A 72089-nucleotide genomic window follows, 5' to 3' on the forward strand; every position below is an offset into this window, starting at 1 on the left:
CACAATTATAATTACATTTGTGTTCATATTTCAGCTTTTTATAAAACTGCTACTGCATTTAAGATTAATAGAAGGTATACCTGACTCAAATCCTATATGAATATGTACATACTGTTAATATTAAGATTGTAAGTAGTAATATAAAATTCTAGCTTTCAGCTAATTACAATTGTTCACTGGTACCAAGCTATAAAGATGTAAACATATGAAGATCATTTTGTTATTAATAAAATACTTCTGGACACTTTTGTGGATTTTGTTCAGTTTTGAGGGAGATACGGGGCATTTTCAAATTCACCTTAGGCCTGCTGGATAGTTCACCAAATGGAGAACAGGAAGTTAGTTTGTGAGACCTGTTTGAAGAGAGCAGAATAAACTAAGGCATGAGGAATAATTCATAACCAAACCCACACCAGTGTATCAAGTCTGTGTTAGAAGAGTGTTTCTCAGAAATTTATGTGCACACGGATCCTCTGGGGATCCTGTAAAATGAGGATTCTGAATCAGTCTGGAGTGGGACCTGAAATTCTGCATTTCTAAAAGATGCCCTCCCATTAAAAACTCAATGTATATGTTTTATTATACTAAATTCCTCAGAACAATGTAAAATATGAGAAAGGTGTTTGTAGACAGTAACCAAAAGAAATCATATACATAATTAAAGATTTTTAAACTAAGGAATCTACCAGTTCATGCAGGGACACTGTCAAGAGATGACAGCTGAGTCTGATAGTGGAATAGATAATGGGAGAGGATCCACTTTAAGAAACAAAAGAAAAATGAAACAAACACCAACAAAACTTGCTAAACCCTGCTACATCTTGTCCCATCTTCATATTAGATTCTCCTCTACACCATCCCCCTCCCACTAGATACCATCATGGTGACCTAGATTGGGACTATCTGATACATTTATGCAATTCAGGGTGTCTTAAAGTTAGTGCAAGAGTAATTCACAGACTAATCACATGGCTGTAAGATGTGGTATATAGAAAGGAAAGGAAAAGGGCAGGTTTTGCCTAAATGGTACCATCCTATATATCCCTCTGCCCTTCACCCTCAGTTCATATTGGTTCATGTCCTATGGATGTTAGGAGCTCGATAAGAGGACACAGGTCAAGTGGTTCACATTTTACAAAGCTCCAACTCTGAGAATATTACCTTTATAATGTCCCCGAAACCGGTCAACCTAGGCCAAGGTCATCTGGGATTAATCTGAAACTCAGTTGTCTCTGGACAGGTAGAAAGTAGAGGGAAAAAAAAAAAACAAAAACAAACCAACAACAACAATAACAAAAAACTCATGGTAGTCTTCTCTTCCCAGAACGAGTACCATAACCCAGAGAAGGTTCAAAAAGTGAAATCAATGGCACAACTTTTCACCATCACCTGGTACCCCTTCTTACCTGCTCCTCCTCAGAAGAGAACCAAATCCAGAGGCTAAGCACAAGCACCTCTCCTCTAGCCACACACTCACACTCCTGTTCCCATCTCAACACAACTTCTCCCCAGGCCACCTCTAGGTCACTGCCACAGCAATGAATCCTGGTCAGAGATGCTGTTTCAGTCATCCTCTTCCTCTATGTATTGGGAAGTAGGATCAGAGTAAGCCTAACTCAATGTTGAAAAGAATGTGGAAAAAAAGGAACTCTCATACACTGAGAGTTGGTAGGCATATAAATTAGTAGAGCCATGTTGAAAAATAATAGAGATTCTTCAAAAAATTAGACATAGAACTCCTATTATGACCCAGTTATTCCTCGATTGAGTATATATTCAATGGAAATAAAGTAGATTGGTCAAAAAAACTACCTGTATTCACGTTTATTATACCACTATGCACAATAGCCAAGATAGGGAATGAACCATTCCTCCATGGATGAATGGATAAAGAAAATGTGGTATAAATACAAATGGAATATTATACAGCCAAAAAAAGAATTTCTGTCATTCCCAGAAACATAGGATGGAACTGGAGGACATCAAGTTAGTAAGTGAAGTAAGTCAGGCACAGAAAGTAAAACAGTATGTTCTCACTTACATGTGGAAGGTAAAAAGTGACCAGAGCCTGGGAAGAGAGAGGGAGAGAGGAGGATGTGAAAAGGATGTTAACTAGTGCAAAAATGCAGTTGTATAGGAAGAATAACTTCCAACATTTATACCACAATTGGATGGCTACAGTTGACAATAATTATTGAATATTTTTAAATAGTTATATAGGATTTTTTTTTTTTTTTTTGAACCAGGAATTGAACCCAGGAGCCCCTAACCACCAAGCCCTATCCCCGTATCTTTTTAATTTTTGAGTCACGGTCTCACTAAGTTGTTCAGGGCCTCGCTATTGTTGAGGCTGGCTTTGAATTTGCAATCCCCTGCCTCAGCTTCCTGAACCACTGGGATTACAGACGTACATCACCATGCCAATAGAGAGGATTTTGAATGTTCCCACACAAAGAAGTGATAAATGTCTGCAGTGATAGATGTGACAATCACGTTGACCTGTATACATTGCACACTGTATACAGATATTGAAATTTCACACTTATTCCACAAATACATGCAATTACTAATATTAATTAAAAATTAATTTTTAAATGTATGGCTACTTATACCACTGAACTGACACAATTATAGCAAATAGGCCTAAAGGAGAATACTTCTCTCTCTCCAGGATCTCTTAATTCAAGCAAGGACTTTGGATGGACCCAGGTGGGTAACAGGCCCTTTTCAACCTACAGATTCAAGTTCACTTCAACTCATCATTTATTATTTCTTAACTAACGTTCCCTAAAATATATGTTACTTTTCTGTTCTGAAATTTTCATTCTCTTATAAGGACACCTGGATATAGTTGCCGAATTTTTCATTTTTATCAAAACTCTATCTGTATTTTGTGTTTTGAAATATTTCCTTGATTATCTAGGTTTCAACAAATACATGCTCCTTATATTTTCCTAACAATAATGTTCCTTAATTATAACAGGACTTTTCATGTCACATAGTAGAAATTTCCTATATTCCCCTACTTTAATTACAGTCTGTCTCCTCTGGCAATTCAGACACTCTGCCCTATGTCTTCCAGATATTATATGCTCCTTCCAATACCAGCTTCAAGGTCTCCTGAGATGTGTTGCTATCTTCTCTGTCCACTTATGACTCATTTACATACTTGGGGTTCAAGGAGTGATCATTTTGAGCAAGGTAAGAGGCTCAAGAGTCCTGACTTTGGGAATCAGCAATGAATGAGCTAGCAGGCCTTGGGTGCCCTACTGAGCCCAGGCAGAAGCCCCTGGACTCCTCTGATGCAAATGTGAAAGCTCAAAGAGTTTCAATGGAATAAAGGGTTCAGCTTCACCTCCTACGCCAGTTCCTCCCATTCCATGGGACAAAATGATCTACCAGTATGGCACAAACTCTCTTCCTGGAGGAATGTCCATTAATCTACATACACAGGACTTTAATAGGAGCCCCCACATTCTCTGGTAACATTCTTTGATGTACTCTGCCTATCCTAAACTCTCCTCATACACAGAAGGAAAAGATCCCTGCCCTATTCTTTCCTCCAGGCATACAGACATATTAGTGTGATATCTACTTCTCTCCTTCAAGACCAAGCCTCTCCTCCTTCCAGTTTCCAGGAGTGTTTAGTGCTAGTGGCTCACAGTTGACTGTCTCTGTATCTTCTTTCTACAGGAATTCCCCTAAATGAAGTGAACTGTCCCAAAGTATCCCCTTTACATGAAAGATTTGCTTGCTGCAGGAGTACAACACACACCTTACCATAACTTACAATAAGTCTGAAGAACCCTCCCATCTCAGCTCCACTTGGGGCCAGCTGAGATTGCTACTCTGACACCATTGCCAATCAGTTTCTCCCTCTTTGTAATATTCTTCCCTCCCTTCCTTATAGAGCATTCACAATAAAACCTCTTTGGGAAAATCTCCAATTCAGATACTGTTTTCTGAGAAGTCCAACACAAGAGAGTTATAGAGTACATAGCTATTGATCTGGTGGACTCATACTTTTCCTAGGTACTACCATATCCTAAGACCAAAAACATTAAGCAACCTCTTATTCAGAGGGAGAAAAGCACATATACTATATGTATATAGTATATATATATATATATATATATATGTATATAGTATATACATATACTATACTAAACCAACTTAGCCGCTATGATAGTGGGGTTGTTGTGGGTTTTCTTGTTTTGTTTTTGGTGCTGAGGTTTGAACACAAAGCCTCAAACGTGCTACGGAAAAGCTTTACAATTGATCTACATCCCCAGCCCTGTCACAGTGTATTTTAATTACCTGTTTTCCCATTGACACATGATTATATGTCCTGAGTATAGCACAATGGCTGGTTCTCTAGATTGAATTATTGGCTCCAAATGTAACTATCTATATCCAAAAACTTTGCAGCAGTTCCTCCTATGGGAATATGTTCCCCATCTCACTTTACTTTGTGCTTGACTATATCTGAATAATGGGATATTAGAAGATCTTATGCAAGCTGGAGCTTGAAACATTCTTGCACCTTTGGCTTGCCCTATTTTGTTACTCCCATTACCAAGAAAAAAACATTGTCCAGGAGGTAAATACATATGTAAAAAATAAATACTAATGTTTGTGATTGTTTATTATGCAGTAATATGAAAAAATTTTAAGAGAAAAGGAAAGGAATGAATTTCATTCAGAATGAATAAAACCATCAAGTACTACATAAATGTTCTGCTTTTTGTTCTTTGTTGTTGTTTTCCAGTTTTGTCTCATATCATCCACAGAGTACCCATCTTTGAGTTTTTACCACAAAATATTCAAGAAATATTAACAATCATTTAATCTAATCTAAAATCTTCATTTTTTAAGAAAACTACATATTTTGGGCTCAAACTTTCATCCAACCATCTTTTAAAAAATGGTGGGAGTGTTGAGAGAATATATTTGGTGAAATGTCACCAATTTAGACTGAAAGAATCAGACAATACAAAATGAAAGAAGTTTTTGAACTTTAACTTCCTTTTATAAGCAGGAAGAAGGCTGAGAAAACTGTCAGCTATACCATGTGCTAACTTTCATTAAAAAAAAAAAAAAAAAAAAGTAAACATTTGTAGAACACAATTAAGAATCCAGAGGCCTAAGCCAAGAGCTAAGAGAATTTTTAGGCACTGAATGCTTTTATTTTTTTAATTTGTTCTAGTAAGTTGGACATGACTTTTTTAATGACCTATTCAGATGTGCCTGGTGGGATTTCAGAATTGATACAGATTGGTAACTCTTATGTGACTCTCTTTTTTGATTAGCAGTGCCTGCAGAGTTTATAACTATCTAACCACCATATATTGGGTGGAGGTATAGGTGGGTAGACAATTTGTCTCTTTAGTTCATAGAACTTCAAGTCATACTTGAGATACTGCACAAAAGGAATACTACACAGAAAGTCAAATCCACATCCAGACCTGATTTTGATGATGAGATTCTGGACTTCAAGTTAATACTGTATCTGGATAAAACTTTTAGAGGTCTGGGAAAGTAAGTATATTTTGCATATAGGAGATACGGTAATCTATGGCCAGAGGATATACCCTTGATGGCTCTAAATTATGTACAAATTCATTATACTTTTCCCTTCAAAGGTGGAACTTAATTACCCTCCCCTTGACTTACTGTTTTACTTTTAATCAACAGAATACTCTAGAAGTCACAGTGTTGTTTCTGAGGTTAGATCAAAGTTTTGCAGCCTCTTTGCTCCCTCTCTTAAATCACTTACTGTAGAAGCCAGCTAACCATATTTTGAGAAGACTCAGGTAAACCCAGTAGAGAGACCCTCGTGGAGGAATTAAGGCCTTCTCCCAACATCCAGGAAAGAACTAGAGTCACCTGTCAATACTCACCTTGGAAGCATATCAGAACAGCAGTATGTTTTCCTTTCCTGATGTTTTCAAGAAGCACACAATACTATTCGTCAAAAAAATATATATATATATGGAAAAATAGAACCAGGAGAAGTAGCACACACTTGTATCCCACCTACTTGGGAGATGAGAGGATTACTGGAACCCAGGAGTTTAAGACCAGTGTAGGCAACATATCAAGACTTGATCTCAGAAAAAGGAAGAAAAGAAATAAATTGTATTAAGGTTTGGACTTATGTGCCCACTTAGGCACGTGAACGTGTATACACACACACACACACACACCCTTGCTCTCTCGCACATGTCCCCAAGACATTTCCTGTTTTGTCATTTTCTGGACATTTGTCTCTTTCCATTGCTTTGGACTGCATATCACTGGATATGATCAAAGAATTACAGACCTATCACACTGATATCAAAAGCTCTTCTAATTCACTAGTCTGCTTGCAGGAATAAAGGGGAAGTTACAGATCAGTGTGAATTATAATTCATAATCTAGAGCACAGGTCAACAAACTTCTCTTTGTAGAACAGCAAATGGTAATTATTTTAGGCTTTTCAGGGTGCATATGGTCTCTCTGGCACTCTCATTCTCCACCTATTGTAGAAACAACTATTTTCTCATTCTGCATTAGAGTCAAAATTTTGGGTTGCCACAGCTCCTATTTGCCATTACTTCTGATAACTGAGTAATATTGTTTATGGTGAGTATATATTTAACTTACTTTGATGTTTGTTTTGGTTTCTAAGTTCTATAAGTAGGATTTATTCTCAAATGAATATTTTCACATTTTTACCTCTTATACTATATTCATTTTGGGGAAAAGACTTCTTTTTTCTTTTTCCATGTTTTAAATTGGTGCATTATACTTGTACATTTTAATGGGATTTGGCATTACATATCCGTATACACGCACAGCATAACAAATTTAGCAATATCACTCCCAAGCACTTAGGGAAAAAGATGTCTATAATTAAAACTAATTTTATCAAGGAAATAAAAGTATTTAATAATTCATGTAATTTACCATTAACAATGGTAATGTAAATATATATGCCAGTGTGTACACATAAACACACACATATACACACACCCTCAACATGCCAAGGAAAATTAAATTCTTGGTAAAATTAAAAATTAAACCACTTATGGAGCTCAGTGGCAGAGTGCTTGCCCAGTATGCACAGGTCCTAGGTTGTTGTCCATACCACAAAAAATTAAAAATAAAAATTTAACCTGTAAAATTTTTAAATCTTTTAATTAAATTATCACAAGTGTATTAAAAATGAAAATTTTTAATTAAAATATGCATCAAAATATTTGAGATTTAGGAAAAGTTACAGAGAAAGGCAAAGACTTAAATTCTTTCCTTATTAAAGAAAAAATATAAATTTTAAAATAAAATCATAGAAAAGAACAATACTAAGGTAAGCAGAAGGGATATAAAGAATAAAGGCAAAAACAGAACAAAAAAAATAAAACTAACTGGGATAATAAAGGAAATTGAAGGTTGCTTCTTGGAAAAAAGTAAATAAATACTGATAAAACTACAAGTAGGAAATTAAAAAAAAAAAAAAAACTAGCTGGGCATGGTGATGCATACTTATAATTCCAACATCTCAGGAAGCTGAGGAAGGAGGATCATATTTTCAAAGACAGCCTCAGCAACTTGGTGGCAAGATTTCAAACAACTTAGACCCTGTCTCAAAATAAAAAATAAAGTGGGCTGGGATTGTGGCTCAGTAGCTAAGAACCCCTGGGTTCAATCCCTAGTACGGGGGGTGGGGGGGAATACCGTAACAAATCTGAGGAAGAAATACACTTAATAAAAATTAAAGCAGAAATAGGGCTCTAAGTATCCCCAAGAGGGCTACTTCTGCTTAAAAAAAAAAAAGTTTCTAAAAGGGAAGCTGAGAAAGTAAGTGACTATCTCGACAGATATTATAAACTACCCAATAAAACAAGTCTCTTTAAAGATTCTAAAAATGGAAACAAAAATTTAAAATATACTCATTACTTTTAATAGTACATAATTTCTCATTAAAACCAAGAACAAGAAACCCATTAACTCCATCATACACATTATCGTTTAGAAGTGCTGACCCAAGAAATATGACAACACCACAATTGGCAGGAGGTAGCAAATAAAAATCAAATAAAAATAAAAGCATATTGGTGGAAAGACAATATAGCAAAAAACATTCTTTCACAAAACATTTTATTATTATAATTGCTATTTTACTTACAATTTTTGGCAACATTAATAAAATAATAAATTCCATCTGAAAGAACAAGCAAGCAAAATAGACAAGGAAATTCACAAAATGATAATAATAAAATAGTAATCTGGACACATATTAAATATATTTGTAAATAAAACAAAGTGACATTGCCTTAAAAAAATATAAAGCTATCAATAGAAAAACAGAGAAAGCTCCCTTCGACTCAACTCACTCTATTTTCTTTTGGTTGCAGGCACAGAAATTGATTCAAGCTAGCTCAATTCTAAAAGAGAAGCAAAGCCCTTAATGATTCCTTCTCAGTTTTTTTGTGAAAATCTAGGAAATTTAACTAGATTAAAAAGGGAAGAAAGCAGTGGGGGTGGGGGGGGGGTAAAGTGCCTTTAAGGAGAAGGAATTAGGTTTAAAAAAAAAAAGTGGGGGAGATTTCTAGTTGTTCTAAGAACCAAAGAAAGTGTTGAACAGTTCAGTGAGGTAGCAAGCCATGCAGGCCTAGGGCAAAAGCATTCTAAGAGAATAGCATGTGCAGCCTGTAAATCGGGAAAAAATGTGATTTGCTTAAGGAATAACAAGGCCATTATATCAAAATAGCATATCACTTGGGGAAATGGTAGAGAAGTATCACAGAACAAAAGAGGGAGGAGGTAGGCAGGGGCCAGACCACTAGAACCTGTAGTTGGCAATAAAAGACAATTTGTACTCCTTAGGAGCATGCTTTAGTGAAACAGCAAACAGTTCACAGTGCCGATAATAGTAAGCAATCACTAAAATTTACAGCTAAAACATTTCTTACTTTTACCGTAGAAACACAATACACAAAAGTCTGCAGATTTAAACCGTTAAGAATTTCCACCAGAACAAGTGGGATGGTCATACAGAAAGAGAGAGAGAGAGGGAGACACACACACACACACACAATTTTCTTATACCTAAAGAAAGGGCTCAGGATAAAAATTTTCGTAATGTCCCTTGACCCAAGCAATCTACCTGAAAAGACCTAGCAAACTGTTCAAGGTGTAAATGAATTAATCAAACAAGCAAGCATGGAGCAATCAAACAACAAAATCTACTGGCCACCTTTTTAATTATTTCTAGTCCTTCTTTCCCCAATTCTAAGGAGAATACTGTGACCTAATGATTACTTCTTCCCAGCTTTTTGTGAAACTTTGAAAAATTTAATTAGGTTGAGGAGGGAAGAAAGGAGTAGGGGAAGAAAAGAATGAAAAAGATGTTTCCAGACCTATGTGTACATCCAGGATGCTAGATTCCTTGACTAGTGAACAGAGGCTGCTAGGCACCTGCGTTGGGGACAGAGGATAAGAGAGAGATGACACTAGAACAGGACCAAGTAGATGGACAACCCTAGGAACTCACAGCAGCTCATGTTGCTGACATTTAGGAACTGATGCTGAGAGTATTCCACAGTTCTGTGAAAGAGCCCCTGGGAAGGGCAAGAGGAAAATGTTCCTCCCTAGTACAGTGAGAAATTATATTAGGAGGATCCATCAGATAAGAACAGACAATATGTTTGGGTCATTTCTTGCAAACAGGATTGCTTCAAGAAAGACTCAAACAGCATTAGTGTAATCAGTCAGGAAATTATAAATACTACAAAAGAAAAACTATTAACTGTAATACACTCACTTCCAAGGCAAGACACAAAATTGCAAGTTTCACATACTCAATTATGGTAAGATACACATGTGCTGAAAAATATAAGGTCCCATACTGGGTTTAATTTTAATCAGTCACCTGGGCTATTTTTGTGCACTGTACCTCAAGTTCTTGGACAAGCCCCCATTCCATCTTAACGGTGGGAGAACTAAATTTAGCTCAGCCCATTAACTGGACAGTCACCATTTGTACCACCCCTTTCAGTTGAAACTGAGTCCAGTACAGTTCAAACTTTGGATACCAGTGCTTCTTTCCCTCGGGAATTGTAATATGCTTTATTGCTGTGGCTTCTTAGGACAAGGACAATTCATTCTTCACTAATCTCTAGCCAGAATGAAGAATTATCCTTCAGATCACTCAACAGGAAATTAACTGGCACCAGTTCCCATTCTAATTACTGCTGCTTTCATATGAAGCTAAAGATACTGAGCAGCTATTTGATATCTGCAGGTCCTTCACCAAATGCAGGCATTTTGCAAGAATGATTTTGCTTCTTTGTTCTTCCACTAGGCAAAAACATTCTGAGGCAGTATTCCTTCTGCCTTGGCTCCAAGACTGGAATGTGTCTATCCCTCATCTGGGTAAGAGGTCACTGCTCTCTTTTGCCTAACCTTTACCTAAGTCTTCACCTCCATTCATGTCACAGCTTCTCCTTCAACTCCACACTCAGGCTTTCAGAACCAGGTTATTTTATACTCACACTGCAGAGGCACTTCTAAGAGTTCATGAATAAGCGAGCCAGGCCATAACAAAGTCATTCCAGTCTGACTAGAGTTAACAGTGAAATATGTAATATACAGAAAAAGTTTAAAAACAAAATTAAATACTTTAAAACCTCTACAAATTCTGTACATAGAAGAAAGATCTTTCCAGCTTAGGAGTAACATAAAATACAAACAAAATAAATAGGTTTTCACTTTTTTTCCCACTCAAACATACATATACAAGCACCTTTCCTGTGTTGAGTCAGATAGTTAACATAAAAACCAAGTAATATATTATAAATAACACCTAAAATTTCAGATCAAACTTCAGGGGGTGGGAGTGTGGTGCTTGGCTCAGTAGTAGAGCATGCCCACTAGGTCTTGGGTTCATCCCCAGCACCACGAAAAAAAAAAAAAAAAAAAAAAAAAAGAAAAAAAACCTACATCATCATGAATTTAAATCTCAATTCATTAGTTTCACTATATTTGGTGCTACTGAATAATGTATGATTTATATTTTCTGTTTTTATGATTTTTTTTATGCCACTCAAATTGAAATGTTTGATTTTGGTTTCCCAAAACAGAATTAATGAGGTTTTTTGGAAATTCTACTTTTAGACCTGGGAGGAGATGGTTCAGAATCAGTTGTACTTAGAGTAATGGACGCTACATTCACTGATTCTGGTTGACCAGATTCTGGTGACACCTGAATAACAATTTTTGTTTCAGGAGGCAATCCTTCTAGTTGTTTAGGCTTCCTAAACATTTGATGACATTGGGTTTTGTGCTCCATTTTCTCCTTGAAAGTTAAAAACTGTAGCCGACATTTAGAACACTGGTGAACTCCCCTTTCCCAGTGCCTCCTATAATGACACATATATGGTGTTGCAGTTTTGAAAATTTTGAGACAAAATGGACAAAGCAAATTCTTAGTGTTTTCATGGTGTGTTCTAAAATGCGTTTCCACATCAGCAAACGCTGATGATCTGTAATTGCAAATCTGGCACACATAGGGCATTTCCCCAGGCTTATGATTGTCCTTCATATGTTCTAAGAGAATCTGATCTGTTTCAAACGACAACTCACAGATTTTACAGACAGCAGAGGGCTCCTGTATAGTGTGCACACTTTCAATATGACGTTGTAGTTGGAAGGGAGTGGGAAACTGCCGGTGGCAGTGCTGGCAGGTAGTGTGGGTCTCCCAGCTGTCACCCCTCTGCTTCTCGAGTTCCAAATGATGCTTCATGTGATTCATAAACTTAACATTTTTTAGAACTTTCAAGCAACTGGGGCATTTAAAGGTTGTGTGAGTTTTCTGTTCTGGCTGCTCATCTCCTTTATGTTGTCCATAGTAAAAGTCACTAAGTATCAGGATCAAATTCCCTTTCTTGGGATCAAAAGTCTTGTTTTGACTTGCTAGATCTGAAAAGTCTGTCTTTGCCAACCCATTTTCTCTATCAGGATTTATAGTTATAGGCTTGAAATGGACACTGTCCTTTGGAAAAGCTGTTGGAAGAGATACTACATTCTGAACATGGCTTACCGAGGTATGGACATCATTGGGTGTACTTTGCTGAGGATTCACTGTATTAAAAACACCTGAAGGGGACAAAGTTAAAGAACATTCTCCTGTGATTCCATCACTGAGTTTAGGACTTTTGGGATTTACACTAGTTACTTCAGTAGTGGAACATCGCTTTGATACACAAGTACTTTCATTCATGCCTCCTTCTGAAAGTGCTGCTTTCACTGGATGATGCAATGAACTTGTGAACGTAACCAAAGGAGAACATGACTCTGAAGAGCTACTAGGCACAATTTTTGGTGAATTACTTTTATCATCAGGCTTAGACAAAGGTTCAATAATAATAGGACTATCTGTTGATCTCGATTCAGACTGAGATACTGGCAATATAGTCACTGTTTCTGATGGAGGGGTCACATGACTTGTAGGTTGCAATCTGTGAGCAGTATCTTTTCTTCGGCGACCATACTTTTTTCTCCGAGAACATGAACCTGGGGTAACTCTGTTCAAGATGTTTGAAACAACCGGTTTTGAATGTGAAGACACCCCAACAAAGATCAGCTCAGCATCTTCATTTACATGTTCCACCCCAACAAAGATCAGCTCAGCATCTTCATCATCTATTTGTTTGGTTTCTTTTATGCTTTTCTGTGGTTCTGGATCTTGTTCTTCATCACATAATACACATGGTTGTTCCATTTTCTAATTTTTTTATTCTTCAAGGTTGTAGCCACAAGTCCCACTGCTTCCTTTATATAAACTGCCACCTAAGTACAAACACACTATACATCAGTAAGTACAGAAAAATGCATATCTTATTTAATTCTTCTCTAAAATTCTGAGGTAGTTATTAACCATTCTTATTTTATAGACAAGTACATTGACACTCAAGGAAGAAAAATGGCAACTTAAAACTTACAATATAAGGATAAGGTCTCCAGAATCATAGTTATCATAGTTTCACAGCTTTGCCCCACAATGTAACCTCTTCCAATCAAAATAGTTAAAAATAATATAATAATAAAAAATCCTCCAGCGACTAATTAGGCAAAAATCACATAGAAAGAACAAGTATTTTTACAAAGGCACCACTGTGCAGTGTTTAAAATCATGAATTTTGGGAGTTGGAGATTAACTGAAATTCTCAGTCAGCCACAGACCAGCTATATCTTCTTAAGCAACTCTTTTACTTTCAAGTGTTTTTCAGTAGCTTGAAAGCAAAATTTTTTATTTCTTAGACTTAATAGCTATATTTTAAAAAGCACCAACTATTCCATGAGAGTTTGCTTCACAGCAGAATTAGAGGAAAAACACATTAAATGCACACATCTGAATTGATTCATCCAGACTAATTCCTAAATTTTTATATAGAAAAGAGGTATCAAATTTAGAGAGTCAGAGTAAATACACATAGCCAGCAAATAATATAATGTCAATGCTTAGCATGTCAGGCAGGCAAATCAGGAAATAATTCTCTTCATAATCTCATCTCAGTTCATGGACTTAATTTATAATCCATTCACTGATGGCTCCTAAATTTCTCTCTCCAGTCCTGACTTCCCCACCAAACTTAAGTACAACAGTGCTCCTCCTTCAAATCGACCTCAGTTTATTTTCCATATGGCAGGCAGAATGATTCTGTTAAATCAAGTGAGATTTCATCACTGCTCAGCTCAAAACCTTCCAATGGCTTTCTGATCAAGGTCAAGTACTTACAATGTCTAGAAGATCATGCTTCCAACATATATTTTCATTCTCATTTTCCCTTACTTCACTCTAGCCATACTAACCTCCTCACTACCTTGTGAACACACTAACCCTTGCTCATAACCTTTGTATTTCTAATATGATTATTCTTCATTCAGATACCTGCATGGCTGGCTCTTCACCACCTTCAAGGCTCTGTTCCAAGAAACATTCTCAAGAGAGATTTCAAATATTTCAACCAACCTCTTAACTCATACCCAAAATTATTTCCCTTCTCCACCTGTCTCCCTCTTTTTTTTTAAATCAGAGACTGAACTCAAGGACATTCTACCACTAAGCCACACACCCAGTCCTTTCTTATTTGTCTTTTGAGACAGGGTCTCACTAAATCACTGAGGCTGGCTTCAGCCTCCCAAGTCACTGGGATTACAGGTATAAGCCATGGTACCTGGCTCACTTCCTTTTGCCATCAAATCCTACCTCCACTTAACATAATATAAACTTTACTTATTTATCTTGATTCCTTCTTTTTGCCCAGTAGCAAAGGAACAAAGGACAGAGATTGGATCTTTTGTTGACTACACTGAGTACAAATGCTCAGCAAATAGAGTTGGTTAAATAAACCAACAAATAGGTACTCTCATTAATAAGATCTTCTATTTGTAGAAAACACTGTGCTACATTAATTCCACATTTTCTATGAATTTACTGGGAAACTTCTTCAAGTCAGAAATTCTGTAATAAATAACTGAAAGTGGCTAGCTTTTTTAATTTTATTTTTACCAAAAACAAAACAAAACAAAAAAACAGAAAAAGGAAAGTAAAATTATATGGAGTCCCACTACACAATGACACATGTGAATAATAACTGTCTCTATATTGCATGAGATACACTTAAATATCTTCTATTTCATTTCTTATATAGTCCATAACTCACAAAATCAATTAACACTCATCAAATGGGTCACAACTAAGAGGTATGAAAAACACCGGTCTCTAAATCAAGTAAAACATGGGCACTTTAAATCACTTTAAGACTCTGTGTTGTTGTATTTTGCAGTACTGGAATTAAACCCAGGACTCACATATTCTAGGCAAGGAATCTATTACTCCATAGCTCATTGATTCTGAAAACATGTCAAGATGCCTTGTAGCCTAATGTGCACTTTTCGAATCAGCATAACCCAATCTATAAAAATTAAACTGGTATCTAAAATATGAGACACATGCTACATCAATTTTAATGAGAATATCAGTACCTAACTTTGAAACATATAGATATTATTTATTCCTATAAACATATATGTTACCTTGGAAGTCAATTAAAAAATACAATTATTAAGCATAATAAAAATTATTCATTCTTTTCCTTATTCCACTTACTATAATTTATTTGCCCAACACTGGTAAGATACTGTGGCAGACAGTGGTGAATGCATGAAGCTTATTATCTGGTGTGGTCGGTCATGAATAGTATGACTTACAACTTGAAAATTAAGATCAAATAACTGATCTACACATAATGCCAATACATACATACATACATACACACACACACACACATACATATGGGGCAGACTTGAAAACACTGCTCTTTGGAGTCAGCTAAATAGGTTTGTCTATACTACTTTGAATTGCCTAACTCCAGGATGATGCCACTTAGCCCAGTTTTTTTCAACCTACGCACTTCTGATTCTGGACCAGACAACTCTTTATGTAGGGAAATTCTGAGTACATAGAAGGACGTTTAGCAGCATTTTTGGCCTCTACTCACCAGTTATCATTACTAATCCCCCAGTTACAGCAACCAAAAATGGTCCTAGACGTTACCAAATGTTCTGTGGGAGAACTCCACTGACGACTTCTCAGTGTCACTTCTACATTTCTAGTATTGACTTCTACCATGAGATGGTATGCCTTACCAACCTCAAAAACAACAACAACAAAAAAAAACCTTTAAATCGAAATTATTTTCACCCTGATATCATAAAAATCAGAAGATAATCTGACAACTAGTATGTTCATCAGATGGATTTTAAAGCCCAAAAAACTTATGTTTATATGGAGGGTATGCAGACACCCCTAAATTCATGATTCCTGAATTCTAGTTTTGTGTTCTTTCCAAAAGAACTGTGATTTAAAGCATGCCTATTTCTGATGGTGCTATTACTTATATCCTCAAAATTCATTAAAGTGCTTCATTGGATTCACTTTTTTACTTAAAAAAAAAAAAAAAAAAAAAAACTTTTCAAACCTCCCCCACCTCCCATCAAATTAGTCATAGTATCTATAAGTGATTAGAGCATTGCTAATTCTAATCACCTTTCATTTCCATCGCTATTAAGGCCCCAACCCCTGCTCTGGCTCAACTTCTAAATTTAGGATCCACAGGTTACTTCATATTTGTACACCTGTACTAGGCTTCACAAACTGCTATCTCCTTTCTTTGTACTTCAAATTATATAGTATGTCACCACTGGATGGATCTTAAACATCAACGTGATTATATTGTTCCTCTACTCCTGATTGTTAAGTGATTCTTTCAATTCTAGAGACTATATTTTAGCCTATGCTATAGACTAAACTGTGTCCCTCAAAATTTTTAGATTGAAGCCATAACCTCCAAGATGATGGCTCCTTAGAGCTATTGCCTTTTGAAGGTAATAAGATTTAAATGAGGTCATGAGGGTGAGACCCCCTATGATGGGATTAGTGCCTTTATAAAAAGTGACACCATAGTTTTCTTTCCCCTATTCTCCACCTCCACCTATATGATAAGAAGTCAGTTATCTACCAGCCAGAAAGAGCACTTGATCTAAGATGCCTCAGCCTCTAAAACTGTGAAAAATAAATTCCTGTTGTTTAAAAAGAAATTGAACTGGATTCCAATAATACTAATGGACTTTCACTCAGCTGATCCCAGTTGGGTTTTTGGCTGTTATCCATATCGTCAATCCAAAGAAAAAAAATGAAAAGTGGAACAAGAATTGGGAATAAAGCTAGTAAATGTATGACTGACCGCACTACAAGAACAGCATTAGATCATGCTATTCTTAGAAAACTCTTATCCACAAATAAGCCCCTTCTCCACAAATGCCCCCAACTGGATGAATGTATAAACTGTTATTTTCAAATTGACCAAAATCTTGAGGTAATAGGGTAGGAGGTTGGATATGCCAAAAACTACTAGACCTAAGAGGTTTGTCTCAAAAATCAAATCATCTCCACTAACAAAGTCACTAAAGGTCAAAAGAGGAATAAATGGGAGCTTCATTCCAAAGATAGCTAAGGATCAGTGGATAATGATCCATCTCCAGGGTTATTTTTGTGCATTCAAACAATGGTCTTTTCTAGTGAGATTTTGTTATAGCCATACACGAGCTTTTTTTCAGGCTATCAGTCCTTCTTGAGTAATTTCTGAGATTAGATCTTAGGCCATCAGGACTCCTCTAGCACCTGCCCCTACCATCTTCCCTTGCCTTTCACTCTCTTCAACCATCATTGCTCCTCCGAACTCCTGCTCAAACTCTCTCTATATATACCCACAACATTCTTGCCCCCTAACACCCAATAACTTCACATACTTGCTGCCTTAGAATATAATAATCAAACACAGAACCCTGGAGGATTGGGACCTTCATCAAATTCTTAAAACCACCAGAAATATTTACATTCCATGGTAGGGGAATGAAGTAAAACAAAAATTATTTTTTCAAGTTTAGGATGTAGCCCAGTGATAGAGCTAACAAGGCCCTAGTTGTGATTCCCAGCAGCACAAAAAATAAAAATAAAAAATCTTTATAAATATTTGTAATAACTAATTTACATAAATAAGCTCAAGATATGTAAAATAGGGTCAATACAGGCCTGGGAAACTATGAAGGGACCAAGGTTGGTCCTTGTCAAAGGATAAGACAACTTCTATACACTGAACTACAGAGAAAAAAAAAAAAAAATTCAAAGATCCACATCACTATTTCCATTCTTGCTACCTCTTTTCCCATTCTTCGAGCCTTAATTGACTCCAATCCAGTCACAGTGGCTTCCTTACTGCTCCTTCAGACACTCTAGTCCCATGGCTAGAATGGGTAAGACATTCTATCTCTTTCAAGTCCATGTTCAAATTTAACTTCTCTATGAGACTTACCTGACCACCCTATCTATAATTACAAAACAATTAACTCCCTCTTGGCAAGTTCCAATTCCAGTCCTATAACGCTGCTCTACTATTCTTCTCCTAATTTCATAATATAACCTTCTCACCAGAGAATTTATGCATTTTATTTTACTATCTTTTATCCACCACTGAATTACTAGTTTTCTCTTAGAGCAGTTTCTGGTTCGGAATTTTTTTTTTTTTTTTTCCATTTTTGCCTGTTTGTTCACTAATCTCTCTTCAATACCTACAGTAGTATCTGGCATGTTATAAGTATTCAAACACTCATTAAAGAAAAAATTATCTAGAAGAAATAAGAAAAAAACTCAGCAAAGAAAGGTGGTCTGAGGGAAAGAATAAGAAATGTTCACACCTGAAAGGTAGCTAATTTTCTTCAAGTCAGGGCACCACAGACATGCACTGTGACAGGAAATATGAGAGCTCTAATCTAGAAGAATGCCTCCAGTCACATCTCATCAGGAAACCAATAGTTCAGGGAAGTCTTCTCTCAGAACAGTACGCTTAGAGTCCTTTATGGGATCTCCTCTGAAGCAGTGTGGTAAATAAGACTTTCTTTTCCTTCCCTTTCTTCCAAGAACAGAATTCTGGTCAGAGGAATCTACAAAGAAGATAATGAGCAGGTTGGCAGTTCAACCTAAAAAGTCACCTGTTAGCGCAAAGGCAAGTTTTTTGACTCAATTGAGTGGTTAGAAAGGGTCAGAATCATCAGGTGAGAATTACTTAAATAGAGGTTGATGAAGAGAACCAAAACAAAAAGTTACCTGAAAAAAAAAAAAAAAAAAAAAAAAAGATAAGGTCTATTTGCTAAATGCACAGCAACATGGTGAGGAAATGGTAAAATAAGGCTCTACAAGTAGCTGCTCCTTAATCAAAGCAAAGACAACACTGTCAAAAATTAAGTTTTTGAGATTCTAGACAGTTCCTAGAAACTAAGAAAAGGCTTGCAAACATCAGAGGATTCTGGAAATGTGGAAAATGTTTCCTCAAAAAATTGGTGGTTCATTTCTTTAAAAAGTTGAGGAATAAAGAAAAGGGGAGAAAGAACAAAGGAGGAGGAAGAGGAAAAGGAAGAAATTAAAAAATCAAAAGTTACACACAGAATTATCACATGACCATGTAAGTAAGATATATATACAAAAGAACAGAAAACATGCATTCAACAAGTGTATGTACACACACGTAAAGCAACTACTCGTAAGAATCAATAGGGACTGGGGTTGTGACCCAGTGGGAAAGCACTTGCCTAGCATGTGTGAAGCACTGAGTTCAATTCTCAGCACCACATATAAATATATAAATAAAATAAAGGTATATCAACATCTAAAAAAATTTTAAAAAAGAATCAATAGGTAAAAACAATGCAAATGTCCATTAATGGATGAATGCATAAACTAATTAAGATATATACACACAATGGAAAATTATTTGGTCATAAAAGGAACAAGCTGGGCAAGTACTCTACATGCTATAAATCAAATAAACTATGAAAACATTCAAAGTGAAAGAAAGTCAGACATCAAGGTCACATCTGATCTCATTTACAGGAAATGTCCAGACTAGATAAATCCATGAAGACTAAACAGAAATTGATGGCTGCCAGGGAATAGAGGAGAAGAAATGAGGAAAAACTGCTTAATAAGTAAAGGATTTTAGTTCGGAATGAAAGAACTGTGCTAGAACTACATAGAGATAGCAGATGTACAGTATCGTGAATACGCTAAATACCACTAAACTTTTCACTTTAAAGTCATTCAGTTACTATCACTTCAATAAATTATTTTTAAAAATACAGAGGGAGGGCTAGGGTTGTGACTTTGCAGTAGAGTACTTGCCTAGCATGTGTGGGGCACTGGATTCAATCCTCAGCACTACATAAAAATAAATGAATAAGATAAAGGTATTGTGTCCATATACAACAACAAAAAAAATTTTAAATGAGTAAGATAAAGGTATTGGGTCCATCTACAATGAAAAAATTTTTTTACAGAGGGGATTATTACCAATCATATAAAATAATTATAAAGAAATACTATGAACAATTCTATGCCAACAAATTAGATAACTGGTAAATTCTTCATAATATAACCTATATAACTGACTCAAAAAGAAGAGAAAATATAAACAGACCTAAAACAAGAGATCAAGTTAGTAAAAAAAAAAAAAAAAAAAACAAAAACTTTCCCAAATAAAAAGCCCAAGAACACAGAGCAGAGGTAAATTCTACCAAATGTTTTGTTTTCAGTGCTGGGGACTGAGCTCAGCTGGACAAGTACTCTAAATCTAAGCTACAATCCCATTCTCTTTATCGAATGTTTAGAAAAGATTAACATAGATTACCCATAAATTTTCCTAGAATGAAAACCTTTCTAATTCAATCTATGAAGCAGTACTACTGATACCAAAATGAGACAAAGAAATCACATCAAAAATTCTATAGACTATATACCCCTCTATAAATACAGAAGCAAAAATACTCAACAAAATCCTATCAAAGTCCAACACTATATAAGAAGCATTATACACCATGATCAAGTAAGATTAAAAAAATGCAAGTTGGTCCATATTATGAAAATAGAACATAATACCATTTTAATATAAAAGAAAAAAAAAAAAAAAAAGCCAGGCACAGTGGCGCATGCCTGTAATCCCAGTGATTCTGGAGGCTGAGGCAGGAGGTTCAAAACTTCAAGGACAACCTCAACAATTTAACAAGGCCCTCAGCAATTTAGTGAAAATAAAAAATAAAAGAACTGGAGATTTAGCTCAGTGGTAAAGTCATTCTGGGTTCAACCCCCAGTACCAAAAAAATTAAAAAAGAAGAAAAAGAAAAAGAATAAAAATGCTCAGCACAGTGGCATTAATCTCAGCAACTTGGAAGTCTGAGGTCTCCCAATCAAAAGTTTTGAGACCAGCTGGGACAACTTAGCAAGACCCTGTTTCAAAATAAAAACAAAAAGGTCTGGGTATGTAGCTCAGTTGGGGAGCCCTCCAGAGTTCAATCCCCAGTAACAATAAAATAAAAATAAACTACAAATAAAGAACAAAAATAACACCTGTCTACAGGGGGAAAAAAAAGCTTTTGAGAAAATCTAACACTTTTTCATGATTAAAACAACAAAAATGTTTAATTATGACAGAAGGGAACTTTCTCAACCAAACTAAGGTATCTGGAGGCAAAAAAAAAAAAAAAAAAATGATATATTAATAAGATTGGACAGGAATAAATAAATCCATATTGTAGATAATTTTTATATAAAAAATCCTGAAAAATCCACAAGTATTAAAACTAATAAAGAGGTTAATCAAGATTGTAGAACACAAGATCAATATAAAAATAAATTTCTAGATTCTAGTAACAAACACTGAAAATGAAATTAAGTGATTCCATTTATACTAGCATCCAAAAAAAAAAACAAAATAGGGATAAATTTAACAAAAGAAATGCAAGACTTTTATATAAAAAGCACTGAAATCTTCTGAGTACATGGTTGAAGAAATTAAAGACCTAAATAAATGGAAAGACATTCTGTGTTCATGAATAAGATTTGTTATTATTAAGATGACAACACTCTCAAAATTGATAAAAATCCCAGCTAGCTCTTTCACAGAAACTAAAAATCATTTGGAAATGCAAGGGATCCAGAATATACAAAACAATCTTGTAAAACAATGAAGGTAGAAGACTCACACTTTATAAATTTAAACACAACAAAGCTCTTTAATCAACAGTGTGGTAATGACACAAAGACAGAAACATAAATAAATGTAATAGAATTGGGAGTCCAGAATAAAACCTAAATAGAGACACTGAAGACAGGCGTGGTGGCGCATACTTTAATCCCAGGTACTCAGAAGGCAGATGAGGCAGGAGGATAACAAGTTCAGACTGGGCTTGGCAACTTAGCAAGATTCTCTCTCAAAAAAAAATAAAATAAAAAGAGCTGGGGAGGTGCTCAATGGTGGAGGATCTCTGGATTCAATCCCTAGTACCACCAAAAAAACAAAACAAAACAAAAAAAAAATCACTGATTTTGAATCAGATTTCCAGAACGATTCAATGGGGGGACACAATAGCTTTTTCAACAAATGGTGAAGGAGCCACAAGCAAAAGAATGAAGCCAGATCCCTGCCTCACACTATTTATTAAAAAAAAAAAAAAAAAAAAAAAGAATCACAGACTAAATGGAAGAGCTATAACTACAAAATCTTTTAAATAAATAAATAAGAGCAAATCGGTTCTTAGACATGACATTGAAAATACAAATGACATAAGGCAGACCCTGCCAAATTTGAAACTTTAAACTTCTAAGTTTCAAAAGATATCATGAAAGTAAATCTGTACAAAAAACATTTTTGAATCATATATATGATAAGAGACTTGTATCTACATACATAAAGACCTCTGATGATGGAAGAATAAAAAGAAACACCATTTGGGCACTATGGCACACACCTATAATCCCAGAGACTGGGAATGCTGAAGTACAAGGACAAGAAGTTCAAAGCCTGCCTCAGAAACTTAGCAAGACCATTTCAAAATAAAAACAAAAAGAAGACTGGGGTTGTAGTTCAGCGGTAAACCATCCTGTGTTCCCAGTACCAAAAAGAAAAAGAAAACCCAACTTAAAAATGGACCAAAAAAACTGAGATATTTCTCCAAAGATGCCCAAAGATATATGAAAAAATAGTCAAAAATCACTAATCATCAGAGAAAAACAAAGCAGAACCACCGTAAGATATCACCTCACATCTATAAGGATGGCTACTAACAATAAAAAATTAAAAACAGAAAATAAGAAGAAGGTGGAGAAACTGGTTCCTTAGGCACCACTGTTGGATGATAAAATGGTGCAACTTTATGGAAAACAGTACAGAACCTCCTGAAAAAATTAAAAATAGAACTACTACATGATCTGGCAATCTAACTTCTAGGTATATATCCAAAAGAACTGAAAGAAGGATCTTAAAGAGATATTCACACATACATATACACTGGAGGATTACTCACAATAGCCAAGAGGTAAAAGCAACCCCAACGCCTATCAACAGATGAATTTACAAAATGTGGTATACACATACAAGGGAACAATATAAATATTAATCTACTGAACTGTACACTTAAAAATGGATAGAAGGGTAAATTTCATTATGTTTTTTACCACGTTTAAAAAAAAGGCAAAGGTGTGAATAGATACGTTTACAAAGATACACAAACAGCCAATTAAAACATCATGAACTATTTCTGAACATAATCATTATGAAAATACAAATCAAAATCACAATGTGATATTATTTCACACCACTAGGTTGGCTATAATCAAAAGAGGAAATAACAAGTTTTGCAAAGAACATCAAATTGGAGCAACCATATATTGTTGGCAGCAATATAAAATGGTTAGCTACTTTGCAAAACAATTAAGCAGTTATTCAAAAAATATAATCCTATGAGCTACCAATTTTACTCCTAGGTATACCTAAAAGTACTAAAAACATTCAGGTCACATGAAAACTTTGTACATGAATGTTCTTGGCAGCCTTATTCATAACAGCTACAAAGTGCAAATAATTCAAATATACATTTATCAGTGGATACAAACTGAGCTATATCCATACAATGAATATTATTCAGCTATAAAAACAAATGAAAGAGATACAGGTACAACATGGATGTAACTCGAAAATATGCTATGTGAATATATCCAAAGATGACAAAAAACACACACATACACACTCACTATATGATTCCACTCCCATAAAATGTCTATAGCAGGCAAACCCACAGAGAGAAATAAACTAGTGCTTACCCTATACTGAGCAAAAAAGAAAAAAAGAATAAGGAGTACAATAGGTTGAAAAATGGTACCCAAAATATCAAGTCCTAATCAAAGAAAACTATATTACATTATTTGGAAAAGGGTCTCTCAAGATATGATTAATGATCTTGAGATGTGGGAATTCACTGGGATTATACAAGTGGCCCCTAAATGCCACCACGTTTCTTCATAAGAGAAGCAGAGAGAGACATTACAGGTACACTAGGAGAAGGTGATGAGGATGGAGACATAAATTGAAGCAACATGGTTTCAAGCAAAAGAATGTCATGTCCACAAACAACTTCTGGCAAAGAATGGCTTCTCCTTCAGAGTGTCCAGGGAGAAAACAGCCTTGCCAATATCGACCTTTGGGTGGGTGGTGTTGGAGGAGGGGGATTATCGGGGATTGAGACCAGGGGTGTTTTCACTGAACTCTATCTCCAATCTTTTTATTTTCTGAGACAGGATCTCACTAAGTTGTTGAGGCTGGCCTAGGCTCACAATCATCCTGCTTCAGCCTCCCAAACTGCTGGGATTATAGGCATGAGACACCACACTTGGCCCAATATTCATCTTGACTTAGGTCCAGTGAAACTGATTTTGGACACCTTGCCTCCAGAACTAAGAAGAATAAATTTTTGTTATTTTAAGCAATTAAGACTGTAGTAATTTTGTCATAAAATCGAAAAGAAAGTAATAAAAGTGATTGCTAATGGTTTTTAGAGTTGATGAAATGTTTCAGAATTAAATACTGTTAATGGCTGACACTCTATTCGGTGACACAGAACATTATACCTTGATTAAAGGAAAACATGTCTAGCAATAAGCTAGTGTGACCCCACCACCCAACAACTGATACTAAATTTTCAACTTCTGACTTCCTACTAAGAAGTTCCCATGAAGACTCCATTCATAATAAGGGTTAGGAAGTTAAGATTATAGTAACAATGCAAGCCAATCTAGCTAACAAATACACCTAAGCTAGTATCAAACAGTGTCAATTCATAAATTTGTATTACACCTTCCAAGGGATGGAAAGTTATATCTTACAGAGTAAACAATCTGATACTAAGGACTTGGAGGACCAAATTAGTTGTAAGTAGGGTTACCATACAGCTTGGTTTGATCCCAGGAGTCCCAGTTTAAACTACTTTGTACATACTTTAATAATACCACTTTTCATTCTTAAAAAGTACCTCAGTTTAGATAATAAATTTGACTTAGTTATAGGGATTTTGGAGGTTGTAAAAGTCATGAAAGCACATTCCACAAATGCCAGATGGCCTTGTCATGAATCCCTATGTATCTTGTAGCTCTCTGCTACTGGAAAGCCCCCAAGAGAAAAATCCTAGTTAGGATTTCTTGAGAGTATTCACATATATTTTTTTTTTTTCAAACTTACATATTACTGTTAGGAAGTCAAAAGTTCAAAGTCATTATTTTTTGATATACTGAACTGACCATAAGGCAATATCGCTGCCTCAGAATTCCTAAATCAAAAAACAGAAAGGAGGAAAGGATGGGAATTTGTTTTATTTTTCTCTTAAAAAAATTAGGGAGAAACTGTCACTCTATGGAAGGAGTATCATAACTGGTGTGTGTGGTTAAACATACAAGTTCAGGAACTAGAGAGCAGCTCTGTTGTAGATGGCTTGCCTACCACGTATGAAGCCAAGTTCAATCTTTAGTACTGGAAAAAAAAAAATTGACATAAGTTTGGTAACGTTTGATGTTCACTACTTTATGGTGAACCATCACTATAAAATGTATTGACTCAGTAGAATTAAAACATATTCCTGTCCATGAGACTGAGAAACAGAAAATAATACAAGAATAGTATAAAGAATGTGCACATTTTGACAGTCTCTTAGCCACATAAAAAAGGTTGAGGGAAGAAACAAGGTGGTGTTTGAGAGGAATCAGAGATCATTCATTCAATTTGGTGAGCCAAGTAACAGTCAAGTGCTCGTAGAGAAATACATCAGTGATCCAAATAAAGCCTTTCTCTTCAGAGAGCTGATTTTCCTGTTAGAATTAATTAGTAAACAATAATTTAAAAAGAAAGATCTAGCATAGAAAAGTGGGAAACAAAGCAGGCTGGTATTTATAGAATGTGGTTATGAGTATTTGGGGAAAAGTACTTTAGCAATGGAAACAACACGAAGGCTGAGAAGAAGCATGCTTAACACATGCAAGAACTGGTCAAGAAGATAACAGGTAAGTCAATGAAAAGGGAGAGAAATTAAGAGATGAGACTTTTTAAATGTGTATTTGGTCTACAAAAATTATGAGAACTCAGATCATATGGGCCATTCTAAGTTCTCTGGCTGTTAATGAGTTTGATTAGAGACTGCTGAATGCTTTTGAATGGTGTGCCTTTCATTTCAACAGGATTGTTCCCGCTGCTGTATGGAGAAAAGACTTCAGAGAATAATGTATTCTCTAGAATACATTAGAATCAGAACCCAAGTTAAGAAGCTACTGAAATAATACAAAATGGTGCAGGTAGATCAAATAAATCAACTAAAACTAACAACTGGATTAAGCAATGTGGATTCACTGATGATCGTGACAAGAGTGGGTTTAAGAGAGAATGGGAGAAAATACAGACAACTCTGAAATTTTTCTATAAAGGAAAATTTGCTTTCCTTACGGACAAGCAAATATAAAATAATGTGGCATCAAACAACCAATTTGAAGGAGAGGTGATGGTAGAATCAATATATCTGCTATTAAAATTATCCAAAGGAACAGAAAACAACCCAAGATAAAGAGGAGACTTGCTGGAAAAATATCCTGAATAAGTAAGTGCACAAGTACAGGATTTGGTTCTATCAAGAGGTCAAATAATTCACCCATTGTGACAAGATGCCAGAAATCATATGGAGAACAACCAGAATAGTAGATAAATAGGTGTAGGAGTCAGCCTCCCAGATGGCCCCAAGTGAATCCCACCTCCTGGTATTCACACTAATATACAGCCCCTTCCCTACAATGTAACAAGATTGGCCTGTGGGGGAAAACACACAAAGAAGAAATAATGGTGTGTTACTTCTGACATTAAGTTCTAAAAAAAGACACTGCTTCATCTTAGGTACAAGCTCTCCCGAATTACTCTGAGAGAAGCCAACTGTTATGACATGAGTAGCCCCATGGAGAGGCCCAAAGAGTGAGTAACTGAGGCCTCTTGCCAAGTAAGAGATTAGAAGCAGTTCATCCAATCCTAGTCAGAGACTGCCAATAAAGTTAAAAGCTTGACTGTAGCCTCAGGAGAGAGCCTGAGCCAGAACCTGCCAGCTAAGCCACTTCTGGATTCCAAACATTCAGAAATTATGAAGTAATAAAAATGTGTTATTTTAAGCAACTAGGTTCTGAGATGATTTTTTAAAAATAGATAACTAGCTAATACAATGGCTCTGAGTTGTAGTCACAAATCGTTGGGTACAATCTTGCCTACTGACATGGAATGAATTCTGATGACCTCCCCTGTCAAGTCATATGCAATTAACCAGTGAAATACAGTCTTTAAGAAAAAGGGTATAGGTGAGTTTTGTGGCACATGCCTGTAATCCCACTACTTGGGAGTCTAAGGCAGGAGGATCACAAGTTCCAGGAGAGACTTACAAACTTAGTAAGATCCTATATCAATATAAAAATAAAAAGGACCAGCAATGCAGTTCAGGGATACAGCACCCCATTTCAATCCCCAGTACCATTAAAAGAAAAAAAAAAAGGTATAGAAATGAACAAGTTAACTCCATTTTAACAAACACCCATTTACTTCCCTAAAGGACTCACTTAAATGCATTAGTTGAAATCTTAGGGTATGTGTACCAACAACCCATTTTAGCCTCACAACATAAGCAGGCCTTACATAACCATAACATCTATGGTGCTTACTTTTTCTTTTTAAGAAATGAAGTGAAAGAATGCTGTTGCCACCACATTCTCCTTTGTTTAAGAGAGCAATTTAGAGGACTTTAGAATATTTAAATCAAGAATCACCTAAATTTATCACACACATTCAGACTCCCTCAGGAAACAGCAAAGCTTTAGCACAGGAGAGACCGAAAAAGAAAATCTAAATGAGAAAAGATAGAACCTTGGTCCTTATGATACAGACCTCGCTCTTACCTCAGATGTACACTGAAACTTTTAAGAACTTGAATTGTCCAAGGAGAAGGTCACATTCTTAAAGGCAACCAGAGAGAAGGATTAAGGTTACTTGCATGTCTCAAGAATATTTAATATCCTGTTGCCTACCTAAGATTGCCATTTATTAACCATCTCACATCTAATCAGAAAAGAGAATTCAATTACTTTCCCCAAAATCTGTTCCTCCTGTCTGCCATACCTCAGTTAAGAGAACACCCCACCTGCAAACTGCCCAAACTAATTCCGGCTCACTGGGGTCCAGTGGGTTGCATCAGAGTCCAGAAGGCCCACAGTAAACAAGAAAAATAAAATGGTGTTGCGATCCAGAAAGGAGTCCAATATACGGAAATTTAAAATGTTTTAGACACCCTAGGGGTTCATTCAAGGCCTGCAGATCTACAGAATGGGGGTGGGACTGGAATTACAAACTGATTTATGATTTTTAAAACGCCAAAATTAGGCGCCACAAAAGACCACTGCGGGGGCGGGGAAAAGAAGAGCAAGGCAAGAGGAGCCGGCACAGGCCCCTTCCCAGGAGGCCTCGCCGGGCCCAGCACCAGAGTCTGGGGGAGTTCCGCGGGGGGAGGGGAGACGACTGAAAGGGGCGCGGGGGAATGGAATGTGTGAGGAGGCGTAGGACCCGCAAGGGTCACGGGCCCGTCACGCCTTCCGGAAGACCTCTGCACTGAACAGGCCTCTTGGGCAGCGCGGGACCACCGGACGCAGCGTCCGAACTTGGGGAGCTGGGGCGGTGGGTTCTCCCTCCCGTCTTCCCTCAGGGAACGCTAGAGCCGCGCTACTCCACCATCCTTACCGTCGCTGCTCAGTGGCGTCCCCGAGCAGCGGGTCAAGAAACAGCCCCGAAGGAGTTCCCTGGGTAAAGCCCGCAACCACACCACCTCCTCAGGCCCCAGGGGCCGCCACCGCCGCCAACGCCACCGACGTCTCCACACGCGCGCCCAGGGCGACCTATGATTGGCTGCCAGGTGCGGCGAGCCCGGTCGGCTCGGCTCCAGGCGCTGCAATTTGATTGGTCACGAAGTGAGGGTTGGGCGCATGCGCGCGCTTTGGTGCCCCTCGTGGCTAATGCTGCACTTAAGGTCAGGCTGAGGAGTATCAGGCCAGGGTTATAACCATATCCCTGAACCCGTGGATGATCTTGGACCATCAAGGCCAGCCAAGGCTGCCGGCTGGGGTTAGGATCCCAGTGCATTAGGAGATAGTTCGCCCTGCAGGAGTTGAATTGTCATCATTCTTAGGTGTGGTCCCTTTTCTATGAAAGCACTAGGTAACTGTCCCCATGCCTAAGAAACCACCAAGGAACTGAACCCTGAACCTCATCCTCTTGAAGTTGCATCCGGAGCCAATCGAGTCGAACCTGCCACCTTTGGTACAGTTTACAGTGAACTAAGAAGAGATTTTACTTATATTTTACTAACTGTATATATAGGTACATACAGATATAGATACATATTTATAATTTTGTGATGTAATATAAAATTAAAATTTCAAGTTCTTTTGGAAAACAACGTACCCATACCTCTAGGTATTGTCTGTTTTCCTAGTAAGACAGCGAAATTTATTGTCAGAGACCATGTCAAATATTTACTATCTGGCCATTTACCAAAACAAGTTTCATGGTGGGCACGGTGGATGGCACACTCCGTGTCATCCCAGCAACCCAGGAGCCTGAAGCAGAAGGATCCCAAATTTGGGACCAGCCTAGGCACCTCCCTCCCCTATTCAAAAAAATTAAAAGGGTTGGGGACATAGTGCAGTGATAAGCGTACTCTGATTCAATCCCCAGTACTGAGGCGGGGTGAGATAGTTTGCCCATTTGATCTATTTGTAGGTTTTTATCAGTTCTGCTACAAGTTTATCTATTTCAGTAATTTTGTTCTGTTTGTGCCGTGTGTGTGTTACTGGGGACTGAACCCAGAGATGTTCTACCACTGAGTGACATCCCCAGCCCTTTTTAGTTTTTAAGACAGAGTCTAAGTTGCTGAGGCTAGCGTCTCTGTAATCTTTTTAAAAGCTTTTGGTTTTACTAATTTATTATCTTCTCCGTTTATTTCTTCCTCTCTTTTATTATTTCCTTCCATCCTGCCTCTACAGGTTTGCTCTGTTGCTCCTCTTTATAAATTTTTCAGGTAAATGCCAAACTCATTTGTTTGCAAAATTTATTTTGTCTTGTATTTAATGCTGTAAAATTTACCTTTACTAATTTAACTGTGTCCCGCAACTTTGGCTTCAGAATGTTCATTTTCTTTCAATTCCAAGGAAGTCCCAATTTCCTTAGTGATTCTCACTTTAACTTTGGAGTTACATAGTAATTTGTTAATCATTTTAAAAATCTACAGGATTTTAAAATACTATTCCTTCATCAGTTCCATAGTTTCTGTTCAGTAGGGTATACCATAGACAAAATGAAGAGATCATAGATGTAGAAGAGATATTTACAATGTCTAAGGTGTATGTATGTCAAATTATCTTTTGACTGCACAATAATGCCAGTACTGATCAATATGTACTAGGAACTAATCTCTGGGCTTCAAATTTCACTAGTTTTTCCATTAATATCCTTTTACTGTTTCTGATTCCCATCCAGGACACTGAATTGCACTTGATCATCCTGTCGCCTTATCCTTCCCAGGCCTGAGACAGTTTCTTAAACTTTCTTTACTTTTGATGACCTTGACAACTTTAAGGAGTAAGGGTGGGGTACTTTGCAGACTGTATCTGAGTTTGGGTTTGATGCTTTTCTTGTGGTTACACTGGGTTTTTAGAAGAATATGACAGACATGATGTGCCCTTCTCATCAACCCTTCTCTGGGATACATGCCATCAATGAGACTTCTTGGTATCTTCCTGGTAAACTTTCTTTCCACTCCATACTCTATTCTGTGGAAACAAGCACTAAATCCTGCCTACACTCAGGGCAGGGCATGTGGTCTCCTTGAAGGAAGAGTACACAAATTACTTGAAATTCTATTGTAAAATTGCTTCTCCCTTCAATTTTAAATCAATCAAAATAAATATTTTTTAATTAATCAAAATAAATGTTTTTAAATCCAATGCCTTAGTCACAGTAGCCACATTTCTATAGCTCAGTAACCACATGTAGCATATTGGCAAGAACAGATGCACAACACTTCCATCATCGCAGAAAGTTCCATAGATGGCACTGACTTAGATCGTTTCTCAACCTTTCTTCTTTTTAAATATAGCCATTCTTCAGTATCCATGGAGAATTGTTTCCAGAACCCCATGCAGATGCCAAAATCTGTGGATGCTCAAGTTCTTATATAAAATGATATATGTGCTTATAACCTATATCATCCTCCTTACTTCAGATTATTTCTAAATTTCTTATAATACCTATTACAATGTAAATACTATATTGTTTAGGGAATGGTGACAAAGAAGCAAGTCGGTATTTGTTCAATACAGATGCAGTTTTTTTTCCAGTATTTTCAGTCCATGCTTGGTTGAATCCATGGGTGCAGAATCCACATATACCCAGGGCCAACTGTATATGCATTTAGAGATAAGTGTCTTATGAACTGCTTTAGCTCCATCTCATAAATTCTGTGATTATATTCAGTATCAGTGAATTCAACATTTTCCTTTTTCCATTGTGATTTCTTAGAGGAGCTCTGGACTATTTTTATTGAGGACCAAAACCAGAATAAAGTAAGCAAGGAGCCTGGAGCACAACATTAAGGAGGCACTCACTCTCTCCCTTCCTAGAACCTGAAGGATGGCACTTTTGTACCTTAGGCTCCTTGCTTGATGCACTCTAGTCCTAGTTCAATTTAGCCGAATTGCCAAATTCCCAAACTTTAGGAGTTTTATAATGATCTTTCTGTCATTAATTTTTAGCTCACTCTCTCTGCAGTCCATGGGTAGCTAGAAAAAGCCCCACAACTAACACCACAATTAATGGGAAACTATTGTTATCTGAATTTGAGAATAGGGCAAGGATGTCCATGATAACCACTTCAATTCACAAAGACCCTGGAATAGTAAGACAATTTTGAACTCTAAAGCTGAAGTAGTAAACTGTCAGATACACAGACTTACCCAAAGTTACAATAATTAAGACAGGGTAACAGCATAAAGATAGAGAACTGGACAAATGGAATAGAACAGTCTAGAAACATGCATACAGTCACCTGATTTACACAAAGATTCCATTGCAACGAAGTGGGGAAGAAGTGGTCTTGAGTAAATGCTTTTGTTGATTTAGATACGTTTCTGAAAATATTAACCTTGATACTGTGATTTATCACATAAGCAAATAATCCATTTGAGATTGCTCATAAGTATACATGAAAGGCTAAAGAGATAAACCTCTTAAAGAAAACACAGGAGGAATATCTTTGTCCTTGGTAGATAGTAATTTCTTTAAATAATGCACATATGTACATCTATGAAACCACCATACAGATCAAGACATGGAACATATGCAGTACCCTAGCAGTTTACTAATACCTTTCCAATTAACAAACAACAGTTTTTTAAAGGTGGGAGAGAACAAGACTTGAATTAGATACTTCATAGAAAAGAACAATATCTAAGTTATAAATAACCACATGAGAAAAATATATATTTTCAAGATCATTACTCATCAAGATGCAAATTAAAGCCATAATGTGATATCACAACTTCAAGAGATGGGTACTAGTTAAAAAGACTGACAGTATGAAGTGTTGGATCTGTAACAATGAAATTCTCAGTACTGATAATGGTAATATAAATTGTTTCAAACACTTTTTAAGTATTTAGCCATACCTGCACTAAAAAAGCTGAATGTGCAATTCCAGCACTTCTCATGATTCTATATCCAAATCAAATGACCACCCATTCCTTCCAGAAAACGTACATAAGCTTGTAGCAGCTTTATTCAAAATAGCTGAAGAATCAAAGTCCATTGACTATAAAGTGGGTACGTAAAACTGTGTCAATATTTATTCAATGGAATTCTACACAGCAATGAAAAACATGCCACTGCTACATAGACCAAAGAGTACATCTTGCTTTTTAAAAATAAGTCAAAGACAAGAATTTATTGTATAAATCTATTTATTTAAAGTTCAAAAATAGGATTACACTATGATGGTAGAGGTCAGACTAGTGGCTACTTTTGTGGACAGGTTTGAGTGGGAAAGGGCATGAAGCTTTCTGGGCTACTTCTTGACAGTAAGGAAGCAAAGATGTCACTGTAAAACCTAACAGCTGGTAACATTACTGGTTAGCATCAGCCACAATGTACAGATGGCCTTGCCTCTGTTCTACCTTTCCCGATTTTGGGAGGTGGCTAGAACATGTTTTTAGCCAGAATCCTGGCTGCAAGGGAGTTCAGAATACCTAGTGTTCAGTGACTTCCACTTTTTAGCTTTCACAGATGACAGGCAAAGATCAGTAAGGCTCACAATGACGGTTTGTACTTCTTGATGGGTGAATTGAAGCCTGAATAGTAACCTTTGTTCCAGGAGGCAATCCTTCCAGTGGCACTGGCTTTTTAAATGTTTGATGATTCTTGGTTTTGTGCTCTATTTCCTCCTTCAAAGTCAAAAACTGTAGCCGGCACTTGGAACATGGAAAGAGTTGCTTCTTGCTCCAGTGCTTCCAACAATGATTCATGTATGCATTTGCAGTTTTAAAGATTTTCAGACAAGACAGACAAAGCAAATTCTTAGTGTTTTCATGGTATGTTCTAAAATGCGTTTCCACATCAGCAAACGCTGATGATCTGTAATTGCAAATCTGGCACACATAGGGCATTTCCCCAGGCTTATGATTGTCCTTCATATGTTCTAAGAGAATCTGATCTGTTTCGAATGACAACTCACAGATTTTACAGACAGCAGAGGGCTCCTGGAAAGTGTGCACACTGTCAATGTGACGTTGTAGTTGGAAGGGAGTGGGAAACTGCCGGTGGCAGTGCTGGCAAGTAGTGTGGGTCTCCCAGCTGTCACCCCTCTGCTTCTCGAGTTCCAAATGATGCTTCATGTGATTCATAAACTTAACATTTTTTAGAACTTTCAAGCAGCTGGCACATTGAAAAGTCGTGTGAGTTTTCTGCTCTGGCTGCCCTTCTCCTCCTCTATGTTGTCCATAGTAAAAGTCACTAAGTAACATGATCAAATTCCCTTTCTTGGTATCAAAGGTCTTGTTTTGACTTGCAGGGCTGGAAAAGCCTGTTTTTATCAGTCCTTCAGAGTTATTTCCTGGGTCTGGATCTCTAAAAACAAAAGGTGCCTTTTCATTAGCCTGAGGCCGAGGAGAGGATGTTCTATTCTGAGCATATCTTGATGAGAAGCGGGTACTTTCTGAAGGTGTACTTGTGTGAATTACAGGAGAGAGATCAGAAGAGGTCGTGGTTGAAGAATGTGCACTTGGAATTTCATTCCCGAGTTTAGACCTTTTTGGATTTCTGCTGTCTATATCTGAAAGTCTCTTTGAATCACAAGAACTTTCAACCTTGCCTCCTACAGAAAGTGCAACTCCCTGTAGACACTGAGTCCTTGAAGGGAACAAATCTGATGAATGGGGAGGAACAACTTGTGGTAAACTCATTCTATAATCAGGTTTAGAGGAAGACTCAGCAGTAATAGGACTATCTAGTGATCTCCGTTCAGACTGAGAAATTGGTGTGGCAGCCATTGCTGTGTCCATAGGGGTCACATGAATTGCAGATTGAGACATATGTGCAGGATCTTGACTAAAGTAGCCTTTTTTTCTTCTTGAATATGAGCCTGGGGTGACTCTGTTCAAAATGTTTGAAATTACTGGTTTTGAGTTTGAAATCACTCTGACAAAGAGAATTTCAGCATCTTCACTTACATGTTCCATCCCAATAAATATCAACTCAGCATCTTTATCCTTATCTCTCTGGTTGAATTCTCTCTCATATTTCTTAAGTGGTTTTAGTTCTTGTACCTCACATAAGTGATCTGCCATTTTATAATTGCTTTTTGATTGAAGCAAGTGGACCATTCAGCTTCCCGAGCTGTCTTTTTATAAATTGCCACCTAAGTTCAAATCATGTGAAAACATTAAGTATTTTAAAAGACATTATATGACCTTATTTAATTCTCCTTTAAAACAATGAGATAACTGTTAATATCACTATCACTATTTTGCATATAATAAAACAAGCTTAAACTATTTGGGAAGTTGAAGGCAACTGGTGTCAAACCCACGGTCTCAGGAATGCTAGGCTAGCATTCTACCATGGAGCTATATACTACCCCCCAAACCACACCAAACTGTTTAAATAACAGGCCATGATAAATCCAAAATTTACTCTCCTTTGTATCCCAAGTCTTCTGCAATTGTGATGCCAATGAAGCATTAGCATAGGACTTAAGGAGGCCCCTGTTAAACATTTCAGACTGCCTGTCTCCTTAAATTTGCACTCCAGTTACCTCACTGGCCTCTTTCTAGTCCCAGCAGTAAGTACCCACTTAAAAAGTTCTAAATTTCTGTTTGTTTTGTTTTTTTAACAATTGGGGATTGAACCCATGGCCTCCTGCATACTAGGCAAACATTCTACCACTGAACTTCATCCCCAATCTTTTTCAAGACAAAGCCTCACTAAATTGCCCAAACTGGCTTCAAACTTTCTATCTTCTTGCATTAGACTTCTTAGTAGCTGGGATTACAGAGTGCATCACCACACCCAGTGAAATCTAAGCTTTCTAATGAACTTAACAAAACTTAACTCTTAAACATCTGCTATACCTATAATGTTCCATTCCTCCCAGTGGTCATCCCTAGAAATCCTGAGGGGATTAGTTCTAGGACTACCATCACATACCCCCACCCACTATACCAAAATCCTCAAATTCCTTACATAAAATAGCATAGCATTTTATATAACCTATTATTATATAACCTATTATATAACCTATGCACATTTTCCTGTATACTTTAAATCATCCCTAGATTACTTATAAAACCCAATACAATGTAAATGCTCTATAAATAGTTGCTATACTACATTGATTAGAGAATAACAAGAAAAGAGCCTGTACATGTTCAGTGTATGTGAAATTTTTTCAAATATTTTCATTTGGTGGTTGGGTGACTCCAAAGATGCAATGGATACAGAGATCTGAGGTAAAACCAGTTTGTCAGTCCACAAACTTTTGGAGTCATCCTTTGCCAGGCTTTTCCTCATACCCAACAGCCAATCAATTAGCAAACTCTGCTCTGTCTTCTAAAAATATCTAGAGTCTGACCATTCCCTTCCATCGCCACTGCCACCTTCCCTATAGAAAACATCATGGTCTCTCCCTTGAGCATTACAGAATTTTCTATCTTAAGCCTTGTGTCAAGCTAAGGATATAGCTCAGTAGTAGAGCACTTGTCTAGCATGCTAGCATGTCCAAAGCCCTGGGTTTAATCCCTAGCACAAATAAACAAAACCTTTATCATAACTCCTCATGTTCATCCCAGTTCTCCTGTAAAAAATATAGGAAACGAGCCAGGTGCAGTGTCTCACTCCTATAATCCCAGTGCCTAGGAAGGCTGAAGCAGGAGGATGGCAAGTTTGAGGACAGTCTCAGCAACTTAGCAAGACCCTGTCTCAAAATAAAAACGACATTCTACTGCCATATGTAACTAAAAAGAACAAATAAAAAATTAAGAGTTGGTGATATAGTCCCTAGGTTCAATCCACAGTCGAAACAGGAGAGAGATATGACGGACATAATTAGGAATTACTTTGATTTGATTCTTCCACAATATGAACATGTATCAAAACTTTTTTTCTCTTTTCCTTCTCTCTCACTTTTTTTTTCTCTTTTCCTTCTCTCTCGCTTTTTTTTCTTTTTTTTTTTTTTAAAGTGGTATTGTGATCAAACTCAAGGGTACTATGTCATTGAGCTACATTACCAGGTTTTTTACTTTTTATTTTGAGACAGGGTCTCACTAAGTTGCTGAGGCTGGCCTCAAACTTGCAACCCTCCTGCTTTGGCTACCTGAGTTGCTGGAATTACAGGCATGTGCCTGACCATGTATTGAAATATTACTTTGTACCCCATAAACATTTAAAATCACAGATTGAACATCCTTAATCCAAAAGTCCAAAACCCAGAATGTTCCAAAATCAGAATCTTTACCAAACTGATGCCACGAGTGGAAATTCTCACACCTTACCTCACGTAACAAGTTGAACATGTAGGTGTTCCAAAAATTATTGTATAAAATTGCCTTCCAGCTATATGTTATAAGATATAAATGAAACAAACAACTTTTGTATTTTTACTTGCATCCCATTCCTAAGATATCTCATTATGTATATGCAATATTCCAAAATCCAAAAAAATCTGAAATCCAAAGTGCTTCTGGTTCTAAGCATCTATATATTTTTTTTTTCTGGTCCCAAGCATTTTGTAAGATCTTCTATCTGCATTATTTGTCAGTTAAAAACTTCTTAAATTGGGCTGGGGCTGTGGCTCAGTGGTAGAGCGCTTGCACAGCATGTGTGAGGCACTGGGTTCCCTCCTTAGCACCACATAAAAATAAACAAAGGCATTCTGTCCATCTACAACTTCAAAAAAATTTCTTTTTAATTTCTTAAATTAAAAATAAAGATACTAAGTATGTTATATGTAGATAAAAGGATGTATATATTACACATATTATATACATACGTAACCACACACACACAGAGGAGGGTTGGAATTCATGTTTTTCCTTATCAGTCTCCAGAGACTTTCCATCTCACCCATAGAAAATAACCATCATCTGAAAATATCCAGTAGAACTCTGGACCATCTACCTTTGCCTACTCTTTTCTATACCTTACTTACTCCACTGCAGCCACGAGTGTGAAATATGCCAGGCCCTTTACTTTCTCAGAATTTTTGTTGTACCCCTTGCCTTGAATGTTCTCACCCCAGATTATCCCCATTCATGTTTCTAACCTGCCTCAGGTCCAGGCTCCTCGGCAAGGATTCCCTGACAACACTATCAAAAATCACAAGCTCCCTAAACTCACATGCCCTGTTCTCACCCCACTGCTTTTTTTCACCTTAGCATTTATTACTGCCTACCTTGCAACATATAAAACATATATATATATATATTTCTTTTGTATGCTACATGGGGGCAGGGATTGTGTTTTCTTTACTGTTGCCTCCTAGTTTCCAGAGCAATATTGATCATTCTATAGATGCTAAATTCTTATTAAATATATAATAGCTATTAATAGTATGATAACTTATGTGTACAGGAGATTCTAATCCATTACTTCCAGGTTCTCCAAACCTACATCCAAATAACTTAATACTATCCTCCACAAATGGTAGAAATCCTGTATGTGTATGTATATAAGAAACAAAATCAATTCAAATCACAATAGTTAAGCTATGGAACTAACGAGGTGCCCTTCAAAAGATAAATAGACAAAGAAAATGTGGTATGTATACACAATGGAATATTACTCAGCCATAAAGAAGAATGACTTTGTGACTTTTGCTGGTAAATGGAGGGATCTAGAAACTATAATGCTAAGTGAAATAAGCCAATCCCCCAAAACTGAAGGTTTAATGTTCTCTTTGATATGCAGATAACACATAAAGGGGGTGGCAGGTGGGGTGTACAATAGAAGTTCCATAGACTAGACAAAGGAGAACGAAGGGAAGGCAGAGCGGGTAGGAATAGGAAAGACAGTGGAATGAACTGGACATAACTTTCCTATGTTCATATTATGTATACACCACAATGAAACTCCACATCATGTATAACTACAAAGATGGGATCCTAACTGTCTGGCATAATGGCTCATGTCTATAATCCCAGTAACTCAGGGGGATGAGGCAGTAGGATCACAAGTTCAAAGCCAGCCTCAGCAATTTAAAGAGGTCCTAAGCAATTCAGTGAGATCCTGTCTCTAAATAAAATGTAAAAAGGGCTGGGTATGTAGCTCAGTGGTTAAGCACCCCTGGATTCAATCTCCAGTACCAAAAAAAAAAAAAAAAAAAAAAGTGGGATCCTAATTAGAATAAACTGTACTCCACATCTGTATAAAATGTCAAAATAAAATCTATCATGTATATCTAAAAAGAATAAGAAAAAGAAAATATAACTCTCAAACAAAAAAGTCAATGATTATAATTGTAAAATCTGCCCAAGTGAAAAAATAAAAAATAAAAACAAAGAAACTAATAAATTAAATTTAATTAGAAACAAAAGTTTTGTTAAATCATAACCTCACCTCACTACCAGGGATAGTTTCTGAAACTTCATTTGATTGATTTCATTTCCTTGATTCTAAGGCACACATTTATATTTCCATTTTAACATCTCTATAACTCAGAGTGCATCTTAGTACAATATGATACTTAGTATCAACATGAAAAATTCATGATTTTTTGCAACATGTTTTTTTTCATGGCATCAAAAATAATGTATCTTACAGTTGGCAGCTTCTTAGAGTCACGGAAAAATCTCTTTCTATAAAGGGAATGCAGTTCACTGAATTTACAGTTCACCAATGGGATGTCAACTTCATTTTGACGGTGTTTTCAGATAGGGATTAACAAATTGACTCTCCCTGTTTTCCTGTTTTTACATAGCCAGCAATCTAAAAGTTGACTTTTTTTTTTTTTTTTTTTTTCCTCTTCCTTGGTACTAGGGATTAAACCCAAGGGCACTTAAATCACAGCCACATCCCCAGCACTTTTAATTTTTTTATTTTCAGACAGGGTTTTGCTAAATTGCTAAGGCTGGCTTTGAACTTGTGATCCTCCTGCCTCAGCTGGATCCCAAGCTACTAGGAATACAGGTGTGCCACCATGCCGGCTTTTCTTTGTTTTTTAAATTAACTTTCCGGCAAATGCCTCCTTGATCCACCAAGATGGTGCTCGGTGGTGCTTGACCGCACAGCATCTCAAACAAGTGGGAAAAGATGTTTTGATCCCAGAAGTAATGAAAGGAAAGGTCAGAGAGGTGTTCTGAACAAGTTCAAGATTTTACCAAATGTTGCCAAGGACCCTGGCATCTTTATGGTAGTAAAATGCCAGAAATAAAATTCTGCATTGAAAGAATATCTGTTTATTGTTACGATTCAGCCTTTTATGAAAAATGCAAAATGGAATATCTGAAGGAAAGGGAAGAATTCAGAAAAACTGGAATTCCTACTAAGAGAAGGCTATGGAAACTTCCCACGAGCATTAGTCAGATATTCAAATGACAGGAATCCCATATTTATACAAGTCATTTATAGTATAAATCACTATGAAAAAATGGACTCAAGAATTGTGTTGATGGGTCTGGGGTTGTAGCTCAGTGGTAGAGCGCTTGCCCAGCACGCGTGAGGCACTGGGTTTGACTCATAAAAATGAATAAAATAAAATAAATATATTATGTCCATATGTTCAAAAAGTAATTTAAGAATGTTTTCACTTTCATATTTTATAATTTGGGGGCATTAAAAAAAAAACCAAAGGAACAATTTGTGACACATGAAAATCATTTAACATTGAAAATGTCAGTGTCCACAATAAATTTTTGTTGAAACGCAGCCATGGTTGTTTGTTGAGTGCTTCTACTATTGCTTTTGCTGTCCTGCCCAAGTCCACTGGTTACAACAGAAACTGTGTAACCTACAATGCCTAAGTCCACCCTTAGTTTTAGAGAAGCAAAATGGGATACCAAATATTTTCAGCTTACCTATTCCGAAAGTAGTATGTCCAGATGTTTCAGTGCTGCTCAATATTTCCTGCTCTGGGCCACAAGGGATGTTGAAACTGAAGTGACCACGTTTCCACCTCCTGGAAAAATTTGTCCAGAGCTCCCTGTGTTTCTGCAACTCACTGCTTGCTCTTCAAAGCCCTTTCTGAGGGCTGATTGGAAGATTTCACCTTTTTAAAGTCCTTTATAATCCAATCCTAACATCTAAACTAGGCTCCAGTCACATGACTGAACCGGTTTATCCTGATTGGATTTTCAGCTGTGGTTCCTCCAGATTGTTATTCAAAAGTAGGAACAAGGGCTGAGCTTCAGGGCCAAGCCCCAGGGCTCCCTCTCAGTTTGTCTCCAGTGGGAAGCCTTCCCTCCTCTGTTGTTTAGAGAGCCACCACCTTCTCTCCAGTGTACCCAAGCGCTGAGCTATTAGGGGTCCCCAGGGGGGTGGGTAGTCCACATAACTGTCCCAACAGAGCTGAAGCCAAAGTAAGAGGGTTAAAAAGACCAAAGTCCTCCCAGGGGCAGAGAGTGCTCACAAATCCCTCCAGCAGCTGAGATCTACAACCTGTCCTTGTCCGAGGAACACCAGGAGGCAAGTTTCATTTTCACATTCTCCTGATGGTCTACCCTTGGAAGACTGAACCCAGTGAGATTTCTGAGTGCTCAAGCAGGGTCCTCCGTGTGCTTCAACAGCTTTCTGCTGGTTACAGCTCACTCCCTTCTTAATCCACTAACCAGTGTAGAAGGTCACCCCTCCCCCTCTATCAGCCCCTCCCTTGAAACTTTTTAAATTGGATCTCAGGCCTTCCCTTCCAATTGCCTTACTGCCCTTGCAAGATAGATCCTGGGGGAAAGGAGGACTTCAAAAGTCCCTTGACAGGTAAGAAATATTTGTAAATTCCCACCCATTCTGATGCCACCAAGTGATCAAATTTAAATAGAAAACCAGTTTTTAAGTTAAGATGTTCTAAAGTGCCATCACCTGAAATAACTTTAAAAGGACTTTACTGAGTTGGCAAGGTAATGTGTAAGTGCAAAAGGACGGGAAACAGACCTCAATGGATTCAAAGAAGGCTTTATTCCTTTGCGGACTCCAGTGCCGTTGGGGATCATTTTCTGGATGCAAAAAATGGGCATCAGTTACAGAGGGGATTTTGGTTTTTTAGGATACAAAGAGGATGATGTAATCATTGGAAACTGTGCAGGTGCAGTTTTAACCATCAGGAGCTAGTTTTACAGGTTAAAACCAGACCCTGAAGGATGAGTACTCAAATCTTGCCCATTGTCATTTAGGACTAATTTGCCATGGGGGAAGGTCAAGGTTTAGGGCCCAGCATTCCATCTCCGCCCCTTTCCTTTGTTATCAAGAAAGAATGCTCTGGGAGAGGTTTAATGTTTGGCCCATTTTCCCTCCCTCCTCCTGAGCCACACCATCCCTCCATTTTTCTTGGGGAGCTGTCTTATAGGAATATTATTTTCCACAACCCTTCATAACCTTATATTCCTAGCTATTCAGGAAGCTGAGACCAGAGGATCCCTTGAGTCGAAGAATTGGAGACCAACCTGGGGAAAAAGGCAAGACCCGGACTCAAAAACAGAAAACAAAAATCAAAACAACAACATTAACACACTTCAAAGCTGCAACATGGACGAGGAATTCAGTGTGACGGGCCTTGGAGTACCCATCCCTCTCATCTCGGCCTCTCTGAGAGCTGACCTGAGTCTCAGTCCTTCCTGCTGGCTAGGAACTACAGCCAGGTCCTCTACTCTGAAAGAACAGAGTTGCCACAGGACGTACCCAGACCCGGGGCTCTGTTCCTCATTCTTTGGAGCTCAGCCATACCCTCTATTGGCATTAGATCTGCTATGTTGCTGCCGCCATTATTTTCCCTCCCCCACACCACTTTACAACCCAGATTTTTAGACAACAAACTTCCTAGCCAGTAATTGGTCCAGATTGTTAGCCCGCGAACCTTCTCACCAACCATTGGTCTCTTGTTATTAACCCTCTAAATTCCACTACTTAATAGCTCCCCCGCCATTCTCATTCTCTCTCTCTCTCCTCTCTCTCTCTCTCTCTCTCTCTCTCTCTCTCTCTCTCTCTCTCTCTCTCTCTCTCTCACACACACACACACACACACACACACACACACACAAGCTCTCTTTCTTTTTCTCTCTCACCCTGCAGAAAGACACTCTGCCTGTCCGCTTAATAAAGTCTCTTGCATGAGTTTTTCACATGATTTTCCTGTTGTTAACTCTCAGAGACCTTAAAAATTGTGGTTACCAACAAATAAAAACAAACAAAACAAAACAAATACCCAACAAACTTTACAGGCAAAGCATGACAATCGAAGCCCAATTTGGTATTAAACTTTGAGATACCAACTGCCCTTCTTACACCTTTTAAGGGCTGTTGCACAAGTTCCTTATTTCTGGAATATTCTTCACCCAGACATCCTCTTGGCTTTTCCCTCAAATCCTCAAGTATTTGTAACAAAGCTGCTTTTCAATGAAGGCCATTCTGACTACCAATTTCTTTCTTTCTTTTTTTTTAATTTTGAAAAATATTTATTTTGATTAAATGTGCATAAAATTTGACAATTTAAATATTTCAAAGTGGACAGTTAAGTGACATTTGGTAATTCATATTGTTGTGCTACATTACCACTATCCAGTTTCAGAACATTTTAGACACATGAAAAAATAATTTTTTGTCCCCCTCAAAGTCACTCCCAGTTCTTATGTCTTCTAAGCCTATGAAAATGCTTTATATTTCCATGAATTTGTTTATTCTGACTTCTTCATTTAACAAAGCACTTACAGGGTCCTGTCAAAAGCCATGATTTGAACTACGGTCCCTGAACTCTCCGGAGACAGAGTGACTATCATATTTCAAATGGCCCATTTCCTCTCCCCCAGAATTCTCTGCCCCCCTTGCCCTGCTATATTTTTGTGTTTTCCATAGTTCTCATCCTTCTCTACTAAGGTAAGTAATTACTAGTTCACTTACTGCCTACCTCCTTGACTGGAATTTAAATTCCATAAAGAGATCAACTTTTTCCTGTTTCATTTACTGACATATAAGTAAGTACCTGGAACTCAGAAGCCATTCAAGAATATTTGTTGCCATGTAGGTGGCACAGCCTTAATCCCTGCTACTCAGGAGACCAATGTGGGAGGATCACTAGTAAAGACAGTCCGGAAAAATTAGGGAGACCTTGTCTTAAAAGGAAAAAAACAAACAAATAAAAATGGGAGTGGCTGGGGAGATAGTTCAGTCGTTAGAGTGCTTGCCTTGCATGCACAAGGCCCTGGGTTCGATCCCCAGCACTGCAAAAAAAAAAAAAAAAAAAAAAAAAAATGGGGTGTGGGGATTGAGGAATGTAACCCAGTATCAAACCACCCCTTATTTCAATCCCCAGTACAGTACCGAATAAAGGAAAAAAAGTTGTTTAATAAATGAAATGAATGTGAATGAGTTAGAGATTCAAAAAATTTTAAAAAACTAGAAATTTTAAAAAATGGAAGGATGAGGTAAGTTTAGTCAATGGGTACTAAGCTATACTTAAATAGGAGAAATAAGTCCTGTTGTCATATTGCACAGGAAGGTGATTATAGGTTATGATAATGTATGATATATTTCAAAAAAGCCAGGAGAAAGGATTGTGAATGTTTTCACCACTACAGAATGATAAATATTCGAGGAGATAGATATGCTTACCCTGATTTGAACTTTATATAATGTGCACTTGACACATGATACCCCATAAATATGTATAACTTTTGTGTCAATTAAAAAATAATTTAACCACCATTTGATCACTCCTTGATTAATACCCAAAAGACTTAAAATCAGCATACTACAGTGACACAGCCACATCAATGTTTATAGCAGCTCATTTCACAATAGCTAAACTATGGAACCATCCTGGATGCCCTTCAACAGATGAATGGATAAAGAAAATGTGGTATATATACACAATGGAATATTACTCACTTTATACAAGAATGAAATTATGGCATTTGCAGGTAAATGAATGAAACTAGAGAATATCATGTTAAGTGAAATAAGACTATTCCCAAAAACTGAAGGCCAAATGTTTTCTCTGATAAGTAGATGCTGATCCATAGTAGGGGTTGGGTAAAGAAGAATGAAAGAACTTTGGATTATGCAGAGGGGAATGAGGGGGAGGGTGGGGCAGCTTGGATGGGACAGACATTATTACCCTATATATATGCATGAAAAATTTGTTTTTAAATTTAAAAAGTTCACCATCACATAAAAAATAATTTAAAAATGGAAACAAACACACACAAAGAATTAACAATTTTTTTCCTTAATTTTAAAGAAACAAATTCACAAAGGATGTTAAGCAGAATGATGAGGTCAGTGTTATGGGACGCAACTTAAAAACAGACTGATCACCACCAAGAAGTCCAAATTTGAGAGCCTTTATTAAGCCGATCGGCTGACGGTCTCACACAATGCCCCAAAAAATGTCTACTGGGAGAAAAGCCCCGACCACAGGGTTGTAGGGGGTTCTTATACCAAAAATCACATTAATTGTCTGTTGGTATAATTCGAAATTACACATTAACATCATGAGATCACCGACAGAGGGGGAAGTGGGTCAAAATGACCCTTACCTAGGTACAAACTAAAGAATGGTGACTAACATCCACGCAATCACTGTTCACATGGTACATTGTTTAGGAGCAATAGGAATCAAGAGAGCAATTTTTCTTTACATAGGAATTATCATTCTGTATTGTTAAACATGTCACACCAAGTAACTGATGAGGGGTACAGAGGCAGGGTGTTCCCATGGGAGAAGCTTATTTCCTACATAACATGGAATCTCAGAGCAAAATGGAATCTGTTTAGTCATTTCCCTTAGAGTTTGGCCTATAACATTCTCTGATCTGTCAGCACATCACAGTCAGAGGGATCAAACTAGGAAATGAACCAGATCTTTCTGTCATTTGAAATTCACTGAGGTGTGTGGTATTAAAGTCCAGGAACCTGGATACATGGAAAGAAAATCCTCCCATCTGATCTCTGTAATGACACCTCTGTCACCACAGCAATATTTAGGAAGATCAGCTGCCAACACTCCTCACTCTGCTATTCCTTGGCAAATAGGTTTGTCCTTTCTTCAGGACTGATCTTTGCTTCTCCTTTCTTTCAGAAGCAGAGCTTCCCCCAACCCCCAATCATAGGAAAATTCCAGAAGTGTCAGTGGGCATTAGGGGCTAACTCAGATTAAATCCAGCCCTTTCTCTGAAACAGTAGGTAGTGAAAATCATGCTTGCAAGAAAGTGGTAAAATTAATGAACAATGTCATGTATAGCTCAAGGTTGCCCCATCATCTTAATTACTTCATCATAGTTTAAAAGTCCAAAAATTATACCTCACCTAGCTATTCTGACCAAGATATTCTAACCCACTAATTAAGCATTAGTATTAAGTAATATTAAAATGTGAACATAAATTTGCAACAGGAGGTATATCTTTTCTAGTAAATTAAATATTTATGTTGACTTGTAAAATGTATCCTTTTCTGACACTTGGTTATAATGTACCTAAAGGTTATAGAAAGTGGTGAAACATCTTTTTTTTTTTTCAAGAAAATGCCATAAATATGTCATTTAATATTCTCATTTCATAGAATTGGACACACAGCTTGACATACTGAAATATTAATTTCTTGGAGAAAAAAGTGGAAAAAAGGAAATAAAAAATATTGCATCTTTTTGTTGGAGAATCTCGGCCCCAGGCGTGGGGTGTAGTGCACCTAGTGTCCTAGCCTGCAGGAGGCGATGAGGTCCGCAGGGTCCTCTGGGGAGGGAGGCAGCGCCCATCGCCTGGGGCTGTATGGCAAAAATTGTGTTGGGTATCCTTGGCCTTGCCAGCTTAGGCCCTCAGTGGCTGGTCACCTGGGGGACCTGCCCGTCGGAGGGCTGGTTGGCTGACTGGATGAACATGGGCTGGGCGAGGTCCTGGCCTGCAGGCATGGTGACTTGCTGGATCTGGTAGAGCTGCTGTCCATCTGTGAACTGGCTGAACTGCTGCTGTCCTTGCTGGACCTCTGCCTGTGTGATCTGTTGGGCATTGGTGGCAAGTGTCTGGATCGTCCCTGTACAACTTGGGTGCCTGATACAAGCTGGGCTAAGCGGATATACTGCAGTTGGCCAGCATTCAGATGCACCGGAATCTGCTGGATCTCTCCTGTGTTAGTGATGATCTGCAGCATAACTTGCATGGTCTATCCAGTGCCACTCAGGGCCTGCTGGGCTTGACCCTGAGGTTGGGCCTGGGCAATCTGCACCTGTTGACCTTCTCCAACCTGCATTGTCACTGGTGTGGTCTTAACACCAATAACAGCACTCAACCTACAGAGTCCGTTGGGTCTTGGAGCACTGCTAAAAATGTTACTGTATGAAATAAAAGCTGGCCCTGCTGAGGCTGCGCGATGATGATCTGCCCAGGCTGGATGGTGGTTGTGGAGCTGGAGGTCTGCTGGCCTTGCTGTTGCCCCTGGACTTGGCAGTGGGCTGCTGAGCCAGCGTGAAGTAGTATTGGACAGGCTCTGCAGGAGTCACGGACTGGCCCACCTCCTCCTGACGCTTTGGAGGTTTCAGTTCATCTCTTGGAAAAATATCGATGAGAAAGTCAAACTGATCAAATTTTGTAATTGCCATGGAGATATCATTCCTCTTCACATCTTCATCCAGTTTCATAATCTTCTTAATACGAGCCAGTGGGAGTTCCTGTACTCGGAAATTTTTCACTGTTAAATTCCGGACTTCTTCCATAACACGAGGCCAGAAGGACTGGAGGCTTTGTTGAGCATCACTGCTACTAATACCGGCAAACCCACCTTCTGTGGACATTTCGATAAAAGTCTCTGCCTCGTTGTCCTGGCAAGAGCAGGAGCCGCCCGCGCTCCTGCGGCGGAAGGCAGTGCAGGGGCTGGGGCACCGCCAAGGGGAGGGGGAAGCGTGCGTCACGGAGAACGGAGCGCGCGGGGAGCGGGGACACAAACAAGATAGCGGCCACGCCCTTTGCATCGTCTTCCCTTTTCCCCTCCCCCTTCCTTGGCGCCTCCACTCGACTCCTTGTGTGCGTGAAACATCTTCATAGTTAATTTTCCATCAGTCTCTTTGGGGGTGCCACCGCCTTGGGGAAGGTCCCACTAGCAAATGCTCTATGGGTCTTTCAGACCAGCCCCACCTACCAGTCAAGTAATTCTAGTGATTAAATTAAAATTTATCCTAATTATATTATATGTATATCAAATAATTGAATGCTTGAATCATTTGTTCATTCAAGAAACAGAATAAAAAATGAATTGAGGGTCAGAAATGGGTGCAGGTCAGTGATAGAACATTGTTTATACTGCTTTACTATGTTTTGGGAAAAAATAGAAAGTTGAAAATTAATTTGGGGGAATGTGCTGAGAGATGCCCAATCAAGTGAACTTGGAGTTGTAATTGTTTTTTTGAGGTGGTTATATCAAAAGAAGGAAGGTAGGAGAAAAGAAGGATGAAAATTGGAAGAATTTTCCAGCCAGCACCAGCTCAGAGGCACAGGCATTTTTTGACCTGTAGCAAAGAAAGGAGCCAGGTGTGCCTCTAATTAAAGGACTAGGAGATGGGGAAAGATGAGTTCAGTGATATGGGGAGAGACTATTGCAGGTAAGAACTTGTTGGTCAAGGTAAAGATTCTGGCCAGGTGCAGTGGACACACCTGTAATTCCAAAGAGGTTGAGAGAGGTTAAGTCAGGAGGATCACAAATTCAAGACCAGCCTTGGCAACTTAGTGAGACCCTCAACAAGTTAATGAGCCCTGTCTCAAGATAAAAAAATACAAAGGGCTAAGGGTGTAGCTCAGTGGTAAAGTGTCCCTGGGTTCAATTCCCAGTGTTTTGTTTTTTATTTTTGTTTTTGTTTTAAAGGGTAAAGATTCTGGGCTTTATGTCGATTGAGATGGGAGGTGACGGGACAGTTTTTGAACAAAGTAACAGAATATGTTCTCTATTTTAGTTGTCAAATTTGGAAAGTCTTCTGCCATTATATCTTTAAAATTTTTTTCTCTTATCTCCTGCTATGATTTGAACATGTCCATGAAGTTTCATGTATTAGAAACTTAACCCCCCCAAATTATGTTAATGGTATTTGAGAGGTAGGAGATGATTGGTAATGAGGGTTCTGCCCTCGTGGAAAGATTACTAGTCATGGGTTTATGTATTAATGGGATAATGGATTAATGGGTTATTATGGGAGTGGCTTTGTTTTCAAAGTGAGCTCGCTCTGCCTTCCTTGATCACCATGTGATGCTCTTCATGTCATGACCCAGGCGAGAAGGCCCTCATCAGAGACTGAGCAGATGCTGGCACCATGTTCTTGGACTTTCCAGCCTCTAGAAGTTTAAGAAATTTATTTTCTTTGTAAAGTGGGATTCAGTTATAGCAACAGACTAAGATACTCTTCTGTTACAGATTGAATGTTTGCATCCCTCCAAAATTCTTAGAATGTAGACCTAACACCCAGTGTGGTTATATATGAAGAAAGGACCTTTACAAACTAAGGTTAAATGAGGTCATAAGTGAGCACTGGTCCCATAGGATTAGTAAGCTTTTTAAGAACTGACATCAGACAGCTCATTCTCTGTGCACCCAGGAAAGGCAATGTATGGGTAGAGTGAGAAGGTGGCCATTTGGAAGCCAGAAGAAGGTCCTCACCAGAAACTAAATCATCTGAAACTTTAATCTTGGACATCCAGACACAACAACTGTAAGAAACAAATTTCTGTTGCTTAAGCCACCCAGTCTAGCCAGTGGTGATGCAAAAGTGTAATTCCAGCAACTCAAGAGGTTGAAAGCAGAAGGATCACAGGTTCGAGGCCAGCCTCAACAATTTAGCGAAGCCCCAAGTGACTCAGTGAGACCCTGTCTCAAAATAGAAACTAAAAAGGGCTGGGATATGACTCAGTGGTTAAGCGTCCCCGGGTTCAATCCCAAGTACAAAAAAATAAATAAATGAAAAAGCCACCCAGTCTATGGTACTTTGCTATAGAAACTGAGAAGACTAATCTGCCTGCTCCCCTCTCAGGGACTCTAATCACACACAGTATTGAACTTCTTCAAGTGACGTAACAGTTCCTGATGCTCTTTTTTCAGTTTTTTTTAAAGGAATAACTTTGAAGAGTCCCCCCCGCCCCCCCAAAAAACCTTGATGTATTAAAGATGATATTCTGGTTGAGGTGTGGCTTAGTGGCAGAACTATTCCCTAGTATGCCTGAGATACTGGGCTTGATTCCCAGCAAAACACACACACACAGAGTTCATTCAGAGGGATATAGAGCTGGTGCTTTCCAGGAAACTGAGGCAGCCTGAAGACACTGCCCTGCTCCCCACCGCCAAACCTCGATTCTTTCAATCAAGTCAGAAAAAGATTTCGGACATGTGGTTCAGAGTAACAGGCATGAGTTTATTGAAGGAATAGAAAAAAGGAAAGGGGACACTCTGAAGAGAGAGAGTGGGGCCTCTCCTGCTCTCCACTTTTATTAGGGATCCTAGAGAAGTTTCCAGAGAGTCCCACCCAGGTCCACCTCTTGACTTTTGACTGACAGCAGGATGACATCAGATTTTCAAGTCCCCATTGCCCTGGCAACTGTAGGTCACTTTGGCTCATTCTGAGTGGTTCTAATAGGGCTTTTTTTTTTTTTTTTTAATTACAAAATGGACAAAATATTTTATTGGGAGTATAAATATACTTCCTTTAGTTTCATACACCACAGTATCTTAATAACTTGATGACTAGCACACATGAGGAACTACATTACAAAAAGAAAAAAGAAAAAAAAGAAGATATCATGATATCCGGAGAAGAAAAACTTAAAAAAATAATTTTAATTAACAATTGGAGAACTTTATGGATTGAAGGAATTTAGCATAGCCTCAAATTACAACTTCTAAATTGTGATTTGGAGTAGGTGACACTTCTGATTTCCAGACTCCACCTTTATGAAAGCAGTAATACTACTGCACAGATTGAATGCAAATTAAATGTATGTGAATTAAATTAGAGAATATTTTTTAAAGCATAGTTGATTTTAGATTTCTGGATAAAGTTACTATGGTCATTGTAAGGTTCCATATGCAGTCCGATCCACACCAAAGATGGCCCCTGAGCGGCTTCTTCTTCCCATAAGTCTCGGCTTCCCGCCACCTATTTTCCCGCCGGCAGCAAGCCGGACCAATCAGAAACCCACACACCACTTTCTCCCTTAACCCGGAAGCCCCAAGAGTATATATGTAAGCCTCATCTTGTAATAAAGCGGACTTCTCCGGTGACTTGCCAACCGTCTCCATCCTTTATTGGTGCCAAAACCCGGGACGGAGTTAGCCTTCAACGGCACTCCGTTCCTCTGTTGGCAGGCCACCCTCGTCCTCTTGCTCCGGCGCTAGCTCTCGACACTCAACACCGGCTTCGAAAATTCGTAAGTTTCCCCCTGGAAGAGCACACCTTACCTCAGCTATACGCGGGAGTACTAGCCGTGACCATCCGGTAGCCTCCCGACGCTGAGTTAAGGGGGGACAACCTCCCACCACGACCTTCATGGTCACAGTGGACCCCTATGCCCTTCCATCAGAACACAAAAAAGGCCAATAGAAGACACTTTATGAGGACTGAGGAGCTTAATCTACCCCCGGGGAACCCCAGTCACCTTTCCTCTCCAACTGCCTAAATCCAGTACTGGTAACCTCGTGGCCATCCGGGTTCCTTACCCCTTTGGGAATAGCGATCGAGGTGACGATCTCCATCGCGCTTTCCCTTCCGTTCTGTCTCCGGAACCTCCGGATCCTTCTCAAGGCATTGGGGACGCCCTTTACCTTGTAGATTGATCCCCCTCCGGGTCTCTCTCGAGGCATTGGGGACGCCCTTTACCTCGCAGACTGCTCCCTCCTCGCCTGAGGTCTTCCGCTCCCTACACCCTTCTTCCCTCTAACCATGGGGACCTCCCCATCTTCCCTGGTGGCAGACACGCCCCTCCAGTGTCTCCTCAAAAATTTAGGACCTCTTTCCCTTAAGCCTGACATCAAACCCAAATTATTGACAAAATTCTGCACTCAGGATTGGCCCCATTACTCTCTAGATAACCAGAACAAATGGCCCCCTGAAGGCTCTTTTCAACTATTGCCAGCGCCTGAACAAGTGGAAGGAGATCCCTTATGTCGAAGCTTTTAGGTTATTGCTTCCCCATTGTCCTCCCCTCCCCCATCCTCCTCTCTTGATTCTTTTGACCCGGCCGATGAGCCTCCCCCTTATAGGGCCCCTCCTCTCAACCCTATATTCCCGGAGCCACCTCCCCCCCCCCCCGCCTTGGCTCCCGCGCCCATAGCTCCTACACCCACCGCTCCGCCTATTTCCTTCAGCGCACCGCTCACACGCTCCCATGGACCCCCTCCGGCCCCTCCCACTTTTATGGCCCCATTAAGGGAGGTAGCTGGAGCTGAAGGTATTGTCCGTGTCCACGTCCCCTTCTCCCTGGCTGATTTATCTCAGATGGAGCGCAAATTGGGCTCCTATTCCTCCAATCCTACCACTTACATAAAGGAATTCCAATGGATTTTACAAGCCTACAGCTTAACTTTTAAAGATATATTTATGCTCCTCGCCAACACCCTCCTGATCGAGGAACAGCGACGAGTTTGGGATGCAGCTCAAACTCATGCGAATGAAACACATCGCATAGACCCTACTTTCCCTCTAGGGCCTGAAGCGGTCCCAGAAATCGATCCACAATGGGACTACAATACAAATCAAGGCATACAAGCCTGAGATCGGTTTGCCTCGTGTCTCGTTGTGGGCCTAAAGAAGGCAGCCCGCAAAGTAGTTAATTTTCAGAAGGTCCAGGAAATTATCCAAAAAAAGGATGAAACCCCCACTGAGTTTCTAGAGAGGCTTACTCAGGCCCTCAGGCAATATACCACACTGGACCCGGACACAGATGAGGGCCATCATATCCTTATGACCAGTTTCCTAGCTCAGTCCTACCCCGACATTAAGGCCAAATTAAAAAAATTGGAACATGGACCGGCAACTCCTCAAAGTGAGATTCTGTCGCTGGCCTTTAAGGTTTTCCATGGACGAGATGACGAAAAAGAACGCCTAAGGTATAAGGCCAGGCAAACTGATTTACTAATGGTTGCTCAAATGATCAGGGGAACTCCTCATCCTGTTCCTCATTCACAGAAATTCCCAATCCCTACAAGGGCCCCTCCTGGAGCTTGCTTTAAATGTGGAAAAGAGGGTCATTGGTCACGCTCCTGTCCTCAGCCACGGCCCCCCAATAAACCCTGTCCCAAATGTAAACAAACAGGACATTGCCTCTTCTCCCGAAGGGGTGAAGGGCCAATAGCTAGAATGCCCCCCTCTTGTCCTCCGATAGTGGGATTGGCTGAGGAGGACTGACGGAGCCCTGGGCCACACCCGACCCTCAGTATCACCACTCGCGAGCCTAGGGTAACCCTTGTAGTGGATGGCCGGTCTGTCACCTTTTTATTAGATACAGGAGCAACCTTCTCACTTTTGACAGAGTTCCATGGTGCCACCACTCCTAGTTCCACTCCTATTGTCAGGGTAGGAGGGAAACGCATATATCCACTCAGAACTCCCCCACTTCTGTGTCGCCTTAAGAATTCCTCTTCACATTTTATCCACTCCTTTTTAGTCATGCCTCAATGCCCAATTCCCTTGTTGGGACGGGACATTCTTTCCCAATTCAAGGCGTCTATTTCCTTCCCACTTTTCGATGCCTCTACTTCCTTTTTTATGGCCCTATTGCAGGATCCTACCTCCTCACATCCACGTATCTCCCACCCTGTTAACCCCTCAGTTTGGGACACGGACAATCCCTCCATAGCTCAGTGCCCCCCAGTCTCCATCCAATTACGGGACCCTACCAAATTTATTCATCAGCCTCAGTATCCCTTAACCGCCTCTACCCTTCTCGGACTTTTCTCCCATTATTTCTGACCTTCTTCGCAAAGGATATCTACGGCCCACTCAGTCCCCCTATAACACCCCCATTCTGGGTATAAAAAAAAACCAATGGTTCCTACTGTTTGGTACAGGACCTCCGCTCCATAAATGCCGCTGTCATACCCATCCACCCTCTTGTTCCCAATCCCTACACTCTACTCTCTCTCATCCCAGCTTCTTCCACTCACTTCTCAGTTCTGGACTTGAAGGATGCCTTCTTTTCCGTACCTCTAGACCCTTCCTCACAGGACCTTTTTGCCTTCACATGGACTGACCCCCACACACAACACTCTGAACAGCTCACTTGGACGGTTCTTCCTCAGGGTTTTAGGGACAGCCCACATCTATTTGGACAGACCCTCTCCCATGACCTCAAAAATTTCTACCCCACTTGTCCTCTTTCCACACTTTTGCAGTATGTTGATGATCTCCTTCTCTGTAGCCCTTCTTGGGATATCTCTCAACGGGACACGGCTGCCTTGCTTAACTTTTTGGCCCAACATGGATACAAAGTGACACCTTCTAAAGCTCAAATCTCAGCCTCCCAAGTCACCTACCTAGGGTTCCTACTCACCCTACAACATAAATCCATTACAACCGACAGGAAACAGGCCCTCTCATCATGGCCTGTACCAAAGACCAAAGCTGAAATTCTCTCTTTTTTGGGCTTAGCAGGGTATTTCCGTGCTTGGATCCCTAACTTTTCTCTTTTAGCCAAACCCCTTTACGATCTCTCTAAAGGAGACCCAAATGAACCACTCCCCTCCTCCCCTAAAACGCCTTTTAATATCCGCCCCTGCATTACACTTACCAGATTTAACAAGGTCCTTTCTTCTCTATGTTCATGAAAATCAGGGACAGGCCCTAGGGGTACTGGGACAAATGCAGGGCCCCACATTTGCCCCAGTAGCCTATTTCCCCCTTAACTATATGCTCTCCACACCATCTAAAGGATCTCCTAGCTTACAAGTCCCTGCATACTTTACCCCCCTCACGAGTTTTAGCCCTAATTACTTCCTTTTTAGAAAACCCTTCTATATCCTTCCAATCCTGTTCTCCTCTCAACCCAGCCACTCTTCTTCCTGTTCACCCTACCCCAGAGCCTCCACTTCACAACTGTCTAGAAACATTACAATCCTTAACTCATTCTCCCTCTACCATTGTCGAGGGCCCCTTACCCCATGCGGATCACAATTGGTTCACAGATGGATCCTCATATAGAAGTCCAACAGCCCCCAAAGCTGGTTATGCCATAGTCTCCCTAACAGCCACTATAGAAGCCCAACCTCTCCCTCCGGGTACCACCAATCAGCAAGCTGAACTTATCACGGCAACTCGAGCATGCATTCTGGCCGAAGGGAAAACCCTAAACTTATACACCGACTCTAAATATGTGTTCCACACACTCCTCTCCCATTCGGCAATATGGAAAGAGAGAGGATTTATGACAACTCGTGGGAACACCATTACCAATTCTGACCTAATTCACAAGCTATTACAAGCGTCCCAACTACCCACGCGGCTCAGAATTATCCACTGTAAAGCCCATAAGAAGGACAACTCTCCTTCTACACAAGGAAACCGATTAGTTGATGCTGCTGCCAAGAACGCAGCATTTAGCAAGTCATCTGAGACCCCACCCCCCATTCTTCACTTGTCCTCTCCCAGTCCAATCCCGGACAAGAAACTTCTCTTTCAAATGCTGCATGACCTGTTTCACTCCAGTCCTCAAAGCCTGTCTCGTTTCTTACAATCCTTCTTTCCTCTCACATCCCAAGATAGAGAAATGCTAAAACAACTTTCTCAAACTTGTGTTATATGCCAAAGAACCAACCCTAACACCACTACAGTTCCTTACCCATATCCCTCACATCAAGCCCGCGGTTCCATTCCGGCGGCAGACTGGCAAGTTGATTTCACACACATGCCTCCTGTTCGCCGACACCGGTACCTCCTAGTTTTCCTAGATACCTTTAGTGGCTGGATTGAGGCATTTCCTACTACCAACGAAAGGGCCTCCACTGTCGCCAATCACCTCCTTACCTCCATCATCCCATGCTTTGGGATGCCTACCTCCCTTCAATCTGACAACGGACCGGAATTCACAGCTCAAGTAATCCAATCTCTCTCTCAATCTCTAGCCTTACCCTGGCATCTACACTGCCCATATCGTCCCCAGGCCTCAGGTAAGGTTGAAAGAGCAAATCGGTCCATAAAGGAGACTCTCACCAAACTTTCCCTAGAACTCCACTTAGACTGGATTCGCCTCCTCCCTCTGGCACTCTTTAAACTACGCTTACTTCCAAAGAAACCTACCAATTTGTCCCCTTTTGAGGTGATGTATGGAAGATCTCCTGTACCCCCCGGAATCGTTCCTACCTCCCTAAACATCCCAAATACCCTCAGCCTCCCTCTCCTACTGGTTACTTCCCCGTCCTCTTGCAACCTCCCCTCCTCCCTCCTTGAACCCAGGGGATCTTGCCTATTATACTCCACCAACCACACCTGAACACTTATCTCCTAAATGGCTGGGACCATACCCAGTAATCCTTAGTACCCCCACCGCAGCTAAACTCATCCTACCTTCTAACAAGACCACTCCTTGGATCCATATTTCCAGGTTAAAACCCTGCCCGGCTGACCAAGGATCCTGACCCTATAAATACGGGCAAGCCAAACATCTACACCAGTTCCGTGGATCCCTCTAATCCTTTGAAACTCCGTCTCTCGCGCCTCTCACCCATTCAGGAGGGATGATAACTTCCTACCTTTCTGCTTTTTTCCCCTTCTTTTCCCTGACCCTAGCTGGATTTGGTCCACCTGTCAACAAACTGGAACTCATTAAAACCCTATATGGACAACCCTGTGCAACTTGCAAAGGGGCCTCAACCCCGGGAGCAGTGACCACCACAGGGAAAAATTATGTAGTTGCCTCCCTCTATTAGGTCCACTTATTGGAGTTCTTTGCATCATTTTCTTCCTCCCCTGTCTCATAAGGTTCGTTAGAGACCAAGTACAAAAAAATTTCTAACCAAGCCTTTAACCAGCTTCTCCTCAGGAACTATCAACTGCTACCTACTGGGAACAACGCCTGGTGACATCCTGCTATGATGGACTTCCCCCAACTTCTTCCAAGGCTAATATCCTTTCTACAGACCTTGGACACTGATGCATGGCTCCTCCACCTGACTAATGACTACAATGAATTCCTAGACCAAATTGAGGACTTATGGCTCCAAGGGAGTTTTATGGACTTTACAGGGGACGAAGTAATATATTACTCTGATCTGACATGGCTTATTATACAATATAATAGCCAACGCTTTGTTCTCCCCTCACAACCAACCCCCCCCTGCCCCGGGCCCCTTGACGACGCCCCTGATCAGCAGGAAGCAGCCAGATTGAAAATCAACGTCCCGAATTCCCATAAACCAAAGAGGGGGGAATGTAAGGTTCCATATGCAGTCCGATCCACACCAAAGATGGCCCCTGAGCGGCTTCTTCTTCCCATAAGTCTCGGCTTCCTGCCACCTATTTTCCCGCCGGCGGCAAGCCGGACCAATCAGAAACCCACACGCCACTTTCTCCCTTAACCCGGAAGCCCCAAGAGTATATATGTAAGCCTCATCTTGTAATAAAGCGGACTTCTCCGGTGACTTGCCAACCGTCTCCATCCTTTAGTCATCCTATCCTCCATCCTCCTTTAAACAAAGAGAAACCCAAACTCAAAGTGATCACCCCTTTGCCAGAAGGGTGGGCTTATCCAGGTCACCCAACTTCTAGCTCACTCCTACTCTACCACCTCATCCCATCTCACTCTAAAATTGGGAGAAAATAAAAGTGGAATTTGCATCTGTAAGTTATTAAACAACATTTGCAATCATAAAAAAAAAAATGGATCCTGTATGGTTTTTTAATGTAATTTTTTTTTAAGTCTCTTTCCATCTCTTGTGTTTACTATACCTGAAAAAAGGAGAAACATAAATGTCAATGGGTGTTGCAGACAACCGGAAGGCTGAAAAGCCTACACCTCCGTAATTACCGAGGACCTACTCCAAAACAGGTGCATCTGAAGCATCAAGGAGAAACTGCAGTCAATTAAGTCCCAGATGCAGGGCTATGGGGTTGAAAAAGCACAGTTACAAACGAAAAGGGAATCTCGTGAAGATTACAAAACCACACTCCCTTAAATGAGAGAGCCTGGTGAGCTGGGACTCAAACAGCAGACGAAGTTGCAAGGGTCTAGGAAATGGGCTCTGTGTGGCCACGTATTTCCGAGACTTGGCGTGGGGGTCAGGGAGTCTCAGAGTGGCAGAGAGGGTCGGGCTGCCAGAAGGAACGTCGCCAAGTTCGCGGCACCTGAGAGTGAGACTGGAAAGGGTCAGTTACCCTACCGGCTCTCAGTCAGCACCCCTCCACCCATAAACCCGGCGCCACAGCTCAGCTTCTGCCGGGTCTCTAATAGGGTTCTTAACCATAAATTCTTACAGTTTTTATGGTTAGGAGGAATTATCCTTATCTCTCTGAGTTTGGGGATCTAGTCTGTGGAAAAGGTCACAAAAGTCTCCTCCTTCAGGTAACTTGGATTCCTCTTACTGACATTATTTTAGGCCAGCGTTTCTCTTGCAGATAACAGGTAGTTTGCTGAGGAATATAACATATCCTGTCCACTTAAGCCAGCAGGGATGCAGGTAAATTTCTTCTTAGAAAAGAAAGCATGTGGGGGTCAGCACAGTGGGCCCATTTTATAAAAGTATTCCCTTAACCTCATGTTCTCACCTTTTACATCTATCTGTACACTATCAGCTGTGGCACATGGCTTTAATTCCAACCACTTAGGAAGCTGAGAGGATCACAAACTTGAGACCAGTCTGGGTAATTTAGCAAGACCCTGCCTCAACATAAAATAAAAGGTCTGGGATATAGCTCAGTGCTAGAGTACCCCTGGACTCCATCCCCAATACCACAAAGAAATGGGGAGTGGGGAGGGGAACTGTGGATCAGGAGTAGAGGGGAAAGTTCACCACAAAATACTAAGCATGTAATTGGCACAACCTTTTGCATGGTGTTCCTAAAGAAAGGTAAACTGCAAGATCTGTGGGTATAGGTCAGAAATAAAGCTCTAACATAGCAGTGCTTAAAGGTTCTTTCTAGGTTCAATACAATGACAAAACAAACAAGCAAACAAAAACAAATAAACAAAAAACTGCTGCTACAAAGAAGTGGAATTGACTTTCATCTTTACCTTGAGAGATCTGGCAGGCTGCCAGCCCACCTGTTTCAGTCCTAGTTCAGACTTTGCCATTGGGTGAATAGACAGCAGCATGTGTTCTTCCTTTAGAGACCTCTACTGAGAATCACTAAGCCATTTTCAGATGCAAGTCTCCTTCTGTGGTTAAGCCTCTTGCTGGCCTCTACATTTCCAATAGTCCTCTACATTTCCATAGTTCCCTTTGGTCACCCAGTGGTAAGTGATAATGGAATACTTATGAAAACCAAAGAACATCTAAAGTTTGTAAGAAAGCTGGAATTCCCTTTGTAGCTTAGGGGCTAGAATTAGGAATTTCCTAAATTGGGACATTAATGTCCAAAGCAGTGGATATTAGGAATTAAAAATATGTAGAGAATAAGCAAGGAATTTGTATTATTGTTCTCATAGTAGGGTACCCAGTATAATCCCCTCTAAGGAAAACAGGATTTCCTTTCTACCCTACCTAGCTTCTCTTGCCCTGTTCAGGGTGAGTAACATAGACTAGAATCCATGAGACAAGAATTTTGTCCATGCTACCCCTCTCCCTGTCCTTTATAACATACATGCTAATCTTACTTTTGAATTTATTAAAAATTGGTTTACTGTGGATGCAGGTAGCTTGGAATTTTTGTAGGACTGTATAGCTGGTTTGAGATCAAGGAAATTCAGTGAAGAACTCATGTTGCAGAAGCCAGAGACAAATAGGCTATCAGGATACCTTCCTCAAACAGTGAATTTGGAACATTTCTATTGCTGTTCAATAATCTTTTCTTTTATAATGTCCAATCTTCTGTAAATCCTATCCATTTTATTCTTCCCCTCAAATATTGTAGTTTTCATCTGTAGGAAATTTGACTTGAGACTTTTTTACATCTTTCATGTCTCTACATTCTCAAATTGCTTTCCTACTCTTTAACATATGAAATATAGTTACAATAATTATTTGAATGCCCTTGCCTATTAATCCAATCGTGGGCATGTTTCAATTTATTGATGGTTCTCTTCATTATGCATTATATTTCCCTGCTTCTTTCTTCTTTGCCTGTATAATATATATATAATTATATATAATATATGTAATTATATATATAATACATATAATATATTATATATATATATATAAATATATATATGGGGGTGTCAGGGATTGAACCCAGAGGTACTTAGCTACCACCATGCCCTGCTGCTTGATAATTTTTTTATTAGTTGCCAGGTATTGTAAATTTTATATTATTGGGTTTATATTTTTTTGTGGTCATTTAAATATAATTGAGCTTTGCCAAGCTTGGTGGCACATGCCTATAATTCCAGTAACTCAGAAGTCTGAGGGAGGAAGATTGAAAGTTTGAGGTCAGCCTTAGCAACTTAGTGAAACTTTCAGCAATTTAGCAAGACCCTGTCTCAAAACAAAAAATAAAAAGGACTGGGAATTTAGTTCAGTGGTAAAGCTACAATCCTCAGCATCAATTCCTAATTTAATATATGTATATATGAAATTATATATATTATCTATATAACTATATATTTAATTATATTAATATTATATTATATATAATTATATATATTTCATATATATTGAACTCATATATGTATAGTATATTATACATAATTAAACTTTCTTTTAGAATATAATTAAATTACTTCAAGCCTGTTTAATCATTTAAGCCTCACCTGTCTAGGATTAAGTTTGCTCCTCTCCCAAGACAAAACCTGTCTGAATAATCTATGGGATCTCTCAGTGGAATCCATAGTGTATTGGCCTGTAACATCACTTTCTACCTGTATGGCAATTTCTCCTAGAAAATGAAAAAGGACTAACTGAGCAAGAGGGTTCTTTGCAGCATGCCAGCAGTGCCAGATTCACAAATACTTTTTGGCCCTTTAAGTTCTGTTAAGTGTTCTCGTAGAGATTTTAGTGCAGACATGAAGATAAACTTTACATTCAGAGGCAGATTAACCAGACCTGGGAGTAGGAGTCCAAGCAGGAAGAAGGGTAGTGACCTGGAACACAAGGTGAGACCTAGGTTTAAATTTAAGCTGTTGAAAGTAAATGGAACTCCATAAAGCAGTCCTTGAAAGAACTTGTTACAGGCCAGTTGGTGCCCTTAGGTTCAGAAACTTCAGGGCTACGCTTGAAGAATCTGGGATAGGTTCTTTTTTTATTACTTTTTTAAAAAAATTTTTACAGACTGCATTTTGATTTGTTGTACACAAATGGAGTACATCTTTTCATTTCTATGATTGTGCACAATGTAGAGTCATACCATTCATATAATCATACATGTACATAGGGTAATGATGTCTGTCTCATTCCACCATCTTTCATACCCCACCCCCTCCTCCCTCTCATTTTCCTCTATGTAATCTAAAGTTCCTCCATTTGAGGTTCATGTGGAGAAATGTGCAAAGATGGCTGGGGTGACAATTTGTCTAGCCACCTTTATGAATAGTTATTTTCAAATTCTCATGTGCCTTTAACATTTATTAAGTGGCATTCTTCCATAAAGATTAGTGATCCATTTTGTCTGTTTGTATGTGTCTGTTTGAGTACCAGTAGGGTATCAGAGGATTTTTTTAAAAAGACGTTATGAACAGATACTATTATTATTTTTTGATGCTTCAAATGTTCTAGTGAGTCCCCTTTGAGGTGGTTTACATGTCATTTTGACATGGTCCCATTCATTTACTTCTTTCTTGCTCTCTGATACATGATATCATACTATGAACCAGGGACAGTGGTGTATGCCTGTAATCCCAGTGCCTCTGGAGACTGAGGCAGGAAGACTGCAAGTTCAAGGCATCCTTCACAACTTAGTGAGACCCAACTCAAAATCAAGTTGTGGGGGCTGGGACTAGGGATGTAGGTCAGTGGTAGAGCACCCCTGTGTTCAATCCCAGTATCACAAAAACAAAGTCAACCAATTAACCAAACAAATAAAAACCCCATTATATCCTGGAACATCTTATATTTTCCATTATAAACCTGGAATTGGCCATGTTACCAAGGAGTCATGGATTCTTTTAGTGAGCCATATGGCATTTCACATCCCAAAACTGTCTGTTAAGATTCCAGTGACATTTTTTACAGAAAGAAAAAAAAAATCCTTAAACTTGTATGGAGGAGGTTTCAAAATGGCGGCCTAGAGGGTGGTTGCATTTCATGTTGCTCCAGGACTCAGGATTCAAAAGAGGAGATATTGAGACACTTGGGACCAACTCAAAGCAGCCGGGTGACTCTCACCCGTTGGGAAGGCATCCCGGATGGAACAGTGGTCCCGGAACGCAGAAAACTTTGTGAAGTAGAGCTGCCCGCGAGACACCCCTCCCCTCGCTGGAGCAGTGAACTCGGACAACAGGGAGCGCCGTAAAGGAGGCCGCTCAGCACAGCGCTGGGACTCGGAGCAACCACTGGGGCTCTGGTGGCTGCCCAGGGGAGGAGTGGCGAGGAGAGCTGTGTGGACTCAGAACACCGGGGCATGCCCTGAGGAGGAGGAGGAGGAGCGTGGCCGCTTGGATTCGGAGTGACTGCACCAGAGCTACAGGCGGTTGCCAGAGGAGAAGCTGCGCTGCGAGCTGTTTGGACTCAGAACGACTGCTTCTGAACACCGGGGCCTGCCCTGAGGACGAGGAGGAGGAAGAGGAGCACGGCCACTTGGATTCGGAGGGATTACACCAGAGCTACAGGCGGTTGCCAGAGGAGGGGCTGCGTGGTGAGCTGTTTGGACTCAGACCACTTCTGAACACCTGGGCCTGCCCGGAGGAGTAGGAGGAGGAGGAAGAGGAGCACGGTGGGTCGTTTGGACTTGTAGTGACTGCATTAGCGCTCCAGGCGGCTGCTCAGAGGAGAAGGCGAGTGGTGAGTTGTTTGGACTTAAAGTTACAGCTCCTGAACACAGGGGGGCTGCCTGGAGGAGAAGCGTGGTGGGTCGCTTGGTCTTGAGTGGCCGCACCACAGCTCCGGGTGGTTGCCCAGAGGACCCGTGCAGCGGGTCATGTGGATACAGAGCCACTCAGAGCGACTGCTCCTGAACACCCAGGGGGTTATCTGGAGAAGGAGGAGGAATGGGGAGGGTCACTTCGACTCGGACTGATTGATTGCCCAGGGCCACGGGTGGTTGGTGGGAGGTGGAGGCATGCAGTGAGTTGCTTGCACTCCTAGTGACCGCACCGGAATACTGGGTGACTATCTGGAGGAAGAGGCGTGTGACGGGTCTCTGGGACTCAGAGCGATTGTACGGGGCCCCAGGTGGCTACTCAGAGGAGGGGCCGCATAGCCAGGCGATTAGGTGCAGAGCAGGGTCCCAGGATCTAGGAGGCTTCTTGGTGGAAGAGCCGCACAGACAGGCTTAGGGTGGAGCGAAGGTTCCAGGCCTGCGGGCAGATTCTCTGAGGAGGGGCAGCCTAAGGAGATTCATCTGCGAAGGGTGAGGCTCCCAGGCCCAGGAGGTAGGGCCGGGCCCCTGAGAACTTTGCAGAGGAAGGCAGCCCAGCCCAGGCGGTAGCTGTAAATTGAGGGGAACCTCTAGGAGGGAACTGACCAGCGACACCTCCCCACCGAGTGAGTCTTCCCTGCCGGGTGAGGTTTCCCCACAAGGATGGTAAAACCAGAGACTCAGGCCCAAACAGGCCTTGCCTCAGCCCGCAGCCTAGGTCCCCTTTGGATGACCATTGGTCAACAAGTGGAGGCACCTCTGCCCACTAGCAGGGATTATACCCCACCTGAAGGCCACCACTCCTAGAGAGGCAGCTTCCTTGTGGAGCACCGCATTGTCAACTTCCTCCAGGACTTCAGCCTACTGAAGGCTAAGGGGGGATATATGTAGAAATCTTCAGGGACATTGTAAGTCAATAGAGGAAATCTGCAATATCTCAGCGGTCCACTGATACCTGAACAATATGAGAAAACAAGGAAAGAAAATGCTGCAAACAAATCTAGATGTTACATCAATAAAACCCAATGACAGCATGGCAGAAGAAATGACAGAAGAGGAGTTCAGAATGTACATAATTAAAATGATCAGAGAAGCAAACGATGAGATGAAAGAGCAAATGCAAGCATTGAATGATCGCACCAATCGACAATTAAAAGAGCAAATACAGGAAGCAAAAGATCATTTCAATAAAGAGTTAGAGATATTGAAAAAAAACCAAACAGAAATCCTTGACATGAAGGAAACAATAAACCAAATTAAGAACTCCATAGAAAGCATATCCAATAGGATAGAACACCTGGAAGACAGAACCTCAGGCATTGAAGACAAAATATTTAACCTTGAAAACAAAGTTGAACAAACAGAGAAGATGGTAAGAAATCATGAACAGAATCTACAAGAACTATGGGATATCATGAAAAGGGAAATTTAAGAATTATTGGGATTGAGGAAGGTCTAGAGAAACAAACCAAAGGAATGAACTATTTATTCAATGAAATAATATCAGAAAATTTCCCAAATCTGAAGAATGAAATGGAAAATCAAGTTCAAGAGGCTTATAGGACTCCAAATACACAAAATTACAACAGACCCACACCAAGGCACATTATAATGAAAATACCTAACATACAAAATAAAGACAGAATTTTAAAGGCTGTGAGAGAAAAGAACCAAATTACATTCACGGGGAAACCAATAAGAATATCAGCAGATTTTTCAATCCAGACCCTAAAAGCTAGAAGGGCCTGGAACAACATTTTTCAAGCCCTGAAAGAAAATGGATGCCAACCAAGAATCTTATACCCAGCAAAACTTACCTTCAAATTTGACGATGAAATAAAATCCTTCCATGATAAACAAAAGCTAAAAGAATTTACAAAAAGAAAGCCAACATTACAGAACATTCTCAGCAAAATATTCCATGAGGAAGAGATGAAAAACAAAGAAGCAAATCAGCAAAGGGAGGAATTATCCTAAAGGAATTGTCAAATAAAGGAGGAAACAAGTTGTGTCAAACAAATAAATAAATAAAATTTAAAAAATGAACCAAATGACTGGGAAACCAAATCATATCTCAATAATAACCCTGAATGTTAATGGCCTGAATTCATCAATCAAAAGACATAGACTGGCAGATTGGATTAAAAAGAAAGATTCAACAATATGTTGCCTGCAAGAGACTCACCTCATAGAAAAAGATACCCATAGACTAAAGGTGAAAGGATGGGGAAAAACATACCATGCACATGGACTCAGCAAAAAAGCTGGAGTATCCATCCTCATTTCAGATAATGTGGACTTCAAGCCAAAGTTAGTCAGAAGGGATAAAGAAGGTCATTTCATACTGCTTAAGGGAAGCATAAATCAGCAAGATATAACAATCATAAACATCTATGCCCCAAACAGTGGCTCATCCATGTATGTCAAACAAATCCTTCTCAATTTCAGAAACCAAATAGACCATAACACAATAATACTAGGTGATTTTAACACGCCTCTCTCACCACTGGACAGATCTTCCAGACAAAAATTGAACAAAGAAACCATAGATCTCAATAACACAATCAATAATTTAGACTTAACGGACATTTATAGAATATACTATCCAACCAAGAGGGAATACACTTTCTTCTCAGCAGCACATGGATCCTTCTCTAAAATAGACTATATATTATGCCACAAAGCTAATGTTAGCAAATACAAGAAGACAGAGACACTAGCATGTATTCTATCAGATCATAATGGATTGAAGTTAGAAATAAATGAAAGAGTAAAACACAGAAACTATTCCAACATCTGGAGATTAAACAATATGCTATTATATGATGAATGGATAACAGAAGATATTAGGAAGGAAATTAAAAAATTCTTAGAGGTAAATGAGAACAAAGAAACATCATAGCAAAATCTCTGGGACACTATGAAAGCAGCACTTAGAGGGAAATTTATTTCATGGAGCGCATTTAATAAAAGAAGTAAAACTCAACAAATAAACGACCTAACACTACAGCTCAAAGCCCTAGAAAAAGAAGAACAGACCAGCACCAAAAGTAGTAGAAGACAGGCAATAGTTAAACTCAGAGCTGAAATCAATGAAATTGAAACAAAAGAAACAATACAAAAAATTGACAAAATAAATAGTTGGTTCTTCGAAAAAATAAACAAAATTGATAAACCTTTAGCCACACTAACAAAGAGAAGACGAGAGAAAACCCAAATCACTAAAATTCGGAATGAACAAGGAAATATCACAACAGACAGGATTGAAATACAACACATAAGTAGAAGCTATTTTGAAAATCTATACTTTAACAAAATAGAAAATTTTGAAGACATCAACAGGTTTGTAGAGACATATGAATTGCCTAAACTGAACGAGGAGGACATACACAATTTTATAATAGACCAATTTCAAGTACTGAAATAGAAGAAGTCATCAAAAGCCTACCAACAAAGAAAAGTCCGGGACCAGATGGGTTCTCAGCCGAGTTCTACAAAACCTTTAAAGAAGAGCTCATTCCAATACTTCTCAAAGTATTCCATAAAATAGAAGAGGAGGGAACCCTCCCAAACTCATTCTATGAAGCCAATATCACAGTGATACCTAAACCAGACAGAGACTCATCAAGGAAAGAAAATTTCAGATCAATATCCTTAATGAACATCGACGCAAAAATTCTCAAAAATTCTCAAAAATTGCAAAAATTCTGCAAATAGGTCTGTGCAGGACCTGGAATAAAGTGACTGCAGTTCAGATTTAAAATGCAACTAAATAGGAGCAACAACAGGTGTTGGCGAGGATGTGGGGAGAAAGGTACACTCATACATCGCTGGTGGGGCTGCAAATTAGTGCAGCCACTCTGGAAAGCAGTGTGGAGATTCCTTAGAAAACTTGGAATGGACCCTCCATTTGACTCAGCTATCCCACTCCTTGGCCTATACCCAAAGGACTTAAAATCAGCATACTACAGAGATACAGCCACATCAATGTTCATAGCTGCTCAATTCACAATAGCCAGACTGTGGAACCAACCTAGATGCCCTTCAATTGATGAGTGGATAAAGAAACTGTGGTATATATATACAATGGAATATTACTCAGCCATAAAGAATGATAAAATTATGGCATTTGCAGGCAAATGGATGAAATTGGAGAATATCATGCTAAGTGAGATAAGCCAATCTCAAAAAGCCAAAGGACGAATGATATTGCTAATAAGTGGAGGATGACACATAATGGGGGGGAGGGAAGGGTTAGTGTTAGGGTTAGAGTTAGGGTTAGGGAGGGGGGCAAGTATGGAGGAAGGAAGTACTGTATAGAGGGTAAAGAGGGGTGGGAGGGGTGGGGGGAAGGGAAAACAATAACAGAATGAATCAAACACCATTACTCTATGTAAATTTATGATTACACAAATGGTATGCCTTTACACCATGTACAAACAGAGAAACAACATGTATCCCATATGTTTACAATAAAAAAAAAAAAAAAAACTTGTATGGAACCACGAAAATCCCTGAAGAACCAAAGCAATCTTGGTTGAAAAGAACTATCATGAGGGCTTGGAATATAGCTCAGTGGTAGGGCACTTGCCTAGCATGTGCAAGTCCTAGGTTTAATAACCACCACTGGAAAAAAAGAAAAATCATTGAAAGCATCGATACTTCTTGATGTTATTTATTTATTTATTTTTATTTATTTTTTTAACCAGGGATTGAACCCAGGGACACTTAACCATTGAGCTACATTCCCAGCCCTTTTCTTTCTTTCTTTTTTTTTTTTTTTTTTAACATTTTACTTAGAGATAGGGTCTTGCTGAGTTAGTTAGGACCTCACTAAGTTGCTAAATTTGGCTTTGAACTTGTGATCCTCCAGCTTCAGCCTCCTGAGCTGCTGGGATTACAGGAGTGCACCCCCATGCCCAGCTGTACTACTTGATTTTAAAATATACTACAAAGCTATAGTAATCAAAACTGCATGGGTCTGAAGTTTTCTTTTCTTGATATGTCTTTTTCTAGTTTTGGTATCAGGGTGATACTTGTTCCATAGAATGAATTTGGCAGAGTGATTCTTCCTTTTGTATGTCATGGAATTAGTTGAGAAGGATTGACATTAACTCTTCTTTAAAGGTCTGGTAGAACTTGGCTACGAATCCATTCAGTCCTGGACTTTTTTTTGTTGAAAGGCTTTTGATAGCTACTTTGACTTCATTACTCAACGTTGATCTGTTTTCTATATCCTTATGGTTCAGTTACGTCACAGGACATGAATCACATGATTATCTCAATAGATGTAGAAAAAGCAGTTGACAAAGTACAATATCCATTCACATCTAAAACACCAGAGAAACTAGGGATAGAAGGAACTTACCTCAACATTGTAATGACTATATATGACAAATCCAAGGTTAACATCATATTGAAAAGAGAAAAACTGAAAAAATTTCCTCCTAAAACAGGAATAAGACAATTATGTCCACTCTCACTACTTCTATTCAATATCGTCCTAGAAACTCTAGCCAAAGCACCAAGCAAGAGAAGGAAAAGGGATACAAATAGGAAAAGAAGAGCTCAAATTATATCTATTTACTCATGACAGGATCCTATATTTAGAAGGCCCAAAAAAATTCTACCAGAAGACTTCTAAGGCTAATAAACAATTTTAGTAAAGTAGCAGGATATAAGATCAACACACATAAATCAATTGCCTTCCAATAACAAACTTGCTGGAAAAAAAAAAAAAAAACCTTGGGAATTAATCTAACAAAAGATGTCAGTGACCTCTACGGTGGAAAATTACAGAACACTGAAGAAAGAAATTGAAGACCTTAGAAGATGGAAAGACTTCCTGTGTTAGAAAGGCAGAATCAATATTATTAAAATGGCCATACGACCAAAAGTATTATATAGATTCATTGCAACTCCCATCAAATTACAAATGACATTCTTCACAGAACTAGAAAAAGCAATTCTTCATTTGGAAAAATAAGAGAACTAGAATAGCCAAAGCAATCCTTAGCAAAAAGAGTGATGTTGAAGGCATCACAATATCAGACTTTAAAATAGACGACAAAGCTATAGTAACAAAAACAACTTGGTACTGGCACCCAAACAGACATGAATACCAATGGAATAGAAGACACAGAGATAAATCCACATTAGTGCAATTATCTGATATTAGGCAAATGTGCCAAAAACAGTTGTTGGAGAAAAGATAGCCTTTTTAACAAATGGTGCTGGGAAAACTAGAAATTTATATGTAGAAGAAGGAAACTCAACTCCTATCTCTCACCCTACACAAAAGTCTACTTGTAGTTGATCAAAGACCTAAAAATTAGACCAAAACACTGCAACTGCTAGAAGAAAATGTAGGCCCAATATGCCAATATGTTGGCACAGGAAGCAACTCTCTTAGCAAATCTCCTAAAGCACAAGAAATAGCACCAAAAATTCGTGAATAGGATGGCATAAAATTTAAAAGCTTCTGCACAGTAAAGGAAATAGTTAAGAATGTGAGGAGAGAGACTACAGAAAGGTAGACAATCTTGGTCACCTGCTCCTCAGATAGGGCATTAATATCCAAAATATATAAAGAACTCAAAAAACTTGATACAAATAAAACCCCACCAAAAAACAAAGAAATAAGCCAATTGATAAATGGGAAAAATAACTAGATAGATATTTCTCAAAAGAAGAAATACAATTGGTCAACAAATATATGAAAAAATGTTCAACATCTCTAGCAATAAGGGAAATGAAATCAAAACCACATTGAGATTTCATTGCATTCTAGTCAGAATGGCAATTATCAAGAATATAGAAAATACTGTCAGCAAGGATGTGGGGGGAAAAGGTACACTCAGACGTTGTTGATGGGACTGCGTGCAACCATCCTGGAAAGTAATATGAAGATTTCTCAAAAAACTAAAAATGGAACCACCTTAGGACCCAGATATCCTACTCCTTGGTATATACTCAAAAGATCTAAACTCAGCATACTATAGTGACACAGCCACACCAATGTTTATAGCAGCATAATTCACAATAGCCAAGTTACAGAACTAACCAAGGTACCCCTCAACAGATGAATGGATAAACAAAATGAGGTATATATACACAATGGAGTATTAGCCATAAAGAAGAATGGAGTTATGGCATTTGTTAGTAAATGGATGGAACTGGAGAACATCTTGCTAAGTGAAATAAGCCAGGCTCAGAAAGTCAAAGGTCCAATGTTTTCTCTGATATGCAGAAGCTTGTCTAAAATAAGGGGGAGAGAGAGAGAGAGAGAGAGAGAGAGAGAGAGAGAGAGAGAGAGAGAGAGAGAGAGGAGAGAGAGAAAGAGAGAGAGGGTGGGGGGAAGAATTTCATCAAAACAGAAGATTGGTGGACTAGATGAAAGGGACTGATGGGGAGGGAAAAGAGGGGATAAGGGAAGAACAGAAGAATGAATCTGACCTAACTTTCCTATGTACATTTATGAATATACCACAGTGAATCTCAACATCATGTACCTTTACAAAATACTAACTAAAATCAATCAATAAATAAAAGTAAATATTTGAAAGATTAGTAAAAGATCAGTAAAGTAGAGGGAAAGGAACTGAGAGAGGGAGGAGAAGAGGGAAAGTGGAGAGTGCTAGGGACTGAATTAGAGCAAATTATATTCCATGCCTTTTAAATTATATCATAATGAATCCTAATGTTATGTGTAACTAGAAGGAAACAGTAGAAAAAGTAAAATTGAGTATTCTTTAAAAAACAGCATGGTTCTGGCTTAAAAACGGATACATATACCTATGGAACAGAATAGAAGGTCAAGAAATACACACACAGAAATATTATTCAACCTTTAAATAGAAAGAAATTCTGTCACTTGCAACATCATGGATACCTACTGTCTTTTAGATTCACATGTGGAATCTAAAATAGTTGAACTCATAGAAGAAAAGAGTAGTACAATGGTCACTAGGGACTGGAAATGTGGGTAATGAAGAGGTGCTGTTTAAAGGATACAATGTTTCAGTTAGACTGGTAGAATAAAGTAGAATAAATTCTGGAGATCTATTGCACAGCATTGTGTTTAGGATCAATAATATAATGTACTTAAAATTCCTGAGAATAATTTTTTTATTTGTTCTATTTAGTTATACATGACAGTAAAATGCATTTTGATACACCATATATAGATGAAGTATAATTGTTCATTCTTCTGGTTATACGTCATGTGGAATCCCCCTGGTCATAGAGTTATATATATATATACATAGGGTAATAATGTCTGATTCATTGTACTATTCTTTCTATCTCCCCTTACCCTCTCCCTTCCCTTCACCCCCTCTACCTTATCTAAAATAACTCTATTCTTCCCTAGCTCCACCCCCTTATTGTGAATTAGCATCTGCACATCAGAAAAAACATTCAGCCTTTGTTTTTTTGAGACTAGCTTATTTCACTTAGCATGATATTCTTTGGTTCCACCTTCTTACTGGCAAATCCCATAATCTGAGAGAGTAATTTAAAAATGTTATCACAAAGATGTTAAGTATGCAAGGTAATGGATTTGTTAATTAGCTTGATTGATTTGTTAATTAGCTTGATTTAATCTTTCCACAATGTATACATTTACCAAAACATATTGTTGCACACCATAAATATATACAATATGTCATTTGTCAATTAAAAAAAAGGTCTTTTTTTTTGTTTGTTTGTTTAATATACCAGGAATTGAACCCAGGGGTGCTTAGCCATTCAGTCACAGCCCTTTTCCTTTTTAATTTTTTTTTTTTTTATTTTGAGACAGGATCTTGCTAAGTTGATTAGGGTCTCACTAAATTGATGATGCTTGCCTCGAATTTACAATCCTCCTGCCTCAGTCTCCCCAGGTTGCTAGGATTACAGGCATGCGCCACCACCCCACTTCAATTAAATTGAAAATGAATAAATAAATACCAAATCTAGACCCTAATTTGGGCTCAATTATTATTGCTTCAGTGAAAAAGAGCTAGGAAACAATATTTCCAATTCAAATATAGTGTCATGGTTTCACTGAAGGGACATTTTTATCTTCTTTTATTTTATATTTATTTATTTAAATCCCATCATTCTTCTTCTGAGATAAGTATGAGAATCTGTCCTGAGTCTAACATTCTTGTAAGTTAGTGATGATGTTGGGACAGGATTCCTAAACTCAAAATCCTATTAGGTCCAAACAGTAGACTCATTTGCAATCCGTGGG

General features: G+C 39.1%; 2 protein-coding genes and 1 pseudogene across 5 annotated transcripts; all 3 read right to left on the reverse strand.

Annotated features, from left to right (window-relative positions):
• Window positions 1–7737: 7737 nt before the first annotated feature.
• On the reverse strand, window positions 7738–28884 carry ZNF280B (zinc finger protein 280B). 3 transcript variants are annotated; one of them, XM_079149716.1, is made up of 4 exons: window positions 28731–28884; window positions 27896–27952; window positions 18301–18546; window positions 7738–12831 (listed from the first exon to the last, which is right to left on the reverse strand). In XM_079149716.1, exon 4 carries the CDS (start codon window positions 12761–12763, stop codon window positions 11126–11128), a length of 1638 nt encoding a protein of 545 aa, XP_079005842.1. In that variant the 5' UTR covers window positions 12764–12831; window positions 18301–18546; window positions 27896–27952; window positions 28731–28884; the 3' UTR covers window positions 7738–11125. The 3 variants fall into 3 exon arrangements, with proteins under 3 accessions (XP_079005842.1, XP_079005841.1, XP_079005843.1); XM_079149715.1 differs by lacking the exon at window positions 18301–18546; XM_079149717.1 differs by lacking the exons at window positions 18301–18546; window positions 27896–27952.
• A 4194-nt stretch (window positions 28885–33078) lies between these two features.
• Window positions 33079–40731, reverse strand: ZNF280A (zinc finger protein 280A). The gene is made up of 2 exons (XM_079149718.1): window positions 40604–40731; window positions 33079–34953 (listed from the first exon to the last, which is right to left on the reverse strand). The coding sequence occupies exon 2, from the start codon at window positions 34916–34918 to the stop codon at window positions 33338–33340; it is 1581 nt and encodes a 526-aa protein (XP_079005844.1). The 5' UTR covers window positions 34919–34953; window positions 40604–40731; the 3' UTR covers window positions 33079–33337.
• Window positions 40732–46260: 5529 nt separating this feature from the next.
• Window positions 46261–47562, reverse strand: LOC306667282 (nuclear transcription factor Y subunit gamma-like; annotated as a pseudogene). The gene is made up of 2 exons: window positions 47073–47562; window positions 46261–46989 (listed from the first exon to the last, which is right to left on the reverse strand). The product of its transcript is annotated as a nuclear transcription factor Y subunit gamma-like (transcript).
• Between the last annotated feature and the right edge of the window lie 24527 nt (window positions 47563–72089).

The sequence above is a fragment of the Sciurus vulgaris genome (genome assembly GCF_902686455.1).
Source record: "Sciurus vulgaris genome assembly, chromosome: 8".
In the NCBI taxonomy this organism is placed as follows: Eukaryota; Metazoa; Chordata; class Mammalia; order Rodentia; family Sciuridae; genus Sciurus; species Sciurus vulgaris.

Coding starts and splice junctions, on each gene's coding strand:
- ZNF280A (XM_079149718.1), bottom strand. CDS start 34,918: ATGGTCCACTTGCTTCAATCAAAAAGCAATTATAAAATGGCAGATCAC.
- ZNF280B (XM_079149717.1), bottom strand. CDS start 12,763: ATGGAACAACCATGTGTATTATGTGATGAAGAACAAGATCCAGAACCA.